Genomic DNA, 71,537 nt, shown 5'->3' with positions numbered 1-71,537 from the left:
ACACAGGAGCGGAGTGAAACGGATGCAGAGTATGCACCCACAGACAGGGACCAGAGAGAGCCTGGGCGCCGTGGGGATGCTCCCCTTGAAGGCAGTGATAGACAAACACAAGCTGTGCTTCTTTGGCAGATTGGCTAACCTCCCAAGCAGCACATTAGCCAAGAGAGTCTTTCTTCTGAGACTGTATTCATACATCATCAGAAGAGCACGCCATGTCAACAGAGGGTTCATCAGTGACGTGTACAGAGTTGCACAGGAGTACGGCCTGACAGAGTATTTTGAAAAATACTGGCTTACAACAGAGTTCCCATCCAACACTGTGTGGAAAAGAGTGGTGAAAATGGCGGTGAGGGACAAAGAGGAGAGGAACTGGATTGCGTCAGACAATGGCAAGACCAGATTCACCAGAATACATGGAACAAATACTGAACCTCACAAACTGTGGTCATTGGCAAGGAAACTACCCAACCACCAGAAAACCCTACAGGCGTTGGTGCACCTGAGTACAGTTCCCGCGTGCCACAGTGCCAAACCTTGCCCAGCTTGTGACACACTGACACAAGACATAGTGGGGCATATGATATCCCACTGCGTCAAGTTCAACACACTCAGGGCAACTCTAGCAGACGTGCTAACAGATAAACTGGGCACTGGAGTGATGGCAGCTGTACATCAACAGTCGGACGAAAGATTTACAGAAGTCCTTCTTGGAGCTAGAGTTGTGGAGGAGGATGTTGAACCCGGGGTATGGGAAGAGTATATTGTAACAATTGCCAGACTTATGTACCCTTTGGCCATCCTGGCTCTGAAACATGTAGAATGGCACTGAAGATGGAGTGGACAGTGTGTTTACAAGAGATGCAGAGACAAAAGGAGACAGAAGTGATGCAGAGTGAAACACCTGTGGAGGAGTATACAGTGTGTTTACAAGAGATGCAGAGACAGAAGGAGACAGAAGACAGAAGTGATGCAGAGTGAAACACCTGTGGAGGAGTGTACAGTGTGTTTACAAGAGATGCAGAGACAGAAGGAGACAAAAGACAGAAGTGATGCAGAGTGAAACACCGTGGAGGAGTGTACAGTGTGTTTACAAGAGATGCAGAGACAGAAGGAGACAAAGACAGAAGTGATGCAGAGTGAAACACCGTGGAGGAGTGTACAGTGTGTTTACAAGAGATGCAGAGACAGAAAGAGACAGAAGACAGAAGTGATACAGAGTGAAGCACCTGTGAAAGAGTGGACAGGTTGTTTACAAGAGATAAAGAGACAGAAAGAGACAGAGAGAGAAGTGCTACAGAGTGAAACACCTGTGGAGGAGTGGACAGTATGTGTTTACATTTAGGACTTAGAGAAAGAGAGTGGTCGAGTGTTAAACACTCAGGAATAGTAAAGAACTGTAATGCCTACGAAAGACGAAATAGAAATGGACAGATCGCCATAGAATAGACGATATCCATTATTTATATTTAATCATGTGTCTGTGTGAAAAAGCAGACTATTTTTAAACTGTGATATTCTTTAAGTGTGTGTCCCTGTATTTTTAACGACCATGGCTCTCCCATCGTGGAGGAATAAAGAAAGGAAAGGAAAGGAAAAGGAAAAGGAAAGAAAAAAGGAAAAGAAAAGAAAAAAGAAAGAAAGAAAGAAAGAAAGAAAGAAAAAGAAAGAAAGAAAGAAGACATAAAAACATTATATCTATACATATCAATAAATAAATGAATCTTTTTTATCTGTATGATCATTGTTTTTGCATGATTCGAAAGTCTGAATTCTTAAAAAGTAAATCAATGCTATTTTCAGAAAGCACCTGCATGTAAATATATGTAAAGCTTTAATGTGTCTATAACATTACCTGCATTTCTGTATTCTGACATTTCAAATTGATAGTGGAACAAAATGTGTACAAATATAGTCCTTTGTATTTACCAAGGACCTGTTTGCTTGTCAATAAATGAAATGTGTGTTGAAGAGAAAAATATATTATTGTTTATGTTTGGTAAATATGTACCAATATTGTTCTGTGTCTTTGTCATTTTTAACTTTGTGATGACTTATAGAGTTCATAACTTCAAGAAAACTTTTTTCTAACTTTTTTTTTCCATGTCAGGACTCGAACCCGGGGCCTCTTGATTCCGAGTCGAGCACTCTGCTCCTACGCCACACGACCCCACTTTTCTCAACTTTTTTCTCTGCTGAATCCATCAGTGTTTGGGGTGCCCAGAGAATGTTATTCATTTAATCAAATCAGTATGGCCTAACAGAACAATAATTTATTACTGTGACAATATATATAGTAAGTTATGCATCCCCGCTTTTGGACAGACTACACGTCACCCACTGTCGTCATATCCGGTTTAGCCAGTTGTGCCAAGATCTTGGAACACACAGGTACGTGTTATATTAACGATGTGTATTCTTTTTTTTTTTAACAAGATTAAAAAACAGTCAGTTTTGATTTGAATACATGCAGCAAGTATTCTGAAGATTTGCATAGTATTTATGCATCTCATTATACTGTTTTATCAAACGCGGGTGCTGTTACATGTACATGTATATCTGGACACGGTATATATATTCTAATAACAGTCTGTTTATCTGTTCAACATTTACTCAATAGATAACACCATATTATCACATCGCCAGCATACGTATATTAATAAACATGGCCAGGAAAACATATATTTGTGTAATATGCTGTTTTGGAAAAATCTTGTCAAACAATTTATTCGTTCATATCCATTTCCATACTTATTAAGTAAAATACCGTGCAAAGCAAGATGGCGGCCGAAGACTACATGTACTTAGTTAGCCTCCTTCGCAGTCTTGTTGGGTGTGGGCGTAATTTTTTCTCTGAGCGACGCGAGTAATATGCCGCCGCGAGGGACGATTTGCTGCCGAGGGACTTTTGCCACGGAGAGAAGGTTTCCGCGCTCATATTACTCGCGTCGCTCAGAGAAAAATTACGACCCACACCCAACAAGACTGCGAAGGAGGCTAGTACTTAGTCTGGTACTAAGCACAGCCTGTCACCAATTGACAGAGTGGAACTTCTGGTTATGTGAGTGATTCATATCTGCAGTGTTTTATGTGTGGTACATGTTATAATAGATCTAGTTTTGACATAAACAGCAATTTTTCAAAAACTTTTAAAATATTCTTTACAAAATTCAGCCCTTAATTTTTTCAAGGCTGACACCCTTAGCTTTTTAAGTATCAATTTTATGAGGAAGGAGAAAAAAATATTTTGCCAGGTGTTTCTGTGTTAGGCATTTTTAATTATTCTTTATCCTTTACTTCAAAGAGCCATACTTTCAAAGAGCCATACGCAGTAAGAATACCCCTTCTTTACTCTCTCTTTTTCAGCGAATTGTACCTGTGAAAACTGTGACAACACACCTGGAACATAACATTAAAGAAACTATGACGTCATTTCCGGGATCAATCTTTCCACCGGAAATGGACAACGATTCATATTCCGTCGGGACTGTTCCGTTCCCTGTGACTTCTTCGCTGGAGAAAACTGTTTGGTTTCCAACGGTGCATCTCATTCTGGCTGCCGTTGCTTCTGTGTTAAACGCATTTGTCATCTACGTCATAGTCAAGAAACCGAAGATGAGGACCTATCCAAACATATTTGTGTTAAACATTGCGATGGCTGACTTCTTCTTTTGCACGGTGGCAACTCCGCTGGTTTGGGCCGTAGTTCTACTAGAAGAAACGGGCAGATGGCTTCAACATGTAACGTTTGTAAGCTATGACACGTGCGCTTTCGTCAGCGTGTTATGTCTCACGACACTGAGTATAGAACGTTACCAGGCTGTTTCAGACCCCATAGGCCACATAGAAAAGAGCTCAAAGAAGCGCGCTTGGCTTATAAATGCCGGTTTATGGGTGTTAGCATTTGTGCTAAGTATTTTAGGATATATCTTTATATTCTTACCAGCAACATCACGAGATATTCAATCGCAAGGCATCATTAAGAAGAATCTGGCAATGACACTTTTTAATTTCCTTCTATCGTTTGTATTGCCTTTAGTTATAATTATGTTCTTTTACGCGCTTTTGTTTAAGACCTTAAGACAAAATAGGGGTGTAGCTGCTGATTCTAGGAATGACATTAAGTCGCGTAATCGCGTAACGAGAATGGTGATAGCCGTTGTTGTTGCCTTCGTTGTAGCCTGGTTGCCGGGACACGTTATAAACTTAGTGTACGTTTCAGGTAAAATTTCGGACAACAGGGCATTGTCCTATGGAACTTGGGCGTGCTTCTTGCTGCAGATTGTCAACTCAGTCGCCAATCCGTTTCTATACGCCCTGCTGGGCGAGAAGTTTGGGTTCTACATCCGGCAAATCGTGTGTTTGAAGTGTGTATGTAAACAAGTTCTCAGCATTGAGAGTAAACAACAAAGACAAGAACAAACAACAAATAGAGAGACAGTTTCAACAAGCCTGTAAATTTTAATACTAGTAGGTCAAGATTGACCTTTTTTTCTCCGCCATTTTTATATAGGCGTGGTTTACCAAATGTAAATAGGGTATTATAATGATTTTCTTGTAGCTTAAGGTCATGTTAGTAATAATGTCTTCATCAGTAAAAGAGTTGCAAAAATGAATAGTATTATTATTATAATAGAAATGCTCTCTTTTGAAGGATTGTATATCATGTCATCATTTTACATCTCCAATGTAACAATGTATGAAATAATTGATTTACCTTTTTCAGTTCTTCATCAATAAAAGAGTTGCAAAATAAAGGAAAAGTTGCAAACATGGGATGGTCTATTCATTGGTAAGCTTTAGTTTTTTTCTGGTTTTCGGACAGTAAACAGAGGTTTGAAGGTCAGGCATCGACACTAAGTGCCTCGTCCTCATGGTGATGACGACGGAGAGGGTGCTCGTCAGCTGATTCTGTGACGTGACCACAGGTCTTGATGGAGACCACCATGACGTCAGCAGTCCCTACGTCATCACCGCCTGTAGGAACACGACAATGTCATTATACATCTGTCCAATGAGGTTTTTAGCCTCTAACAGGTTTCGGGAGCCGGCTGGATAGAGTAGAAATTGGCCAAATAGAGAGTAACATGGGGAGTTCAGTTGGTCCGCTAGAGAGTACAGTTGTCGGGTGCGGCAAACTGTACCAACTACCCATGCATGGTGTCTCTCTGTTTGGCCAATTTCTACTCTTTCCATCCGCCTCCCGAAGGCTGATGGAGGCTACGAGGTTTTAGATCTGTCAGAATAAGGGGTAGAGGCTTTGCAACAATAGGTATGTTAATTTCAAGATAAGGTATTTTTGTGTTGGCCAGCCGCAGACGTTGCTTGACCTTATCATTGTGCTCTCTGCGTTACAAAATGGTGGCAGCGGTGGGATTCTAACCAAACCCTTCGAGATTCATTCTGCTGTAAACTGAATTTAACTTTCCTATATACGCAGTCAGCTCTTGATACAATTACAGGTAATGTCCTCTGGTACAAGTGATCGCTAGACGCTTTGTAGGTAATACCAAGGACGTTCTGATTGAACGTCATACAAAACTACGTTGGGCCGTTGTTCAAATGGGTGTTTGCCAGGTCAGGACTTCTTAACAAGCTGACCTGTAGTCCAGTTGACGTGAGTCGACTTCCTAGAGAACAGGATTCGTGGTGCAGGCTGGTCAAGTGTCTCCCACGGACACACCGTGCCGCCTTCCAACACCGCCAGCCAACCGCTGTCGGCGGGACAACCGTCATAGTTCCGGTTGATATAGAAACTCCTGAAAGATGATTTTTGGGAATTAGATATATTAAGATCTTGATTGCAAGTTCATGCCAGATCGAGGGCTAATTGCAAACTGACATTGACAAGCAGGGCCATGAGTACAGAATGTATTGAGGAATGGTACAAAACCATATGTTAACATGAAATTCTACGTTCTACTTAATATCTAACTTTCTATCTCTATAATGTATATGTATGCGTGACAGAGAAAGGATATGTAATACATAAACATGTAAGAGGAACTCGGTATTCTAATTCTAGCTATTAGCGCGGTTGATTTCTTCTCTGGAGGCAGTGGAAGATAGTGTCCAACTTTTTTTACATAAATGGTTGGGAGACTTAAAGCAGTTAAATAGTCTTTTGTTGTTTGTTGATATTTGAAAAACCTGGATGAATAATAAGAGAAAGGCAACTTATATCACCATATTCTTGGATTTGAACACAGAACTTTTAGATTCTGAACCAAACGTTAACCATAAGGCCACCAATGCCATGTCCAACATTTTCAAGTGCGTACCTTGGGGCATCAGGATTTACCACTTCACCTGGGATCGAGAAACGGTTGGTGGTCTCCGTTTTCAGGTCAGTCCATGGGGACGAGATGAGTCGCTCCTGGGAGAACCAGCTGAGCTTGTCGCTGTTTCTCCCGTCAAAGATCAAGTTGCGCACTTCGGTTCCCTGTTGGTACGTGTACAGGGACACTTTCACCTGTACAACGACATGTGTTCATGTCATGTCAGCTCTCACTTAGCATTAGCAGCTGGACTGCCTAGACAAAGCGCTGTCAGAGTTTTGCCCTGAGGAAAGAATTAACTTCACGTTTGAATATTTGTCTGTCCCTGATCTTAGCGATCTCCCTTGGAAGACTGTTCCAAAGTTTAACAGTTATTGGTAAAAAGGTTCTCATATGATATGCATTATAGAACGAGAAACTAAGTAGAAACTATATGTGCAAGACATCTATCACTTCAGATACGTGATCTTGCGGACACGTGACTTCAGCAATGGGTCACAGGTGCCTGAGAGTGTGTAGCGGCCTTTCCGTGAATGCAGGGGGACGGTACAGCCTTTCAGTGGCCTTTGACCCATCACTGAAGTCGATAATATGTCAATGAGAGATGTTGAATCCTTAGAATCAAGCTTTAGGGTTATCCGGAATCTTAGATGACCTGCATCCTTGACTGACGTTTGGTCGGGGGACGGTGTAGCCTTTCAGTGACCTTTGACCCATTGGCGAGGTCACGTGTATACAATGGCCAATTAGAGATGTTTGTTTAACCCATTTCCCTAAAACCAGGCATTCGGATTCTTGAAGTTCTTTGCATTTTAATCATCCCACATTCCAAAATGAGTAGGAATGCTATCGTCAAAAATACTAGTCAATCTCTTAATTAAAAAGCTTAGCGCTAAACGCACCAGTTGAACGCCGAGTGTTTCCCACTCTTCCACCAGCGGGCTTTTGTAGTGGGCAGCGGGGAAGAGGAGCGGGTCTGACCCGAAGTCTGTGGCGAAGCCAGCGGTCCAAACGTGTTTCGCCTTCACGCCTCCAACTCCGGGTAGGATTCGGAAAACAGGCTGCCAGTCACAATGTTCGGCTAAAAAGAACAAAACTCCCTTTTTGGTTTCACAGAAACGTCCACTGCATGAAAATTCGGACTTTCCTTTGATGATACATGCAAAGTAAATCTGGTAATGGCTATAATCGCTATAGTACTGGTAAATCCCACGTTTTGTGGAGTGAACCCTGCATGTCTACGTCTGACAATTAAACAACACCAAAATGCATTCCGGTTAAGACTGGTAGTAGTTGCCCAAGGCATCAAGCAATACCCGACTTTCCTTTATCGACCATTGATAAATCCCTATAGTAGAGTTACAATACAAATTCTAAAACCAAGAAAATCAACTTATTCCGTGCACAATACATTCACGGACGTGGACGCGTCCACTCCAAAAACATAAAAACAATACCTCCATACCCAGAGGTAAATATTAGCAAACATGTTACATGTACCTTCAACCCCAACAAATACCGCAAGCAAGGCCAGACAAATAGTGGTGTGCGCCATGTCAGAGTTCTTTTGTCACTACAGTAAACATAATAAAAAGTGTAATTCTAACCGTGTACGAGTAATATGACATGGTCTTACAAAGGAAAGTTGGTACAACATATTTACCCTTCTTTCCTTTAAGTTTTCACCTGCTAGCAACTGTTGTCATTAAGTCATGTAAGTTAAGAGCTTAAAATGCATTAGCATGAAAAGGACTATAAGATGCTAGGTCACAATAAAGCTTTTTATAAGAATAGAAATCGTTGTACTGGTTTTTTATTTTCAAATCCAACAAGCCGTCAATAGGAATCAGTGGCATATCAGTCATATTGAGAATATTAGTAGTACAAAGACCAAACAAACGAGTATTCTTTGCTTTAAGACGGGTGCGATGACTTGTTAGTGGTAGAACAAAGGTCCAGTTTGTTTCGGGTGACCAGAAAAGCGGTCCAAAGACCAGTGGTGTCAAATGGGCTCATTACTTGTTGTGTTAATTGTAAATCGATAAATGTAAGCTGATTTCATACATTTCACTACCAGTAAATTAGACTAAAAATGTCACACGCTGATCTGAGCTAGATGGATACATATTTTGTGGCCGTTGCTTACTTTTGTGAGAAGCATTTTTCAAGGTGCCAAAGGTTATGTACATGTCTTTCATTTAGATATTTTAAAACCGGGCTTTTGAGTACAGAAAGGCATCTACTTTGTAAACTAAATGTTACACGTGGAACACAGACAGTGCTTACCGTATTAAAGCTTCAAGAGCACAGGGAGGTGTTGAATGGTGAGCGGTCGGCTTCCCAAATGAGCTTTGTTCGTTTGGCTGGACCTTATACTAAAGATGTTTGCTGGGGAAGCGGACCTATAGCCTTGGCCTTTGTTATATCCAATCAGAGACTGTTGTAGGAAGATTTGACCAATTACAGAGCAGGACGCATACGCATAACCATGACATGTTGTCCAATCAGAAAGAAGCGTGGCTTATCCAATCAGGAACAATAAGGGAAAGACAAAAATAACCTTTACACTTCTACATCGTGAAAAACTCGTGTTCTACGAGTATAATCGTGCATTACACTACAGAGCACTTAGCATCACGAAGTTGACGCAATTGAAAAAAATATAATTATGAAAAATTTGATAATCATACGGTTTTGAAAACTCTTTATTGTGAAGTATCAAAGGTATAAAAACCAAGGAATGGGAGATGCACGTACTTAATGCATTTTTAACCTTAACCAGCAATCAGTTTTTACACAAGAAAACCATAGACAAAGAACCCATAACATACACAGAAACATACTACAAGTTGCTCCCTCTAGCAGATCACACAGAAACAACACACAGACAGGCCAAAAACATTACTTCACTCCTATCCTGGTGGAATAAGAACAAAAATATTAAGAGCGACCTCTGTCTCAAATATCAGGGATCAAATATCAAGTCTGCATGAAAAGAATCTCTATATTGTGTACAAAAGTCTCAAGTATGACACAGATTTCAAACAATGTGTCCATTCCACAGTTATGATACCCCACTCCCTTTCTTATGAATAGTTGCCATGTGTTTTGTTAAGCAAGAGTTATCCCCAGTCCTGAAATCACAGTCCATGCACATGTAGGGTTTCTCGCCCGTGTGCGTTCTCTCATGTCTCCTGAAGTCACTCGAGCGAGCCGTCTGGTATCCACAGATGTGACAGCGGAAGGGTTTGACCGCGGTGTGTCCGATCATGTGCTTTTGTAGGTTATATTTGAGCGGCGTCCGGTAGCCACATTCTTGGCACACAAACGGACAGTTCACCTTGTGCGACTTTATATGATTCTTCATGTGCCCAATGAAACTTGTCCTGTACTTGCATTCCCCGCACTTGTACTGAAAATGATTTGTCTCGTCGTTACGTTGGGCAGAGCTGTCTTCTGGTTCCTTTTCGAGACTCGTGTGGATCTTCTTGTGTCGACTCATCTCAGCAGTCTTGGTGGTAGTGAAGCCGCAGACTTCGCACATGCAGAATTGGTGCTGCGTCTTTTTGTGCCCCTGGAGGTTGGACTTGTCCCCACTTCGGAACCCACACTCGTCGCACAGATAGGGCTTCTCGCCCGAATGACTGATCTTGTGTCTGACGATGTCAAATTGTCGGTGAGAAGTGTAGCTACACTCGTCGCAGGAGAATGTCTTAACGTGGCTCATCTTGTGGACAACGAACTCAGACCTCACAGTCGTTTCATAGTCGCAGTCCTTACACCTGTACTTCATCTTGACGTTCTTCAAGTGTTTCCGGAGGTGTTTGATGAGGTTGGACTTGTCGGCAGCCTTGTACTTACACTGCTTGCATTTGAAGGGTTTCATTCCAGAATGGGTGATCATGTGTCGTACCAGGCTGTCCTTACGATGTGTGGAATAATCACAATTTTCGCAGAGGAAAAGATGCCAACTTCTGCCGGGCTTCCTTCTGGGCTTTGCAGCTTCTTGTGCCGTGCTGGACGTCGAGTCTTTATTCTTGGGCCCACCGTCTTCTGCAGATTCCATTGCTGTCAGTCCTTGCGAATTGTCGTCTTCTGTCTCTGACAAATCGCAACTGGCGGTGTCAGTGATTGCTGTGGTACCATCACCATCGTCCTTGATACCACAAGAGATGTTGTCTTCATTTTGAGATTCATCACTGGCAGGTCTTTCTTGTTCGTCACTTCCAATTTTACTTTTAGGGCTAACATCTTCAGAACCGTGAGAGACTCTGATGTGCTTGAGGAGGTTAGACTTGAAAGCAGCTTTGAAATTACACTGCAGACAGTGGAAAGGTTTCTCTCCTGTGTGGACTACCTTATGCCTAGTCAGGGCTATCCTTCGCATTGAACTGTAGCTACATTGATCACACTTATAAGGCAAGTCACCGGCGTGTGCTGTTATCATATGCTTGACCAGGTCAGATTTTTTCGTAGCCCCATAGTCACACGCGTCACACTTAAAGCGCATATTGGAAGCGTGCTCGACACGCTGGTGCCTGTCAAACTCTCTTTTCCTTGTGTACTGAAGCTGCACTCCTCACACTTGTAGGGTAAGCTGTAGACTGTGATTTCTTCTTCCAAACTCACACTACTTAAATCTTCATCCATGGATTTGCCATCTTCAGCAGCCTTGCTTGAGTTGGTTTCTTGAGATATTTCTTTCTGTAAGGACTCAAGTAAGGCAAGGTTTGCAAGTCTTGGCTCAGTAGTCTCTGTGTTGCTTTCGCTTGTGTTTGACTCTTGTGTTTCGTGATCATCTTTTTGTGAGTTTACATCTTCTGTATCTTCGGTGCCATCGTTTTTATCTGTCAATCCGTTGTCGGCATCAGCTTTGGAGCTGTTCTTGGTTTCGATTTCTTCCATGAGGGTGTCTTTCTCTGGCCCAGACTCATTGGGTGTACTACTTCCGTGGTTAATAATGTGTGCAACAAGGTCTGTTTTACTTGCTGTGCTGTAGACACACTCTTTACACTTGTAAGGTCTGTCAACATTCTCTTCATTTGGGTTCTGATCAGATGCAGCAGTAGTGAGATCCTTGACCACGCGGCCGTCTTTGTGAACTTTCCGTTGATGTGTGTTAACATTACACTTCATAGCCGCTCTGAAGTCGCAGAACGCACATTTGAAGGGTTTTTCCCCTGTATGGGTTCTCAAATGCTTCTGTAAGTCTGACTTCCGAGGCGTTCCATAGTCGCATTCATTACAGTTGTAGGGCATGTTCCCAGTGTGTTTTATTTTGTGGAAGTTGAGGTCCGATTTTCTCAGTGTAGCATAGTCACACTGGTCACACTTGAAGGGCTCGTTGCCTGTGTGTTTAGTGAAATGCAACTCCAGTTCTCTTTTCCTACGTGTGCTATAGCTGCATTCTGTACACGTGAAGAATTCCTCGGTTGTACTGTCTTTGGTAGCGTGGGTTAATTGTTCATGTCTTTCCAGGTCCTGTTTTCTAAGAGATCCATAGCTACATTTATCACAATTGTAAGGCTTCTTGCCTGTGTGTTGGAATTCATGCCTGGCCATTTCTAGTCTCCTTTTTGTGGTATAGCTGCATTCTGTACACTTAAAAGATTTGTCGGGTTTAGGGACTTTCTTCTCTTTAACTGGCTTCAATTTCTCAGCTGACCTTTTACTAATTTTAGTTGTAGCATGGGTTCTCTTATGCCTAGGTAGATCGTGTTTTCTGGCAGTTCTATAGCTACATTGATCACACTTGTAGGGCATGTCACCGGCATGTCTTTTCTTATGCAAGGCAAGGTCTACTTTCCTCAGCGAACTGTAGTCACACTGGTCGCACGTGTAGGGCATTTTGCCTGTGTGATTTTGTTTATGCCATGCAAATTCTCTCTCTTTTTCGTGCTGAAGTCACACTCCCCACACTTGTAGACTCTGTTGTCCTTGCGTTTAGCCTCCTCTGAGTTCTCATCGTGAACTTTCATGTGTCTGGAGAGACAAGACTGGTAGGCTGTTTTGAAGTCGCACAGCTCACAGCTGAAGGGCAAGGTTCGCGTGTGAACTATTCTGTGCTTCTTGAGGTCTGTCTTCCGAGCCGTGCTGTAGTTACAATCCTTACACTTGAAGGGCATCTCACCAGTGTGGTGTTTCATCTTATGTAAGGCCAGGTCCCTTTTTCTAGAAATGCTGTAGCTGCATTCTCCACACTTAAAGACTTTGTCTCCTGTGCTGGACCTTTTAGTTTTACTACTAGTTTTAGAGGCTTTTTTCTTGGATGTCTTCTTGGCTCTGTCTTGGCTAACAGACTCCTTTTTAGACTTGCTGTTGTTTTGCACAGAAGTTTCGTCATCCTGTGAAGCATTTCTTTCATTGTTCCTTTTAGCAGTTTCGTCATCTTTAGACAAGATGCTCCAGCTGAAATTCTCATCGACAGTAACCGTGACGGGTACATCAGTGGCGGCCATGCCATCATCATCATCACTACTGCAGCTCTCCATGGTATACTGAGTGTGATCCACTTCTTCGATGGCAAACTCTACAGTCACATCTGCATCTTCAAAAGTGCTGCAAGCGGCAGACAGGGTGCTCAGGTTTTGGAGAGTATCGACTGGCACTGAACTTGTTGTAACGTTGTCTTGTACGGTGGATACAGGAATGGACTGTAACTCCAAAAGACTGCAAGCATCAGATGAAGTAAACTGTATGTGACTACTATTACTACTAGTTCCTTCTAGTATCTGTGATGATGTAACAGGTAAACTTAGAGTTGTACTGACTTGTACATTGGCTACCGGCACAGTCTGTAACTCAAAAAGGCTGCAAGGATCAGATGAGGTAGCCTGTGTGCTACTAGTTGGTACCTGTGAAGATGTAATAGGCAAACTAATAGTTCTACTGTTTTGTACATTGGATACAGGTATGGTCTGGAACTCCATAAGGCTGCAAGGGTCAGGCAAGGTAGCCTGTATGTTTCTAGTTACAGGCAAACTAACAGTTGTACTGTTCTGTACGTTGGATACAGGTATGGTCTGCAACTCAAAAAGGTTGCAAGCCTGTATGTTTCTAGGTGGTACCTGTGAAGACTTAGGGGGTACCCTAACAGTTGTACTGTTTTGTGAATTGGATCCAGCTATAGTCTCTCCCTGTGGCAAGTGGAGTACGTCCAAACTGCTGCCCAGATCTGAGCTCGCTCCTGTGACCGCCCCGCGGTACTCTTGTTCGATCACGTCCTGCAGAATCCTCAGCAGATGTTCCCGACAGTTTCCCGCGGTGTTGGTGTCTGGACTGATGTTCCTTCTCCTGAGTTCTGTCACCACCTCTTCCATGTACAGTCTGGGTAACACGGCCAGGGTCACCTCTTGGGACAGGCCACAGGGATTCTCTTTTATTCTCGCCATCTTTCTATGAAAAGAAAAGGGGGGGGGGTATAAGAGAAAAATGCCTTCGCCTTCTAGTCCTACAGACAATTCAACTTTATGCTATTATATTTTGCCACCTAAACTACACTATAGAGTCCTGAGAACTCTAAAATTAGTGAGGCCTAGGAAAACTAATCTTGTGTTTCCGCAGGTTTTTTCTAGTGTCGGTCAGGAAACTGGAAACACAACATTTTTTTTTTCCCTAACGCCCCCCTCCCCACGGTAGTCTACCGTTACGCTATTAAAACTGCAGCTAGTTCTCTCCTCCCCCCCCCCAAACTTAACTTCAGCACCATAAACACTCAGTACCCACCAGATAGACCTTTGTGTCATCCGTCTGTGGTGTTAAAGCTTGCTGTTATCGATATATAGAGGCAGTTTTATCGAGTCAAAGTTGAGATCCGAGGCGGGAACGCTTGGACGCGTCGAAGTCGACCAAAGTGACCTCACAGGGTCAAAGGTGATAGGCAAAATGTAAAGTTCACCTGATTACCCACATAGCGACATAACATTAAACTCTAGTTTGGTCGCCATTCGTGCTAATAACCAGTGTTTCCTATGTCATAAAAATAATAGAAGCACTTTTGAGAGATGGGGGATAAAAAGTTTAACATGATGTCCAGTTCATTCAAGTCGGTAACTATGCAGTTTACCGGTTCCTCCTATCCGCGGTGACTGTTGCAGGGCTTCTCTTGCTTGCAGTCTTTTACATTAGGCCACACCAAGTAAATTTTATGGATGACATCCGCGCGCGCATTGATTTTGGCCTGTTGCTTGAAAAAAAACCCAAGAAATTTCGCTTCCTGTAACTATGACCAAAGAGTCACGACAGTGCCGCAAATAGGTTTGTACGGACCAAAGCTTATGAAGCATCAAGCAAGACTTCCATTAGGAATTCAGTTTGGTACATGCTGACACATTTGCAGAAACTTGCTGACTGCTCCATCAACCTCTCCAAAGCACAGGACGACAGCTGCTGTTCCACCTGATTTATTTATGCTTGTTACGCTGTGTCACCTCATTCAATTTGTGTCCTAACATTTGTCGTCTCTTAGTATATTTCTAATCAAGGCATCTTGGTTTTTAGGGCCCTTCTTGTTTTTTTTTTTTCGCCCTCTCGCATTAGATCTAGGGTCTCGAAAGGACGTCATCCATAAAATGTACTTGGTGTGGCCTTAGCCCTAATGTTATAGACTGCAAGCAAGAGAAAACCTGCCAAACCTGAACCATATTTGGATAATCAGGTTAAATTAATGCTCGACCTCTCAGAAAATTGTGAACGAAGACCTTATGTGGTTAATCGGGTACTGTAACTATTTGACCTCTCAACTTTCACCTGTTAAGATGCGTATTTATTGCCTTGTTTTCATTCTGCAAAAAGAGACATTGAAGCTTTCTCTTGTGTCCGTTGAAGGAGCGGTTTAGGCAGCTATATCACCGTGGATTGCTGCTACAGGCTCTGTCTGGTGCGTTTCACCTCTGTGTTAACGTTTTATTGAAGAGAATGTGAAATTTTTAACATTTACGTAGTGGATGGGAGGGGGGGCTTTATCATCAGTGTCAAGTAACGTTACATGAAGATAAACATAAGTCATCATAGTATAATTTTGTGATGATACGATAGATAATTCTGAAGGTAAGATAAAGTTAGTCTCATAGCCTTTTGGCTCCACTCCACTGGTCACAGTATTGTTAAATTTGGAAGGTGGACCCTAGCCGTGGACGACTCTGGTAATCCTTTTTGCATCCGGCATTATCATGCAAAAAGGATTACCAGAGTCGTCCACGGCTAGGTGGACCCCAATGCAAATTCTCAGTCTCATTCCACTGCCTTTTACCTCCCCAACCGAAGTCAGGTACCCATTTTACACCTGGAAAGTAGTGTTACATTGTAAGTGAGTTTCCCAAGCTTATTGCCTTGCCTGAGATGCCAGGCATTGCCAGGAACACATGTTGTCTTTGTCTCATGTTCGCTAGCAGGACCACTCCATTCGACAATACAAACCAAAAATGGTGAGCCATACTAGTATTTTAATCATATGTTGCGACATTGTATGTTGCAATAATAAATAATGAACATAATGTTATAATTTTTGGCGACACCCCAGGGGCAAAGCTATTTTCTCTTATACCCTTCCCTATTATTTCAATAGAAAACATGGCAAGAATAAAAGAGAATCCCTGTGGCCTGTCCCAAGAGGTGACCCTGGCCGTGTTACCCAGACTGTACATGGAAGAGGTGGTGACAGAGCTCAGGAGAAGGAACATCAGTCCAGACACCGACACCGCGGGAAACTGTCGGGAACATCTGCTGAGGATTCTGCAGGACGTGATGGAACAAGAGTACCGCGGGGCGGTCACAGGAGCGAGCTCAGATCTGGGCAGCAGTTTGGACGTACTCCACTTGCCACAGGGAGAGGCCACAGCTGAATGTAATCCTCAAAACAGTACAACAAGAAACATACAGGCTACTTCGTCTGACCCTTGCAGCCTACTAGACTTGGAAGATTCGGACTTAAGCAATGATGGGGTGGAACAAAGTCAGCGTGCTGTTCAAAAACAAAACAGCAGACAGAATGACAGCGTGACAGCTGATGCTGTACCTGTCAGCGTCACTGTCAATGAGAATTTTGGCTGGAGTATCTCATCGAAAGATAGCTCAACAGCTAGACGGAGCACTGAAAGAGATGAGTTTGATAACACAGTGCAACATAGACAGTCCTGTGGGTTGAAACGGGAACCGGTTGATCAAAACAGAGACGGTACGTCTGAAAATGTGATTGACAGGTGTCGCAATTGTAGCTGCAGTTTTCACCGCGATCCCAACATTCCCACTGTCATGGCGGAGGACTTGTTCGCGTCATTTGGGAATGTCGTGGAACAGGGACAAAATGAGAACTTTGGTCTCGTGCTTCATGAACTGGTGAAACAGGTCGCGGAAAATCGGAGGGCGATTCAAGAGATTCGCGATCAACAACAGCAGCGACTGCACGAGCCTGATGTACATGTATACGGAGGCCAGGAGGAGGATCAAAATGGAAGAAGTAGAAAAAGACGCAAAACCACACACAAGTTCAAGGTGCCTGATAACAAGTGTAGAGTAAGTATAATTTACATGTATGTATTTTTGTCTTTTTGTTTTTGAGCATATATAATTCTATGACATGTAGTCAAGTTATGCATGTACATGTAGCCAAGTGTCTTTTTTAGAAGTAAATTGTTGCACTTGAAAAGTGCCAAATTGTCATAATTGCCATCTTTGATATGCAATTTACCTTTATCATAAAAATATCTTTGGTGTACACAAGTGTTTTATTTTGCTCAGTACTGATACCGGTAGTACAGGACATAATTTTGCCAGCAGAGGTACAAGTACTGTACAATATACATGGCCCAAGAAGTCTTTGACTTAAATTTGTGACTATTTCAGGATGATGTGAGGAAGATATACAAGTCTCTCCTGGAAGGGGACAATGATTTCAACGGCTTCAACTTGAATGAAACGTATGTTTCAAATGATCCAATTCATAACAAATAGATAAGATAATACTCATTAATCATGCATGTTTTATTGAAAGATATGCTGTACTAACTAAGTGAAAAAGTACAGTTTAATCGAGTCATAATATTTTTTTATCACATGATGATACTACATTGTAATAAGGATACCGATAAAGATGTATACATGTGCCATTTTCAACTGGGCATAAGATACATTGATGAAACATTTGCGTCATAATCATATTGGGAAGTTTTCATGCAGTAACTAGATATTGCCTTTTTACTCATATGTACATGTATACTACAGACTGACTTCCAGGTACAACCAGCAGGTACTCCAGACCCTGCACTGGGAGATCGCCAAAGAGTACGGTGGGGAGGAGAAATGTCCCTTTTCACCAATGGAAGTTAAAGGTGGTTGTCTTTAACTAAGTGTTACTATTTATGTTAATGTACCTTTTTTAGATGCGCATTGAAGTGTGCATTAGAGAAACAAATACTTTTCACAATTGTTGAACATGTCTATGATTTATGTGATTGAACCTTGAAGCTATTCCTGTTTTGTTCATTCACTTCAGATGCAGCAAGACGTTACTACCGATCCCAGAGGGACGACAGAGTACGGCGAGAGAAAGGGAAGCTCATGGCACACAGGAACGCTATGAGGAAGGAACAACGACTCATGCAGGTACATTGAGACCATTACCATTTTATCATCAATTCAAAAAAGTGATTGTAACATTATATTTTGTTATTATCAAGTTATGCAATTGTATAGAGGGAGATGGCAGTAAAAATTTGTGTACTTTGCATGCATTTAATTTTGTCAGCTGAACATGTTACAAGTCATTTTCAAGAGCCCCAATAAAAAAGACTAAGAAAAGGCCCAAAATTTCTTATTCTGAATTTCTTTCTATGCAATAAAATTCATATTTATTTGTGATGTGTAGATAGTGCTGCACCAAAATGTAGAATTCTGTACCTTTACTCATAAAAAAAACAACTTAGCAATCTTACTGGTATCTACATTGTAATAACCTATTAAGTATTATGTGTTGAGAAAAGATAGTAAGAGTTTGTCAAAAGGGAACCTAACTTCTGTTTCAGAAAGTGCACCGTAGGAGGAAGGCTTTGGAGAAATGCAAGGACTCATGGTCAGACCGTACTAAGCAGATGGCGGCTGAGATCCTGGCCAAGCCGTACCAGTCCTCTGAGTCGAGCGGTGAAGAGACCCAGGACCCCCCGCGGTTCACCGTGAGACGTCTCCCGTGGGAGTCCACCGCCCTGCGGAAACTGAAGGACTCGCTGGACGAGATTTGCCCTCAGCGGGGGGCTGCTCGGGTACTGTCTAGTGATTTCTCTGACAGAACAGTACCTGAAGGGACCCCCCCATGGGCTGTGAAGGGGGTTTACCAGGGAGACTTGGAAGAAAGTATGTCCGACAGTCTAGAAGACTAAAAAAATGTCTTTAAGTCCAAAACAGCATTTTTGTAGCAATAATTCAGCAATAATATTTGTTTCAATGTAAATCTATCTAACTGTCTATAATCAGTGAATTACTGGCCAATTATTTGTTTTAGTATTTTCTTGAACTTCCTTTTTTTCTCTTTTTTTGGTTACTGAGCCTGTAATTCCTTTTTCTAATTCTCTTTTTTATGAATCATAATCGAAAAATGTTGATTGATTTTTTTGCCTTTTTGCCTCAGACTTTCTTTTTCTGCAATCAGCTTATTCTTTCTTTGAATGTTGCATAGAAAGCTAAACAAGAGATAATTAGCAAAACCCCCCAAAGTTCCATGATCACGAGATCTGAAAAGCACCACTGGTACTTGTAGTAGTGCCCCCCTCCCCCATTAGCATTGGTACTGCCTCATTCCAAAACTTTATCCAGTGTGTGTCAAATTTCTGCACTCTGCCAAATTTTTGCTTTGTGCAGTTCCTAGTGAATTCTTTCATCAGTTACAACTTTGGAAGGATAAGGATACTAACCTCCAAATTTTCGATGGCTATCAGTCCATCTTGTTCACGGAGTGGCCTAATCTCGCGAGAGCGCGAGACTAGGCCCGAGACTTGCATCGGTCTGTCGGGTCCCACCCCCCGCTGCCTCCCTCCGGAGTAAGGGTGCAGTGCTTTATGCAGTAGTGCGCATGCCTGGAGTTTAGGGCTAGGGTTAGAGTTACAGTTATGGTAGTGGTAGGGTTAGAGTTAGGGTTTAGATTTAGTCTCCACTGCACGAGAAAACCCCATCCCCCTCCTTGTCTCATCAGGTACATGTATATTGGAAACCCCCATGTAGTGTACAGGCAAATATTTGGCAGGGGCAAAAATCTGGCTTGACCGTGGTTCCCTCTAACTTCAACATTGTAGGTTAGCAGACACTGTCAGATGTAGCTTGAAGTAGGCTCGAAAAGAAGATACATTCCATGTCCACAGTCCGACTCCACACTGCACAAGCAGGCTGCCCTGGAAACTTCATTTGTATACCTAGGCCTGTGGCTGTAATGACAGAAACATGAGCATCAAAACCAGTACAGATATATGTAGAAGCAACGTGGTAAAATTTGTTTGGGGGCCAGTTAGCCCCAGGGCCAAAGAGTAGTGGCCTATGTAGACCCTAGAAACAGTGTTGCATTCAGACTAGAATTCTGGCAAACAACGTAAAAACTTGTGCAAAATAAGCCTAAACTCACATCTGCTTGCAGATTATTATATCATGTCACCATGACCATATTCAGTAAGTAGGCAATATGCTATTTGAAAGCTAACAATAAATGTCTTCTACAAATGGCAAACTGTTCTGATTGGGTGAGTTTGTGTTTATGTTTAACTGTAAGTGGATGGTGTTCAGCACCAAGGACATGCATGTTTGTTTACCTGTGTGTGTATGGTGTTCAGCACCAAGGACAGGCATGTTCACCCGTGTGTGGATGGTGTTCAGCACCACGGACAGGCATGTTTACCCGTGTGTGGATGGTGTTCAGCACCAAGGACAGGCATGTTCACCCGTGTGTGGATGGTGTTCAGTACCAAGGACAGGCATGTTTACCTGTGTGTGGATGGTGTTCAGCACCAAGGACAGGCATGTTTACCTGTGTGTGGATGGTGTTCAGCACCAAGGACAGGCATGTTTGCCTGTGTGTGGATGGTGTTCAGCACCAAGGACAGGCATGTTTACCTGTGTGTGGATGGTGTTCAGCACCAACAACAGGCACTTTTGCATAGCTTTCATCATGCTTTATGATAATGTGTTATTTTCGAGGTCAACGGATTAACTAAAAGAAAAATATTTTCCATGCTAGGCCATTTTTCTATGTCGCTGCTTCGACCAAGCTTTGACATAATGAGAGTATCAGCTCAAAGATATCACTTTTATTTCCAAAGAGCTGCAACTTTGAACTGCTTTACATCCCCTGTGTACATCTCTTTAAATCACGTGGACTTAAAAGGAGCCGAGCTTTATTTGAACTACAAAACGTCAATCAATCGTGATATCAAGAAACGAGCAAACCAGAGATAAAAGAGTCAAAACGATGCAAAAAAGGCACTCGTCAATTCCGCCTGACGTATTTTGTTACGTCAGAGCCTGCGGCGGGTAGCTGTTAAGGAAGTCGTTCTCATAACGATATCTCTGGGTGACGTCTTAATATTTGACATGAAAGGATACGGTCAGTCATCTATCTTTCAGATCATCCCAATGGGATATTCTTTTTACGAATTGCCCAGCGTGATATACGATAAAACTGTACAAGTAGGAGCAATAGAAAGTTATCTAATAAATTTTTTACTAGCCTGGGTGCTATCCTCCGTAGTTGCTGCCGGCTTGTCTTTTGCTACAGAGCATGGCACCCAGGCTAATCTTATAGAAGGGCAAGGACATACCCTCTAAAGAAATTTACTGAGTTCTGCCGTATTCCCCTGTCTACCGAATGATGAAAGGCGCTTTTGATCATTCGTTTGTTTGTTTTTTAGGTTTTGGAACTGGCCATTAATCTGATCATTCAACGACAGCAAATTTGAAATAAAATCAAATGCTCGTTTTAAGTGTTGCATTGCTTGGTTTCTGCGAGGGCAATACAAATAGCAAAATAGTGATTCGTATGACCTGTACTACTACATGTACTACATGTTTTGTGTATTAATTGTGTCATCAAGTGCCATCATCGATGATAGCCGAGAGGCTACAATGCCAAACACGGTATACGTATCGAGAGGTCGTTGCTAGATGTTGTGCCTTTGGGAGAATACTTTCCTCACTTCACCCAGGTGTAAATGGGTACCTGACTTCGGTTGGGGAGAAAACTTGGTGCACGTAGAGGAAGAAAGAAGTAGGCTTTCCAAAGACAAGATAACTTCCCGTTGCTCATATGGCCTCAAAATGTCATGGGACATTTACCTTTTTTTTAATGTAGTGGGCTTTATACGTCACTCTGTATCGTTTGGGACAGTTGTAAAACAGATCTAGATTTGAAGTCGGATGAAAGTCATTTGCAACTTTGATCGTTTTATATCTAATTGGCTTTTCATGCGTCTTTTGATAATCAAAGTGTTTGACTACCCCGCTGCCTACTGTGCAGAGCAAAACAAATGGAACGATAAATCGAATGATCATACTTTTAACAAAGACAACTGTTAAGACTTTGATCATCATCTGATCATCTCCGTTTAAAAGGCCGTGCACGTATAAGTATTAAAGGTTCTTGTCATTGGTCAGTGAACAGTTACATGATTGCCTGAAGAGCTTTGCTCCGCCAGATAGCAGTTTTTATTTTCTTTGGCTTGATGAGTTGTAGCTCGTCATCGCCAAGAGCAATGCATGTATAGCCTGGTAACTAGACCACCGTAGGCTCACCGCTATCTCTACGGTGCTCAGAGAACTGCCGGCCCGCCCAGGTCCATTAGCGCACGTCGAGTCGGTTTTATTTTGCTCTACGGGACGGTTGTAGTCAGAAAGGTTGGCTGGAAAGATCGATTGCCAAAGGAAAGGCCTGTGCCAACAGCCTGGGACTGATACACCCCGAATTCGGCCAGTGCAGAATAGTCACCGGGCTACAAGCATCATGGCCATCTCTCCAGCTCTACTGTACGCCGTTGTTGTCATCATGATCAGTAAGTCACCATTCCATCTATAGTACGTTTTATTTTCCATTCCCTTGGATTCTCGTCGATTCTATATGCATCTATATCTAACTACAGTACTCTACCTACAATACATAGTCTTTGGTCCTTTGGCCTCATTAGCCATCTCCGGACCCATCAGAAGTGAACCAAGGCTACTGATCATCCTCGACCACGAGGAACACACAAGAAAACTTATTTTTGTTTGTAGGATGGTCACATTCGTTGTAGGCCATCGTACGGTTGAATAGTTGGATGTCTTATAATGTTCAAGCAAGCTGTGACAGAACAACCACTTCACTGCCCCATATACTCCCATCATCGTGCACGCCTCCTTGACAGACTTTTACAACTAAACATTCCATTCTTAGATAATAATAACTTATCCGATAGTGTTTTTGTATACCTGTTACTTAATGGATCACCTTTACTTTCATCTAAACTCAACTCTCAAATACTAATTATTTCACAGTTATATCTCTCCGAAACCAAGCGATTTAACAATTGATTTATACTATTATTTTCATATATAATATCTTAAAAGCTTAACTTTGTTCACTAGTTACCTGGACGATTCCCATGTTTTGTGTTTTGTGATGTAATTTTTATTTTATGTCCAGTGGTGACGTGAATATAACCATGTAGCTTGAGTGCGTCACCACTATGTATTGTATATTTGCATGTTGGAATAAATAAAAAAAACAACCACTGACAAGCTTATTAGGGTCTAAGACAGCCTGTTTGATGACAAGATAGTCGAATTTTTTACGACTAACCCAAGAAGACCCTGAGTCTGCTATCGTACGACGATTGCACGACATTTATTTATTCATGTATAACAATTACGGCTATGTCCTACATTTATCATATTATAATCAAGCCTTGATGTGTATAACTTAGAGGGTAATTCATAATTTCTTTCTGTTTGTATCTTATTGTCACCTGTTTTCTATTTATTATACAGCGTCATAGATACTTTCATGGCTTGGCCATTTGCTTGGATAGGCTTAAGTTGGAACAAGCTTTCTACATCTACGTATATTCCTGTTTTGCTGATACCAGTACTCTCAAATTTTATTAAAACAAATATCTGCATGTACATGTAGTCATAGCCTGCGTGCCATTCTATTTGCGCAGGAGCGAAATGTGTAAGCTTGGTATACAAATAGGATAGCACGCAGGCTAGCCGTATGTGCTATATTTTCAAATATTGACTTTGGTTATGTCTTGCAGTTTTTATTGCCCTGAGCATCATCGGGAATCTTCTGGTCACTCTGTCGGTCACGCTGTGTCCGAGTCTCCGGAAACGCGAGAACGCCCCCGTGGTCAGCCTCAGTATTTCGGACATTCTCTTCACCGCCTTACACCCTCCGATGTGGATAAACGCGCTGTTGAATCCAGAGTTCCGCCTCCCGTGGGGCCTGTGCGTCCTCCAGTCGTACACCACGCCGGTACTGTGGAGCGTGTCGCTGTGCCACATCGGCTGTATCGCCGTGTACAGGTACTTCAGGGTGGTCCAATACCACCGCTTTCCCGCCATGACGTCCACTAAGGCCGTCTGTGCTGAAATCGCCACGGCCTGGGTGGTACCCATGCTTGCTTTCATCGCACCCCATGTACATCCTACGGACAGTGTTTCCTACAACCAGAAGCTGCAGCGATGCGCGGCAGTTCCGATAACCAGAGCCGGCACCCCACTGAAAATCACCCTAGGTGTGGCGGTGCTGATTCTACCGTGCGTTGTGGCGATGGTGTTCTATGTTGCCTTGTATCTTGCCATGAGGAGGAGCACGAATACGATTCTGGTAAACTCGAGACAAAACTCTGCCACACCTTCGTGTAAATCCCAGGCAGAACATACGGACAACGCGGTTGATGATGAGCGGGAAAGGGTTGAGAATATCAGAGAACCATGTACGCCTACAAATACGGACATTGTCGCAGCTAGAGACTTTCAAGATGTCTGCCTGCCGGGGGCTGTACCTATTACCGAGATAGACACCGCCCCAAATAAGGACAATCGTCTTCTAAACAAGCAGAAACAACTAGGAAGGCAAGTACCCAAGATACTCTGTCCTGAATCACCTCTGAAACCTTCAACCAGTCATGGCAGCTCAAACAACGTACCACATCCTTCTGCAGATGACACAGCAAAATTCAAACCGAAGAGAAATAACATACTTCTCTCTAATTGGACAACAGAATCTGGGCAGTTACCGCTTGAATCGACCGACATGGCAGCTGTTGGTAATGAGAAGATTTTCACATCCAAGGAGTCTGTGAATCAGAAGAAAACCAACCCTCGTCTTAAAATCTCACTGAGTCTTGAAAGCAAAACAGACGATCGCGATTTCGGCATCACAGAAGAGAATGTTTCGTCGGTACATGATCGTGACATGGCGACGCTACAAGCTCCAACAGACCGTTGTAAAAGCCCAAAAACACTACTGAGCGTCAACCGCAGAAATACAGCAAGTCTGACTTCCCTACGCGATCTTGGGAGACAGTTGAAACCGAAGAGGAATAACTTACTTCTTTCTGATTGGACAACAAAATCTGGACAGTTACCGCTTGAATCCAACGACATGTCAGCCTTTGGCAGTGAGATGTTCGGATCGCAAGAGTCTGTGAGTCAAAAGAAAACCAACCCTCGTCTTAAGATCTCTCTTAGTGTTGACAGCAAATCAGACGATCACAATGTCACAGAAGACAACGTTTCGTCGGTACATGATAGTGACATGGCGACGCTGCAAGCTCCAACAGACCGTTGCAGAAGCCCAAGATCACTACTGAGTATCAACCGAAGCAACACAGTAAGCCTGGCCTCCATACGCGATGTTGGAAGACAGTTAGACTTGAGGAAGTCCCGTGCAGAGATGGAAATGTTGAAGATGCTGGTGACAATGTTCATCTGCTGTGTCGTCTGTAACGTACCGATGATTGTGATGGTCTTCGTTGAGGACGGAAACCGTGTTCCAGAGGAAGCATTTCTGATAGGGCTGCTTCTGTGGACAGGCAATGCGGCCATGAACCCTGTCATCTACGGTGTCATGAATACAAAAATCAGAAAAGGGTACCGTGAAATCTGGGGCATACTCACGAGACAGTGTTCAACATTAACAGGGAACCATTAACACCAAGGGAACTAAGCTTTCATACTTTCGTGAAGTATATAGATTTGTTATGTCTACGAATTTCTTGTTTCATTCGCTGTATAGTTGTGATTTTGTCACTGACTGTACATGAATGTTCCTACTGGTTTTCATACAGACATTATTGATTGGATTTATAATACATGTACATAAAACATTACCGAACACCTAACAAGACATACATTGTGTAGGTCTAAACCCCACAAATCGGCAAAGAAGTATCATGATTAAAATTAATACATGCTGGTGTCACGATAGTCAGTTATTTAGAACTCGTCAATTTAGAATTATAAATCCACTGAATTGGATAATAGCCACACAGTCATCTGTTACAGGCTTTCAATTCATATTAGATGGTCTCACGGCCAAGCCTGTACAAGGCTATCAACCCCATTTGAGTGTCCCTTGGCCAGGCCTGTTCCAGGCTATCAATTCGTTTATCAAACCTGTACAAGGCTGTTATGGTTTGTAGCATGACGCAATCACGCAACCACATGTCTTAGTGACTCGTTCCCAGGTTTCGACATCAGGGGCTAAAATAGAGATTTACCGAATCCCGGTATAGTGGAATATTTCGCTAACAATCACCCCTTGCACACCCCTCTTCTTGCTCGTAAGTTTGTATTGTTCCGATTCTTATAAATTTAATTTTCTTTTGGACAATATACGAGATCTTGATCGTCCTACGACAGAAGTACAAAGAAGTGCAGTACGCAATCATCCTCTATGTGAGACTCCTTTGTTTTTATGCAAAAAGACAGACCTAGAGTAACATGTAAACAAACATGGCGGCCCGGTTGTAATTAATGTCAGTACGGCAGAATATCGGTCGTGTTCTGGAGTATTTAGCGGGATTTGAAGACCACCAACCTTCCGTGCACCGAGTTAAGAGAGCAGAAAAGCATAAGGGACAACCATAAACCGGGATGAAAACGTATACAAATGTATAATCGCGCAGACGACGGGAGATTGGTGTCTGGTTCGGTCAACAAAATCTTATATTGTGAATGCAGTAAATTGAAAGAAACGAATGAATTGTTGAACGAACGAAAAAGTGAAGCGTGTCCCTTGTCTATGCCTACGTTTTCAATCAAGATAGTATCTGCACATGACTCGCACACAGTAGACTGTTGTTGCACATCACAAATCGCCAGAGGTCGCTGCTACACGGTCCATCTGCCGGATATTGTCAATACGTTTCACCGACGTCAGGGCGCCTTGCAGTGAATGGGACGCATATTTCCAACTCTAACTCTAATCATAACTTCAATTCTAACCATAGCGATAACCAAAACAACGGCTAAAAACATGGGACGGCGAAACATAACAGGAAATGTTGCTGTGAGTGACTTAATTTAGTATTTTGTTGAAAGGTTCAGCACAAAGGCCAGTGTACAACTGCACTACTACAGTTACGTCATAGTTACGTCAGCCACAGGTAAATGTGATCCTGCAGTTTGGAGACAAATCGCCAGAGGCCACTGCTACACAGTCCATCGGCCAGGTTTCGTCCTGACGTTTCGCCGACGTCAGGACGTTTTGCAGTCAAGGGAACGACTATTTCATACTCTAACACTAATTAATTCTAACAATAGCGATAATCATAACAACAAAATTTCAGCTAAAACATGGGACGGCAAACCATAACAGGAAACCGCAATTTCGGCGGCGTTTTCGGGAATGTTGCTACGAAAGAGACGCTACTTTTACTATTCAACATCACCGAACATGTCAACAAACATGGCGGCCCGGTTGTGTTTGGTGCGCGACACGGTCGCGTTGTGGAGTATTTGGCGGGATTTGAAGACCACCGACCCTCCGTACACCGAGTTAACAGGGCAGACAAGCATATAATTATTAAGGGACAACCATAAATTTGGGTGAAAACAGATATAATCACGCAGACGAAGTCTATTGCACAGTGAATTACAACAGTACAGTGGTAGAAAATACGATTTGCATATGAATCACTGCACTGGAGGTCAACAATGTTAGACCATGCAGCAACGACCTCTAGCGATTTATCACACTCCTCTGTAGGGTTTCTCTGCTCCAGGCCTCTTGATCAGCACCAAGGTCAGCACCAGGAACAGGTCTGACCTTGCGGCTTTTTAGAAGGATCTCGTAGCCTGGAACAGCCTGACTTTGCGGCGATTCAGAAGGATCGAATGTTAACTGACCGTTCGGCACTCAAAGGGGGCTGATAGCCTTGTACAGGTTTGGCCGTGAGATCATCTAAAATGAAGTGATAGCCTGTATCAGCTAACTCAGCCTTACACTTCGTAGCAACATTCCCGAAAACGCCGCCGAAATTGCTGTTTCCTGTTATGGTTTGCCTTCCCATGTTTTTAGCTGAAATTTTGTTGTTATGATTATCGCTATTGTTAGAATTAATTAGTGTTAAAGTATGAAATAGTCGTTCCCTTGACTGCAAAACGTCTTGACGTCGGCGAAACGTCAGGACGAAACCTGGCCGATGGACGGTGTAGCAGTGGCCTCTGGCGATTTGTCTCCAAACTGCAGGGTCACAATTACCTGTGGCTGACGTATTAAACTATGACGTAACGTAGTAGTGCAGTTGTACACTGGCCTTTGTGATGAACCTTTGTACAAAATACAAAATTAAGTCATTCACAGCAACATTTCCTGTTATGTTTCGCCGTCCCATGTTTTTATCCGTTGTTTTGGTTATCGCTATGGTTAGAATTGAAGTTATGATTAGGGCTAGAGTTGGAAATGACTGCGAGCCCTGACGTCGGTGAAACGTATTGACACTATCCGGCAGATGAACCGTGTAGCAGTGACCTCTGGCGATTTGTCTCCAAACTGCAGGGTCACAATTACCTGTGGCTGGTGGCTGACGTATTTGTATTACGTCAGTACAGCTATTACAGTAGTACGGTAATGTTACTAGATGGTATTCGCCAACAGTTATGTACTATACTTGTGTTATACTCAAGCAATCGATCTGCAGCTCTGGTAAATATTATCATGGACACATTTTCTGGGCTAAGATACTTTTGCGCTTCTTTTAATAGTTTTTACGTGTAAAACTCACAAAAACGGTAAAATAAAATAAAGGTCTTGCCACACAAGTTTTTGACAGTCCAACTTTCCCGTTCAAAGTTCAGAAGTAGGCTAGGATTTGTAATTTCGTCATTTCCGCTTTCTGTAACTGTTCTGGGAACGACGGTGAATATTGAGTGACGCACTTCCGGTTTGTACTACCCTGGGAACGTGACGGCGGCGGTGATCGCAGTGGTCTTGATACGGTGCGTAAAAATCACAAAATCCAGGTACGTAGCAGGCTTTCCGTTACATCCAGCATTTCATAGACACTAATAAACCGCAAGGTATCTAGTCAATGCAATTTGCTGTCTTTAAAAGCCAGAAAAATGTTGATATTTGACGATTTACATGCATGCCTCGATCAAGCCGGTTCCGCACCTCATTTGCATATGAAGAAGCCATTTTCGGGTTTGTAGATTTTAGCCCACTCTTGTAGGCTTCCCAGTTCGTCTCTGCGATATTTTCACGTCTTTGTCTTCCTCAGAAATTGTTGGGTTTATGTAAATGTTGCCATGCCCTTGGATTACAGGGTAATCGGTGATTTGAAGGCGGATTTATCCGAAAGGTCACACAAAGTCGTCTGAAACGCCCTCCCACAAAATGGCGGCGTGCATGTTCCAAAGAGGGCGTGAACTCATCTTCCTGGTTTATCTTCGCCGTTTTATCTTATAAAAACACCCCCGAATCATCAAATTTCTCCACAATCACCCTCTACATTTATTCATATACCCAAAAGGAAAGCAAAAGCGACCGTTGGCTTCCTCTTTTGGTGTATTTTTGCAGCTGTTGTCGAAAGAAATTTCCATTTTCGTTCAACCATGCCCTAATTTGCATGTGATGACCTTGCGCGGAAAGGAGATTTTAATAAGGTCAATTCGGATTATTTCGACAAGACAACGTTGATGCAGTGTGATGTTGGCACTTGTGTGTTGTATTTATGATGCCAGGCATGATTTATATTCAATATCAATGAAAAGCTGCAGGAAATAAATTTTTTTAAATAGTAAAAATAAATTATATGGCCATGTACTAAAGGGAGGGGCAAGGCGATTGCCTGGTAAACTACTAGTAAATCAATCAAATGACAATTTCTTTAGATTTTTAATGACCAGTCGATTTTAAACCATTCTTGCTACTTTCATTCTGTTGTAAGTGAGCATAGGCACTGTACTAACCTTTTCTTATAACAACATTTTGTATCATACGTGATTCAAATACATCGAACATTGTCTTTCTAAATTTGTACATGAACATGTAATTGTAATGTTTGTTTCAATACTGAAGTAATTAATAAGAGGGACATGAACATCTCTCAGCAACTCGAGACAAACAGTACTGGAAACTAAACTTTGTTTGCTACGCCTCCGAGGAAGAGTGATGATAATTTTATTTTAATGTTGTTCTGACCACAGCCAAGATGAGCTACAGTAAAGGCATTGCCAAGGGCCTGGGAGCGGCCATGGTCGGTTTCGGCCTGATCAGCGTGATCCTGGGGATCATCTCTGTCGTCATCAACGCCCACTCCGCTTTCAACTGTAACTGGTTCGCCATCGTGTCCGGCAGCATTGTAAGTATGAGAGCACAATTTAGAAAGACTTATCTCTCTTCAGGTCAATGCAGGGCTTGAAATGCTACCTGTATATACAGGTTAGTGCAGGTGAAATTGGAGCTGTGCAGGTATTTCTGATGTCTACCAAACCTGCACCGGTCCATGTACTCTGTGAGGGTTTACACGTACATGTAAGTGTATGTGGATTTTCATTTTTGCATGGCTGTTTACAACATGTATGAGGTATACTGGCAAAAGATTTGATGGCAATGGTTTCTGTACAGTTTTAAGTGTGATCCATACTTCATAAATTCAGAGTGGTGCAGGTAAAACTTGTCTATTGCAGACAAAATGTAATTATCACTGTTACTTGCATGAAGGTGTCCCAAAATAGAGAACTGATGGAGATCACAATAAAACAAACAAATTGGCATATGTTTGGCAAGTTCTACATGTACATTTATTGCACTGTTCAGGTGATTGTTGCCGGAATCCTTGGATTTGTGAGTGGTAAGATGGCTGACAGCAAGGGCAGCATGGTAAGTAGTTGTAAGGCTGAACTCTCAAATGTAAAATATCTTTTGTTTTGATACAAGTTCATGTTAATCTATGCAAGAGAAAGTAGCATTTATGAAGGATATTACAATGTTGCATGATGCCCTTCTATGTTTTTTTTAATATGTAATATACAGGCCAAGTACAATGGAATACACATTCACACTCTGATATACTGTGGATATACAAAGTACAAAAGAACACAGACTATTGACATTCCACATGAAAATCTGCACTACGATTCTGTGCATATCATCATCATCATCATCATTCATCCTCCGTAGAGGTGGAGCATACAAAGTTAGTTCGCCACAACTTTCTGTCATACATCACTGAGAAAAGTTCATGTCCCTCCAAGCCAGTTTCAGTTTCAATAAGTTTCTTAACTGCATATCACTTGTACACATCTTCTACTTTTCAGAGCTCTCAAGTTGCAAAGTAGAACACAAAGTGCATGCAAGGAGAAGGGCAACCATTGTTTCTGTGAATATGATACTTAAATGTCTGAAACACTGTTTGATCCGAAGGTTGTTGGATTCCTGGCTGCTTCCATCATCAGTATTCTGATCAACCTTGCCTGCCTGATCCTGATTGTGCCCGGCACACAAGTCGGCATGTCCCGCCCCGAGGTATTAAAAAAACATGGTGGCCCTCAAAACAAAAGGATGGTTGAAGTTTTCAAGCCCCCCACCCCCTCCAATGTATTTATACATTGAAGTGTCACAAAAGCCTTCTGTGTGACGTTTAGTGTTCCAGGGCTAGCTGAGTGTTGGAGAGAAGAATCAGGAAGGAGACAAGAATTTTGACTTGTGTAGCAAGTGTTCCAGGCATACATGTCACCAGAGAATACCTAGAGAAGACTGGATAGAGAGGAGCTTCTTCAAACTATCAAGGAGACAAGCAGAATAGAAAATGGTGTTTAGGTTGTTTCTTGGTTAGTGTGTTTTAGACAAAGAAAACTATTAGAAATCTCAACTCAGGATACAATAGGGAAGATGAACCCAGTTTCATTTTGTTTTGCATGGCTTAACTTGTGATTTTGCAAAGAAATTCTCCTATCTTCCGTTATACAAAAAAATTCTGTTCATATTTTCAAAAGCAGAAACTGAGAGTGTAGTGTAGGGTGGTATGGAATGACAAGTGCGTAGGAGAACAGACAAGATCGAGAGATCAAGGAAAATGCCTAATAAAGGAAGGCATTTTACACAACACATTTTACACAATTTTCCTCACTCCACCCAGGTGTGAAATTGTAGCCAACTTTTGGAGAGGTATAAGGCAGTGGCAGGAGAGGGATGGACTCCCCCTTCTAATACTGTTCCCTAGACACACTGGATCAACAACCACTGCCTCTATGGCCTCAGAAAGGCTATAGGACCTTTACCTCTTCTAGTGTAGGACTAGGACAGAAAGATGATGTTGATATCTATTTGAATCCTGTAGATCCCCATGACCCTGTATGCTAACGTCTTCAGTATCCTCCTGAACCTGACTACCGTACTGATCATCACTCCAGGATACATTCCAGACGCCTCCTTCCCTCGTGTAGGTACCGCTGTGGTAAAGTCATGTTATTTGTGGACAACAAACAAACAACATGGTTGAATAATTACTAAGAAGGATATTTAACCTTCTCACTGCTAACATTGTAACCACTAGGGAATTTGGTGGACAAACATCTAGGTCAGTTTCCAAATCAAAGAATTTGACTTGATAAAATTTTTGTACTGGATTGATTTTTTTTTACAAGGTCTGAAACTGTACGGTAAAAAATTGAGTAAGTATAACTCTGTGTTGGCATCTACAATTTAAAAACCCTTCCTCATGATGAAGTCTACCAACACAGATGAATTTTCAAGCTAACATCGTAGAAAGTACCAAATAATTTTGATTCTTGATTTTTGTAAGTTTATACTCTCTATATCTACACCTCCAAACTTTAAGCCAAATTTCTGCATAATTGCTTGAAAAATACAGTGCAAGATTGGAATATATTTTAGTTAAATATACTTATGTTATGCTTTCCTCATGTGCATTGTAGTATCATAGTTTGTCCACAAATAACAACTCTATCACATTAATACCTGGCAGAGTTTTGCCACTTGTTACATGCGTTCCAATAGTTTCACCAGCCGTTTGCTGGTACAGTTCAGTTCAGTTCTAACAAAAGTTCCCAGTTTGTTGAACCATAGAACCCTGTTTGGGAAGAAGTGTCACAAAGTTCTGTTACTTCAACCACCCTTTGTTTTGAGGGTCACAATGTTCAATTTCTTCATGTTTATAACAATTATAAGGTTACGTTGTGTTAACTCTGTACTTCTTTGTTTTTCCTAAGTATGTATGTGTATTACAAGTATTATTGTATACTGTTGGAAAGAAGGTAAGTTCTCTTAATATTCACTGTAATTTATTGATGTTTAAAGTTCATAAGGTAATAAATTAACATTTTACAGTGTCGTAAAACAATACGACTGCCGACATTTTCAATAGCATTATATGTAGTTGCTTGGAGTTTGCTTGGAGTACATGTATTATCAAGATGCAAAGTACTTTGCTTTTTGCAGTATCATGTGATTATGATACTAGTACATACTCGTGTCTTGTGAGCTTGCCAAATTGCCAGTTGTTAATATCTGTTACTATCAAAAATTACTTGCTGTTCGCATTTTGCAGACATTTTCAATATGGCAGAAGAAAAAATAAGCAACTTGCAATTTTGCAAAAATCTGGCTAGGGGCTCAATGTTGTCAGCATAATGTTTTAAAACTTTTCTATTTACTACTGACTTCCAGTTTGTAATTAAGAATTTGCATGCATATTTTTCAAAAGGTATGTAAAATGTTTGAGAACTTGCAATTTTGTGTATGCCATGGGTGTCACCAGGCTTTAACCTCCTTTGTTGTGGTTTTACTTGTAGGGTAAGACCTGGGCTGTCTGGATCCCCTCCAGCATTTTCGCCTTCTTCGAGATGGTGATTGCCATGTGCTGTTGCATCCTGTGCCTGGAGTCCATGGTTGGATACTTCACAAAGGTATGACCATTTACTCACATTTTACAGATGTTCATTGTGCAATCATAGTACCCTACTGAGGAACATTCTGGCGATAGTATTTCGACTTGCATATGTCATACAAAATTCAACTGTCTTGTACTCTTGTAATGGATCTTTTCTAAGATCCTTGTCAGCAGTTAGTTTTGTCATAGCCTTCCAGAAACTTCTACGACATCTAAATCGTATGATGGCCATTGACAAATGCAACTGCACCCTAAACTAAGTAGAAACAGTAGCATTGATGGCCAAGGAGTTATTAGTCCCAGTAGACACAGCATTGAGAAGTCATGGATTACTTTATAAAATGCCTGCCAGCCAGCCAACAAGAAATCTTGCAACATGATTATTATAATGACCATAATGTAGTGGTACTATCTGCATGGGAACATACAAGACCAATGCCTGGACCTTTTTGAGTTGCCCCCCCCCCCCCATGTGATGTTTCTGTTGAAGCAGGAATTACTTATACTTCAGTATTGCGTACAATGCTTGTATTAGATTTATGTGATGACATTTTTTTTCAAGGCATTTGTTTATTTTTGCTGTACTTGCACGGGCAGCCATATTTTAGCTGTGATATTTTGTGCCATACCGTGTTGTGGAATACTGCATGGGCTGGAATATTGTTTTGAAGTACATCGCCAATGTTGCATGGACAAGAAGAAAGTAAGTCGTTTAAGTCTTTTGTTTCTATCTTTTGTTCTTTCTTTCCATATTTCTTTCTCTACATAAACCTATATATTACTTGAAAGCATGGATGCTGTCTTGTTGCTGTCTTATTTCTTGTGTGGTTATTTATATAATTCTATTCAAAGTTCACTTTTATATTTCTACTCTCTTCTTACAATAGCTCAATTTCTCTTTATTAAACAGCAGTTGTTGCTATGTTTAGTCGAGCTTGACTCTCAATTTACATTGAAAACAAAAAAAATATATTGGAGCGCAAATACATGCCAACATATCTTTTGTTTAGGTGACAGAAAATGATGTTTTTTGTTTTTAACAGTTTGTCAGTTTGGGGTGAATTCTTCATTGCAACAAATTCCAAATACTTGTACTTGACTACAAAATAAAACAACTTGCTACTGTAAATCTTCAAAATTTTGCAACAATTTTATCATAGCACTAAAGCAGTTTTCGAAATGATTGTTCCACAAAAATTTTCTACAAATATGTCTCCATTGTATGGCCAGTGTACTACAGTGTACATGATCTGAAAATTTAGAACACTGCAAAAACCTCTTTTTTCCTCTTACCACAGAATTAAACCACTGCAAAATTAAGTGATTTTACAGTTAAAGTACCTGTATCTTCAATGCACATTGTCTTTACTAATAATAAGTCCTTTTTCATTTCTTGTTCCAGGGGCCCAAGTAAGGCCATGCCAGAGCTGCATTGAGCAGTCCAGGAAGTTTTCAGTTTAGCAATGAGCCACACAACACTCGTACCTTAAATTTAGTTATCTTGTCAGTACAACATACTATTTCTGGGTAAGAGTGTGTAAGGAAACATTGCATAACTGAAATCAGTACTGAAGAGCTACAACTACAAGAAGAAAAGACAAGACAGAAGATGACCAAGCCATTATACTGTGACTAGGTCTAGCATCTCTATATCAATAGTTATTGGCCATGATTCCTGTTATAGTTTTTACTTGAGTATGACCGAGTGTATGTGGTCTTAGTATAACTTCAACAAGTTCTTGCTTTAGCCATTCAAACATGTGATGCCCAGAAATATACATGTATATGAAAAAATACATTGTATAGTACATGTACCAAGTATCTTAGTTACCTTAGTTGCAAAATTAGAGAGAAAACTCAGGACAGGTCTGTCAACTTGTGTGCAAGCTAGACAGTATATATTCAAAATATGTTCTGTCTGTATAGTTGTTATGCCTAGTCATTCACAGATACAGTAACTAGTTTAGCTTGGTTGAAAATGAAAAGGAAGAATGTATGAATATAATACTAGATGAAACAGCACTTTGTATTGTAGAGAAGTAGATATACACAATCATATAAGTCATGGACACTGCAACAACTTTTAGTTGAATGAATTGTTAGGAAAATATTAAAAGTGGAGACTTGTGACCAGAAATTACAGTGTAAAAGAGGCTTTGATATAGATGTGTTTTCGTATACTTAGTTGCATGTGTTAGTCAATCAATTATAAGATTAACATACTAAATGGATACAAAGATGTACAAAATTTTACGGAATTCTGTCACCATATCATCACTTCTAATCCAAATCTTACACTGTTTGAAAGTTGTTTTTTTTACAAAATAACTCAAATTTCCCTTCTCTTTTTTAGTCATACGTTTTCGACATTTTGTTTTCCCAATGTTCAAAAATGCTGTTATAATTATTAGCTTTTCAGCTTACTAACTAATAGAGAATTGATAGCCTCAGTGTGCTAAACGTTAACTCATCCTAAGTGACAGACAGTTATTGGTTAAGAAATACTGTATGATCTGTTAAAAGCTCTTAGTGTTGTTCCCTATACATACCCTGCATCTGTAAGCTTGAAACATTGTTGTACTCCTACAATATGTAGATACACCTGCACTTATACTCAATATGTACACAAGAGAAATAAAGATCACTGTGTTCTTTGTGTCTGATGCTTGGAATACTGCTTGGAATGGCTATGCTTGGAATAATACCTAAATGTATTATGGCTACTATGATCGATGGAATCAGAAGATCTCAACCAGTACAAATAGTAACATCAATTGAACCCATCTTGTTATAGACTTTGAATTTCCCCCAAAAAAGAAGCACCCAAAGTACACTACACACATTTAAGACAACTGCTACAAGTAGGTTTTTTTTTAAGTGCAGCATTTCTTGCTCTTATCCGTTTATATATTCAGCATGTGTAATTTTCAGGCCTGTCCTCTACTCCCAGACTCAGTTGCTCTAGTGTGTTGTAGCCTAACCCAAAAGCCTGCTCAGGAGGCTACAAGAAAAACATGTTCTTAGAGCAGCATGTATTGCTCTTATTCTTTCATATTTAGCATGTAGTCTTCAGATCCTTCCTATGTGTCTTCCATTCCCACCGTGTTGTTTTATGTGTCTGTTTGTCTCTCCTGCTCTCTCTCGGACCACAGTCTGGACATGTCAGGGCCTCTCTGGTAAGGACCCAGACTTGAACCTGTTGGGAGATTTTCCATTCCTCATGTCAGCTTACTAGATTATAACTTTTCCAGATGCTGTGTACATTCTAATCATCATCTGTACTGCTGATCTTTGTATCATTAAAGTGTCTCTCCCCTTAAAAATCATAAAGGCCCCTCTTAAACTGAAACGTAGCAGGATAGTCATTTCAATTGTGAACCAATCATTGTAAAAGCTAACGATTCAAAACTTCACACCAGCACCCAACCATCTAGACATCAAATCTGTGTGTACATAACATGTAGCTCCAACTTGGAACATAAGATATGTATTCTGGGCAGTCGTGATGATAAACCAAAGCTTACTATATACAGACTGTACTTGGCACTGCTTTGAAACGTTTGGTACCAGTGCTCAGTTACAGTATACTGAAGACTTATGCACCCCTGGTATGCAGAAAACCTGTCAACATGGGCTGTTTAATTCCCATATACTTGTACTGTAGAGTAAAATATATCCGCCATAAAATAACCCATTGCATGGCAACCTGGGTGTAGATGCTAGAGGTATAAATCTTTGGTGTTTGTTGGAGGGGGAGAAGTCTGCCGTATCTGATTGTTTGTATTTGTTGTTCCAGCGTGAGCCTGGTCCAGTGCTGTACAAGGATGAGCAGGCCACCATGCTGCCAGCAGGTATGAAATCATGCAAATATTTCTCTCCAGTCAAAAAATAAATCTTGATTTTTTTAAACATGTCTCAAAAATGTTTCTATCTGGGCTTTGACAGAATTTGAAGTTCGAGCCTTTCCTATAGTCCCGCCTACATCAGTAAAAATAATGCAAATATTTGACCAACATGCAGCTACTCTCTGATTGGCCAAACTGCTAATTGTCCTGTTGTCATTGGTTGAACTGATAATTATGATTGACAGTCCGGAATTTGAAAGGTCCATTGGTTCAGCTTTCTTTTTCTTCAAGACTCTCTTAAGTCTGCACAGGTCTGATATTTTTTTAGGTGTTTTATTTAAAGTTTTAAAAAAGGTACGTTGAAATCCAAAGGAAAAATGGTTTGTCGTGGTTAGGGTAGCACTGAATATATGTCATAAATTTGTAACTGTCATGCTTTTGCTTTCTACATTTGTCCTAATGCTAAGTTGCATGGTTAGAGTAAATGCATGCCAGTAATACAAGTCTTTTCCTCTGTACTTCTGTCTTGTGCTCAACATTGCTAGGCAAGACTCGCGTGTGAGTCAGTGGTAAGTAAATATCTACTGGCTGAGAAGGTGAATCGTTGACTAACGTTGTTCTCACTAAATGGTTCCCTTTTTTTTTAACCATTTCATATTTTTAAGGGAGCAAACACTGTTTACAGACTGTTCCATTTCAAAAAAGTTCAACAAAAAGAACAAACTTTACCACTGTTTCAGATTTTACAATTAGAAATATAACCAAGTTACTTTTCCTTTTGATACACGTACAAAGATGCACTGTAGGGCTCAAATTTTGCAAGTAGGACCTATATGGCTGTTATGCTGTTAACAAATGTATGTGCAATAGTTGTTTTGCACAAATTAGTTTATTTTTCCTAGCAGTAACTGAGTTAATGTTGAATGCTTCAGTTTAGCAAGCAAATAACCCATACTTTGTGTCAAAAATATGGAGGCCAGAATTGTACTACCTGTCTCAAGAACGTACCTTTCTAAAGAACTGAATTTTCACATTGACTTGTTTCTTGTTTGTTTGTTTGTTTTTCACTTGAATTCGTTTTCCCCGATGAGACAAATTCCTTTGTCATGTTTCAAAATACATTCAAATCATCTTTATGATCCACACAAAAGTAATCTTGAGATTATATTTTTTTCTTAGATGGTCAAGAAGCTGTCCAGGTTGAGGAAGAAGCAGAGAAGACTAAGTAAGAAGACCAAGAAGACAAAATTACAGCCTCAAGACCCACCACTTCTGCCTCTTCACCTTAAAGACATCTTTCTTAAGCATTGATCACTTTGTGGTACAAGTAATCGGTATATATTTGACTGTTACAAGACTATAGATAACACAAATGTTGAGTAAGGCCACACCAATTTAATTTCTTGGTTAACGGATTCGCCGCTTCATTTTTTTCTGATTTGCAAATAAAAATAAAAATTCAGAATCAACTGCAAAATGCTTATATTTTGCCCTGAACAGTTGAAAGCAGTCCTTTAAATCCTAGTTGTTAAAGTTTTTCCATCTTTCAATGCAGTGGTATCATTAAAAGTTCAAAATTAATGGCTTAAATTTTGAACCAGCTTGGTATGTTGACTTCATGGCTCCTATCGTACCATTTTGGGCCATAATAGGATGCCTAGGCCTGTTTTTATTTTTATTATTTTTTCGCCCGCCCGCTCCATTATTTTTCTTGAAAAATCCGTTAACCAAGAAATTAAATTGGTGTGGCCTAAAGTATCAAAGTTGACTAGTGATGTAAAAAGTTGATATTTCACCTCGTCCACTTTTCTGTGCATTTTCTGAGGCTTGTAAATAGATACACAAAGATTTGAGATAACCAACTGTAGTAGCCTGTTTATGAAACCTATTTTAGCTGCCTAGTCTCTCGTCCTCTCCACATAATTTGAACAGAGAGAACAAAAGAGACTCAGTTAAAATAGACATAGATCTTCAATCTAGAACTGTTCATAATTAATTTGGAAATATAACTGACCCCATTGTTTAGATGTACGCAGGTTCCTACTGATCCTTTTTATATGTTTGAAACGTCTAATTTTTTTATAGTTTTCTTGACTGGGTAGAATGGGATTTTGGTGTTCTTTCACTAGTGGATTAGACTGCAAACGCAGTGTACGTTGTAGAAAAAAATGAGTATTTATCGGTGAAAAGATTTCGGTGTGCAACATGTAGACAGATATGCACTAGCACTAGGGATTTTCTGTGTACTTTAGCGGGTAAAGAGTTTAGTTTGAAAATAGCTCTCATACACTTACACTTAATTGAAGCACCCAACTTTATCCTATACAAGAATATCATTTCGTACTATTATATGTTTGGATATTTTGTAAATGTCCCAATCAATTGTTTTGTTTGGTACGTAATGTCTTTATGATATTTTAAGCCCAGTTATGTTTTTAACAGTGAGTTGCCTATATACAGTTTCACCACCCAAGATAGAACATAGCATGACCATTTGAATGTTAAAAATGCAGTAATTTTGGAAGTATACATTTTATTGTTTCAACCATAGTCAATCTAACTAGTTATATTTGTAACAACTTGTATAAGCTTAAAATTAAGCAGAAGTTGGTATGAAAAAGGCACAAGTGTTCAGCACACAATGAAGATTTAAATGTGTATGAATAGTTATATCTGTGGTTGTTCGATAGTTGAAGCAATAAAGGTTTAAGACCTATAACTTGTGTGAAGACTTGCCTACAATACATTTGTTAAGAAGAAAGCAAAGCCCATTGCCACATCTATTTAATTTCTTGGAATCACATACATGTATTTATATTTTCTGGTTTGAAAAAAGGGAAGCAGGATATGGATCGACATATTTTGGCACCTACAATCAAGGAACATTCTTGACTTGCCAGTAACCTCAAGGCATGGGTGTGTTGTTTTGGGTGTTTGTGTTTGTAAGTATTTGAATGCAGTAGAGTGAAAGGGTGGGGGGGGGGAGGATTAGATTTGGTTACCAAAGATTGACCCTATGGTCAGGTTGGTCAAGTACGTGATGACTATATTATTGCACAAAAAATAAAAATTCATGCCCATTCAAAAATAGAGAACCTAGAAAAACTGAATAGTTGTGCCCTTAGGGGACAATGCCATGAATGTGCAAGTCATTGTTTATTGTTCAGCAGACCTACCCTTCAGTATCAATCATTTTGTCAAGTATCTGTATCGGGCAGGATATACGAAAGAGTATTGCATCAGAAAACTCCAACCAAGATGATGTAAAACATTTTCAACTTAAAACAGTTGCATATATTTGGCTTGGAAACTTTTACCCATTTTGAAACATTCTGAACTTTTGAATGACACTACATTAATACATGTCACCACACTTCGTTGAACAACCAGGTGACCCAAATCAAAGACAAGTGTATAAAATCTAATCACTCCAACCATAGCTGCTACTAAGCTCAACAAATTGGTACAAAAGTCATTTGCAAAATCAATGCCAAAACCACATCAACTTGATACAGTAATGCCGTCCAAACGTCACTTAACATTTAAAAGCCTCTCTCTCATTGGCCACTTGGGGGAAACGCCCCCTTTTGACCCCCATGTTAACCCATGTTTTATTACACATAATATGTCAATATTCACAAAATATTAATATTACAAATCGCTTTCTGTAAGGATTTGTAGGATTAAAACTGTTTATAGGGTATTAAAAGACATCGTTGTCACATGGTTTATGTAATTTGAGACAGCCCCAAAGTCACATGACAAGTAAGCAAGGACAACATTTGCCAACAATCCAAGATGGACGCCGGACACTGGCCTGAAAAACGGGCAAAACTCGACAACGGAGACGAAGTAAGTCATTCCATAGCCTTCTTTTCCTTTATAATCTGTCACTCTACTTCTTATGTAGCTGTTGTAAAATTTTGGTGCCCTAAAAAGGCATTTTTTGTACATTATTTACTGATTATGTAAGAGTCTCCCAAAGTGAGGTACGTAAACAAGACGACTTGTACGAATATTTGCGGTGTGGTCGATTACTTGAGACTTGTAGAAAGTACTTTGAGACATGTTTGTGTGTCTTAAGGTTTACATGGATCAGTTACAAGGGTTCTTAAGGTTGTATTCGTGTTGACTGGAGCTTAACGATTTGTTTTTGTGTCAGTGACGTCGCCTGTAACTTAAATTTACTAGATACAGATGTATTTGATAATCGATATAACAATTACAGTATGTGAATTTTTGTCATGTTTTTCGGTTAGAAACTTTCTGTCGAAGTAAGTAAAGAATATTAGAATCTTACCCCAGGTAGGAATATTGCAGAAATCCAGTTTATTAATTGCACAATATCTTCTTTTTTCTTGTATCAGCAGTGATCTTGCTACATTTTCGTATATACTCACTGTATGTTATATAGTTTGGGGGCGGGGCAGCATTTAAATTTAAGAAGGCAGGGACACACAAATGTAATTTTTTCATATGGCTTAAGGATTTTCTTACATATTCTGGAAGAATATTTCAGATTGCTTTTTGCATTATTTGATAGTACATACTGTTGAGGAATTTTTCTTTATCTTGTTGGAGGATCTTTTTATTTTCATGTGACCCATCCAGTGACCCCAATAGAAAATCATCACATTTGTAATTTTTCACTATTTCGGAGTTACAGCAGGTTTTTGATGTTTTCTACATTTTTGGATGATGCATTGAGACTCTATTCCACACAAACATCAAAAGCATCAGGGAAGAATATTTCTAGTAAGGACACCCCCCCATATGGAACCAATAACTTAAAGAATCTCCCATATGGAACAAATAAGATACAGAATTGAGTCAAGATGCATCTTTTTGATCATCTGTGAAAATGGCTTTGATTTCTTTGAGAGTTGTATGTTATGATATTTATTCTGTACTGCTTGAGTTTATCTTTCACGATTTCGTCAATATCTGTTGTTTTCCATTCCTAACTCTTATCTCAATCAAAGATCTCTAGGGTCCATTTCCTATCATTCCAAGCACATAATCACTTGAGTAAAAACTTAGGTTGATCTCTTCTTCCTGTGTTTCTTTGTATCTTATTGGATTAGAACTCAATATGGGGTTAATAGGCTTAACACATGATTTTTGCTGCCATGTGGTTAAAATTGGCTGAGATAACCTCTGTTGGCCAGAAAGAAAACTTCATAAATCATTACATGTCTTTTTGTCTTCAGAAAACATAATTTGTTTGAAGTTTGTTTATACTCTTCAAACTAATATAATAATGGAATGGTCCTACCATGCAATTGTTTTCTTCCACTATTTAAAAAAAAAATTTTTAAATCATTTCCTCAGCTTCAACTCATGACAGATGAATTTAAGGTAAAAAGTTTGAATAAACTGGGGTGCTGCACAAAAGAGTTGTCAGACTAGTTTTGTCAGTTTTATTTGGGTGCGGAACTTTCAGACTACTTTTTCCACATTAGCAGTAGGTGAAAGTGTTGGATTGGACCGATCCTGACTGTCAATCACAATTAACAGTTCAACCAATGAGAGCACGGCAATTAGATGTTGGACCAATGAGAAAGTGACTGCTTGCCCCTCACATTTATTTGCGTATTTGCATTTTTAAGTTTTTATAAAGTATTAAATTTCAGTCTGTATGGCACAAATTCAGTAGTCTGATCCAGTATTCCAACCCTGTAACGTTACTGATTTAGTGTCGCCGGGTAGTATTTGTGTTTCAGATCACGTCTTGGCATTTTCTGAGCAAAGAGGCTGCAGTTAACATTTTGACCTCTGCATATCTCGCAAAGAACCAACCGCTTTGTGAGGCTTCAGACCCTTCAGTGAATCTATCCATTGAGTTATTGAATTATAATATAAATTGTTTTACCTGGATGTCATAAACTTCATCAACAAGTTGGCTCTAGAAGAAAAGGAATTCCAGTAATTGCTGAATTAAACTGCTGCATTACTTTGTTTTACATTTATGTAGAACTTGCCTAATTCCCACAATTTACATATCTTCTTTTAATATTATTCTACCAATGTTTTAACGATGAAAGGGTATCACAGTGTGATAGTGATACTGCACCAGTGTATTGTATGTTCGAGAAAACCCCATGTGCCCCTTACACACACAGAAATAGCTCTGTGGTAATAGATAGCTTCTACTTTCCATATAAGTTGCCCTGTGCCAAGGTCTTTGTGTAGTGATATAACGTACAGTGTACATTTAGTATTACTGTACGTACATCATTGTGTCAGTATGGATAACTTAAAGGGTATACAGGACTGCGTTGCAGAAATTGGACTCAATTCACAGGTTAGTTTTCTTTGGGTAATTTTAAGAGACAAATCTGTTTTTACGCAATATTACTAGAAGTTTGCGATTGAGGTGTCCTATTTTCAATGTAGAACCTTCAATGACATTATCCAATATCTTTTCCCAAAATGTCCCCGTATACTGACAAGGCCAGTTTTGTCTTTCAAATGTTAATCATAAAATGTGTTTATTGTCATGTGATGACAACATGACAGACAACAACTATACATATTGAAATAGTGAAGGCGTGAAAATTTTAGCAATTAGTTCATTTTAAAGCACCAAGAGTTTATACCAACTAAGAATCAAAGACAAATCTCTTTTAAACAGTTTAACATATATAGGAGGAAACTAAAAAATCTCAAAGACTTTTTAATCAAGTCCTACAATATTAAAATGTTTTACAATTAGTCCTAATTATAAGTATACAAATGGTACTGGTGTTAACGGACATTTAATACAGTTAACGAGGAGGATTTTGTTAATTGATTGATGCCCCTTGTCGTTCATGCATTCATTTTGAAGAGTCATACGGATGTCACAAGACTGGGGTAGTCCACTTTGATTCAAGGGGAGTCTCTATAACTAGACTGTCCAAAACAAAACACTTTGCGTCAGACCAGGACATTATTTCTGGAGGTGACACTCTTGTAGTGTTTCCTTGTTTCAGCAAGAAGGTAAAGTTTTTTTAGTAATTAAGGTTTAAAGCTAAGGGCTACCGTTTCATGTTTTGAATTAATTTTTATATCAGCTTGTGTACTGTGTAAGTAACTGTACATCTAACAATTGAACAAGTCAAGAAATGTAATATTGTCACTAACAGTTTTTCATCAATTGCAGATTTAGTTTCTGAACATTATGAATTACTTGTCTTTGCTTTAACCTATGTAGTGACTAGTAGCCAGAAAGTGTAGTGTGTCTCGTATGCTGTTATCTGTTTCAAACTCAAAGTTGTACTTACAACTACATGTATGATGTCACTCACCCAGATTCTTTCATCATCAAAAAGTGATCAGGCAGTTCCATTTCACTCGAAAGGGGTGTTCATAATTTTTTATGAACATGATTTCTTGTCATCATTGTGTGTAATTCATTCTCAGAGCAGTACTAATACATTTTTTTTTTGTAAATAATAAGTTCTGCTTTAAAATTCTTTTATATCATGATTCATGAATGATTACCAAGTAAGCTTGTACATTATGTAATATAAGTTCTATACATTACAAGTTGTTCGTATCTTTTTGTGCAATCATATAAAGTTTGCAGGAAATGATGGGTATTTTTGTGTGGGGTCGTGTGGCGCAACGGCAGCGTGTGCGACTCGGAATCGAGAGGTCCCGGGTTTGAGTCCTGACATGCCACCGATCTTGTGCCCTTGGGAAAGGCACTTTACACGACTTTCTCCACTAGACTCAAGTGAAAATGAGTATTGTCTGTCCAGTTTACGTTTCTATGTGCAGGACACAATACCAGCTGCCTCTGTTCCGTGTATATTGCATTGTTGCAATTTCAATAAAATAAATAAAATGGGTATTTTGAATTTGAGCCCTGCCAACCAGTACTAGTGAGAGTGTTATGCAAATGTTGTGACGGTATACTCAATGGGAATCAAACCAATTGTCTAATCCTTCTGTTGTGATATTTAGGGGCAGACTTCTGGTTCATACCTGAAGGAAGGAGACATGGGAGGCACCATGGAGGTGATTTTCTCAGTAAAGGAGGAGGTGGGAGCCTTGGCCAAGGCACTCAGGCTGTTCGAGGTTTGTTTACTGTTGGTTTGTTTGTTTGTTTACCATTCATTTATGAACTACAATGACGAGAGATACAAAACGTATTCTTCTTAACACTGTAGCAGTGACACCTAGCGGTAATAGCAAAGTAGAACTAGTCAGTATTTCCCTGAGGAATGTGACAGACAATAGCCAAAGGTTGCGTACAAAGTACTTTGTTAGTCTCGATTTAATAGTTTTTGTTTATAGAAATTGCAAAACAATTTGTTTTGCCAATTGTTTTTGCTTTATGTCACTACAGTTGGTAAAAAATGTTATTATTGTACAAGTAAGGATTTAAGAATATAGTTGGTCTAAGTTTAAACTACACTGTAATGCAAAATTCTCTTGAATTACAACTAACTTATATTTTCTTAGCTACAAATGTTTCAGTAGTCTGTCTACTGTATGCACCTTCCATGAGTAGCCACTAGATTGCATTTGGCTTTTTGTAATCCCTACCCTCCAGTCGCACAAGATCAACCTGACCCACATCGAGTCGCGGCCCTCCAAGAGGAACCGTGACCAGTACGAGTTCTTCGTGAGGTTTGACCCCGAGGCGGCCGGCGTGAAGTCTGCGCTGGAGGCCCTGAGGTCGACCGCGGCCTCCGTACAGGTCCACAGCAGGGACACCACCACCGAGAACACTGGTGAACAGAAATTTTTTTTTTAATCTTGTATTGCCTTCGTGAAATATTGTTGTTTTTTGGGGGAATTTCTTGTTTTTAGATAATTCGTGAATTGATTCTGTCCGTATGCATCTAACTGCTGTCTTGCATAAGGCAACAAACATGGATACAACAGGAAATTAACTGGAAATGAGATAACCTTTTCTGGGACCTTTGATCTAACTTCCTGACAGTGACAGTGTCCCCATGCCTGGCATGTGGAAATAATGAATGAAAAACCTCTATTGTCCATTCATGCTCTTACAAGCTATAAGTACAGGTTATGAATAAAGCACAGTCTGAGGTATCTCACTATACAAAATATGTGTACAGTACATACTAAATGTGGTCAACTACCTACCAGTTAATAGCAGACAATGATATTGACTAAAAAATGGAAAGTTAAAATCTCAAGCTGAAACTCATGTCAGTATATGCTGAAGACTTTAAGACTTCAAGTTTGTAACAATCACAAACATGTTTCTGACTGTGTTTGTTTTGTTTTGTATCTGGTTTGTTGCTGTTGGGATAACTCCATGTTACAGATCCCACTGAGGCGGGTACGTAAGCCCAAGTGTCACCTTCACTTTGGTGATTGGTGTAAGCTAGAGGTCAAACGAGAGGGAATTAACTGTAAAAAAAAAACTAGCATAAGTTCCAATGCCCCAGTGAGTGTTCTGACACCCCTACATTATAACATAGGGTTAGGGTTTGAGGTTGTAGAATTTGCCTAACAGTAACATACTTGGAGGTAACGGTTTTAACACTGAGGCATTCTAATATAGTCACTTCATGTTCATGTAGAAAAAGTACCATGATTATAATGAGTTTACTAAATTTGTTTCTTGGTCACTTTCGATGTCAATATTGCAGGTTGGCATACAGGATTGAGTATCTTTCTAGCTTAGGGCGCAGTCACATACATTGAGAAGTTATCATGTGAACATGTTGGCATAATCATGCATGTGTCCTGCAAAGTTCAGCTGTCTACTTGCAGAAAAAAACTGTCTTGTAACATTGCATTTGGGAGATTGTTCTGATCATGAAACCACCTACTTCAAAATTCTACCAAAATCACACGGCTGTGCTGTAAGTCCTTTCACTGTTTTTTTTTTGTATATGTATATAACTATTGGGTTCCATGTACTTTTTTGTTCCAGTTCCGTGGTTCCCACGAAAGATTTCCGACCTGGACAGATTCGCCAACCAGATTCTGAGCTATGGATCAGAGTTGGACTCTGACCACCCAGTAAGTTTGACGTAGTTGTGCCATGATATCTTTATTTCCCAGATAAAAAGTTAACATGCAAATAGACTTCATACAACTTTACTTATTAATAGGTTAAGATGCAAATAGACTTTATACAACTCTACTGACTAACATATATATGTAACAGAAAAGAGTCAAGCTCTTCAATACTGCAAACTTGAACAGGGATTCGTGAATTTCATCAGGTTGGTAAGACACTGAGTAAAGAGGCTCTTTTTACACAACCAAGATTAGTATTTTATTCAGCTGATGTTTCGGTGACCATCTGTCACCTTCCTCAGGGCAATTCTGACTAGTTCACATTGCACTGCACAATATTTACATATCTACGCCATATACCTGATTACAGGGAATTGTATCTATTGTGATGAATAGGAATTACCTGTTATATAGCCAGATGATGTTGACCAATCAGAAGTCCTCATTCCATATTTAATTAATGCCTATGACACTGTAACATGATGGAAAGTGTGACAAGTGACAAATAACCATCTTAAGTGGTCATTTGTTGATCTTCTAACAGAATAATTGCATCAAATCAACAATGAAAAACAGGTAGAAATTGATCCTTTTTATCTAATTAGACAACTTCTTCTTAATATAAGAAGATGCATGCAGATATACTATGTAAGACATAATGTGAGTACTCAGGAAAATATTTTAATATCTCCTGATGGCAGAAAAATAACAGCTTTAAGTTTCAACAGAAGCTGAACATTGTGACAATTGCAACCCTACTTTTGACATGTATTGAGAGTTTGATTCGAAAGAACATGGTTTATTATATATTTCAGATACATTTTTTTGACATGAGGCATGATATAACAGGCCCACTATCAAATGTTGGGGTACACCATACATGGAAGGAGTTCCAAACTGATTTCATTGACAGGTCTAAAAGGTTGCCTTTGCAATAGTTAAATGGTTTTTATTGTCCAAACAGTACCCGTGCAGTCGCAGCCTTTATACGGCTGAATTGGTGCAGGGTATCACATAATAATCAATACAAATCACAACAATTACAACAATCAAATAATACAAATAATACACATATTTGTTTTACAATCATTTTTGTGGAACTGTCGCAAGGGTCTGTGCGGCTGCCATTCGGCGCCACAAGGTGACCTCAATACGACTTTCCCCAACCGAAGTTAGGTACCCATTCACACCTGGGTGGAGTGAGGAAATTCGTGTAAAGTGCCTTTCCCAAGGGCACAACATCGGGGCGCATGTTCAGACGTGTCCCGGGTACGACTCGGAATTGTTAGGGCATTAGAGAGACTGTCACCTGAAAATATCTTCTGATTCAGAAGATAAATGGAGACTCAGTCATCCAGCCAACCACATATTGATCAATCCATGTGAATTCTTAGACTTTCTTATTTTAAGCCCCAAGCCATTTCTATATAAAGGAGTTCATTGCTGACTATGTAGGGTGCCTGGATCTAGACCTGGATTAGACTTCAGAAGTAATTTTTGTTTTTTAGTTGCATGCTCAAGGTTAATTTCAATGTGTTCTACCAAATGGTAGTTTTTGTCCTGAGGGAAAACCTTCCTTGTGATCTCTAAGGCTTCCTGCCAGAGACGGATTGCTGAATCAATATCACCAAGATGATACCATTCTGTGGCCAAGTTTTGGAGTGCTGATGCAATGTGAGGATGTGCTGTGCCCGGGCCATAGATAACCCTGAACATCTGCAGTGCCTGTTTCTGGTAGCTAAATGCTTTCCTGTGGTCACCCTTTCGACTCCAAGCTTGTCCAATGCTTTCAAGTGATGCAGCAATATCAGAATGTGCTGCACCCTGGCCATAGAGCTTTTCCTTCATTTGCAGTGACAGCTCGTAGTAGCTGATTGCCAAGTTTGAATTCCTTTGATCCCTTAGTTTACTGTCCCAGGCATGTCCCAGGTTGTGGAGTATGGTGGCAATGTGAGGATGTGCTGTATCCTGACCACAGATACTTCTGTACATTTGTAATGCCTCTTCAAAGTAAGAGATACTTCTTCCGTAGTCATTAAATCGTAAACTGACAGTCCCCATGTTGTTGAGTGACATGGCAATTTGAGGATGTGCTTTACCCTGACCATAGATACTCCTTTGAATGTGTAGAGCTTGTTCATAACTGTTCTTTGCTTTCTCATAATTACCCAAATTGGACCAGCCGGTCCCTATGTTGCTGAGTGCTGTAGCAATACCAGGATGTTCATTACTACTATGGATACTTCTGTAAATCTGTATTGCCTGTTCATGGTAGATAATTGCCTTTCTGTAATCACCCAAATAGTGCCAGGCTGATGCCAAATTGATGAGCAAGCCGGCAATCAGAGAATGTGATGTATTTTGACCATAGATTCTTTTGTACATTTGTAAGGCCTGTTGAATAAAGCCAATTCCTTTTTGGTAATCACCAAGATTGATCCAGGTTGTTCCCACATTGTTGAGTAACATGGCAATTTGAGGATGTGCTTTATTCTGACCCAAGATAGCCTGGAACATCTGCAGTGACTGTTCAACAAAACTAATAGCTTTCCTTTCATCACCCATGTGACCCCACATTTGCCCTAGGTTGTTGAGGGACCCGGCAATGTCACATTGTTGTGCATTTTGGCCGTAAATACTCCGGAACATCTTCTGTGCTTGTGTATGGTAGTTAATTGCACTTCTGTAATCACCCAGGTGGTACCAGACTTGCCCAATCTTGTTTAGTAACAATGCAATGTCACTACGTACTGCATCCTGACCATAGATATCCCAGGACATCTGCAGTGCTATTTCAAAGTACTTGAGTGCTCTCTGAAAATCACCTGCCATGTCACAAGAAGTTCCAATATGAGTGAGCACCAGGCATTTCTCCTGAGTGTCATACCCGTCAGGTTTCTTCAGGGCCTCACTGAAGCACTTGATGGCTAGGCTATATTTGCAGAGTTCATGGTACATCATTCCTTGTACTCTTGGAGAATTTTCATAGAAATCGGGCAGTGAATTCAGAACTGGTATCTTTTCTGACCATTCTGACAAAACACTTTTAAGTGGAACAACTGTATAGTAGTATCTAAAAAGCTGTCTTTCATTTGATACATGAAAAACAGGATTGAGCGCATTTGTTTCTTCTTCACTGATCTGTGGGGGTGCTTGTCCATGCAGTGTTGTCTCTATTGAAGCCAATGCTGACAGGTTTTCCTTCTGCCCATTATTTGCAATGTAGGTTCTGAGCCTGAGTTCTGCAGAGATACTGGTAAGCACCTTTAGGTGATGTGCATTATTTGGACTGATCACATGTTGGTTTTCCATTTCTTCTATTGTCTTCCAAACTGTGGAAGGTATGATGTTTGAAGGCAATGCCAAGCAATCTACTGCTAGAGGTGGGAAGCGATAGATTTTTTTCTTAACATCAATCAGGCTTGCTGTAATCCTTTCTGTGATATCAATGTTCTTTTTCATGATTTCCTCTACTGTGTCCTTTGCCAGTTGTTGAGCCATTTTGCTCCCATCAGCTTGGAGTATCTTCACTGTGATGCCCATGTATGTGTCAATCAAGTCCTGGTCCCCTGCTATCAGGCATGGGTTTCTCAAGATAGTGGCAAGGTGATATCCTTCCTTCAAGTACAATGTGGCATCATTTTGGAGTATGGAAACCATGTTCATTGGGGTGCAAATGAGTTCACTGAGAGATTCTGTCCCTTTTCCTTGCCTGCCCAGTGGAGTCTTGCTTGCCTTTGGCATGGAGCCATCAAATGCAAACCCACGTGGTGTAACAGAGTCATAGAACCAGTCATCTTCTGGATTCTTGGAGTAGAAGTCATTGAGAGATTTTATTCCCAGTGCTGGGAGGATGGTTTCTCCAAGATTGACTACCTTAAGGTGTAGATAGTGTGTAAGGTTTCGGAAGTACACAAGAAATTTTTCACTTTCTTCCTCTACCAAGATGGCAAACTCCAGGTCTGAGTATGGAGTTACCAGTCCTGAGGCCTGTGAACCCAAACCTATCAGGGCATACTTACAGGGAGGGGGACCCATTAACCCAATACACTCTTCTACAAGCAGGTTGATTAAATCCCTCCTTTGTTGAGCAATGATCTCAAACAATTCCCTTACAGTCTGAGCTCGTTTTGCCTCCATATCTTTGATACATGGGTCATCCTCATCAAGTGCATAGGGATCCATCTGTTGGTCAATGGTTTCCATCTCCAGCTTGATCTGCTCCCGTGTCTTCTCCAACAACATTTTGTGTTTTTCTTTATCATCTAGACTCACATTACAATGAATGCCTAAGATACATTTCAGAAATGACCTCTCTACTTCTATGACAGCCATGTCCATCTTACCATTGAGGACTTCATCCTCTGACCTGGCTATTGCTGCATTGTAGAGTGCTGCAGCTTTGACAAAGTCTCCCCCGTCTCCTGTCTGCTGACCTTGCTTACTGTAGACATCCCCCAACTTGCACAGGGGCTCCACCTCTCTCTGGTACTGTTCGGGTGTGGAATCTGGGTACAGACATATAATTAGATTTTTGGCAATATCATCACCAATTGTTACTATTAACTGAAAGGCTATGAATGCACCTTTAAATTACATACTTAGGATGTTTGATATAATACCATTGAAATTTAAACCACCTTCACAGCAATCACATCATCAATTGTCATCATTGATTTGACATCATGATGATCATGATCACGACATTAATAGCCATGATATCTTTTTGTATTTACTAATAATAGATTTTTACCACTTTGATTTAGGGAAAGCCAAAAGCACATGTACCTCAACCTTATTAACCGTTTAAACTCACAGTACGTATTGGATTTAAGAATGACTGATATGGTTTATGTCCAGTGCTTTAAGTTCATTTTCTTTGGTCCCAACTAAAGATATCATCTAGTAAAACTTCAAGAATGATAAACTTTTTCCTTACCTCTTACATGTACCATCTTGAGGGCATCTGCAAAGTGCTGCTCTGCTGAGTCCAGGTCTGCTCTTTCTAGAGATAATTTTCCTTTCTTCAGATGGTCTTCATACTCACTTCAGATAAAGTAAAGACAAAACTTTAGGTATTGTTAAAAGACTTGAACACAGATTTACAAATTATGAATCCTAAATCTTACAGTCATATCATTGATATGAATATGGTAGATGTTGTCCAAAATTGCACATAATTAGAACAAGTTTGTCACAGTAAATGAACAGTTAAACGAAGTACAGTCAAACCTGCCCAAGAAGGCCACCCAGGGGACTGATGTAAGGTGGTCTTCTTGGACAGGTGACCAAGCTCTTGGGCAGACCAATTGATGCTTGTGCCTATGGAAAAAATTGTGGGGGCCAGGAATAGGTGGTTGTTATGGCCAGGTTTCACTTAACTTTCCCAGATCTAGATGTTTAGGATATGTTTGATAAGTTTTCCCCACCTTGTCTTGTCTTCAAAAAGATCATCATCATCAGTATCATCATTCTCCATCGGATGCTCCACACCTGGTTGTCTTGCTGGTGATCTTAATCGTTTTGTTGACAGTTTCTGCACGATTTAAAACACAATTACCAACATGTTGATTCTAGGCACTTTCATCATAATGATTTTGCATTGTACATCAATATGTTGATCTAATTTGCACATTTGCACATCACATTTGCACACCTACACAAGTTACCAATTAAAGTGTAATGTTACTAATATACATAAATATCAATGGCAAAATTTGGAAGTCATGACTAGATGAAACACCCATGCAAACATGACTATCCTCATCATCTGAACAAAGCAAACTTCTTGTTTTTGTTTGGGAAAGAAATCTGCATAATATATATATAAGATTATATACTCACCCTTCTCACAGCTTCCCTAACCTTCTCCATGTACAAGACACGATGTTGCAGAGTCTGTTTTATCTCAGGCACCTCGCATATTTTCAAGGCCTTGTTGTACAAGTTAGCTGCCTTAGAAAACTGGGATACATCAGAGGTTTTCTTTCCTATCTCAAGGTACAAATCTCCCAGAGATTTTAGAAGCTCAAGCTCCAAGAACATGTCACCGCTATTAACTGCCATCACTAAGGATTCTGTGTAAGACTGCTCTATAGAAGGCTGGGATATTCTGTCATTGTCCAATTTGTTGCAGATCTCTGCAACCCTTAAGACATTACTGTCCCTAGTACCCCAGTAGTCTAGTGATAACCATTGGTACCGTGGCGTGTACCCTTGCAGCAGTTGTCTGGAGAGTTTCTCCATGTAGTCAATACGGTGGCTAAGTGTTTGTCCCATGTCTGGGTCTGTACAGCGCAGGTAGGCAGCAGCATACAGGGCAGCAGCCTTGTCAAACTCTGCTGAATCTTTAGTGAGTTTGCCTCTCTGAAGATGCAAGTCTCCAAGACTTTTCAGGGCTTCTAACTCTATTAAGTGATCGCTTGCAACGATGGCTTCTCTTAGTGCATGCCCGTAACCTATGTCTTTGCTGTCTTGCCTTTTAAGGCACGACTCCAAGGCCTGCAACTTGTCTGCGAGGCTACTCGTATGGACATCAGGCATTGTCCAGCTTTTGTTGCCATGATGGCTTGGCCTTCTGGGAAAGAAAAGAACGAACATTTTGTCTGTTTGAATATATCAGGAAAGATAGTACTTAGCTTCAGACACAGTTTATCTTTATATAAAGTGTTACCATTCTTCAAGGGAGACTTCATTGTTTTCACACTTTTCTCCAATACCAGGTAACAAATGTACTGTTACACTTACTCTAGATTCTGTTACTGCAGAAATTTGTTGATGCAGGATGCCATTTGAAATGTCCGAGTTTCCCCTGTACTTCCCAATAGCATCACTCCCACTGACAATTTTCCTTGAATTACTTTCCTCAGTCAAAGTTTTGAAAGTTTCAGTTAAGTTCCCTACCTTGGTTTGTGAACAATACCAGCTGGGTCGATACCTGATCTTCCATTCAGTCTTGATGTTTTCTGTAGGATTAGATACACATTTGTACTTGTATTTGTGTGTTTGTAGCTTTAGCGCACATTTGTTTATGGCAGTCATATACAAAATTATACAATGATTTTTATTGATTTGTATGAGACAACAAGTAATTAGTAATATGTACACTGGTATTTTCAGTTGCATGCATAATTTCTGTTGCCATATAAAAAAAAGTGACTTGTGATAATGTAAGAAACAGAACATTGCCTACAAATGTTCCAGTTTATGAGGCTATGTGTACATTAATTCACTACCAAAAATGTTTTTTCTTATTTTTCTTATTTTCTTATGTTGAGAAATATTTTCTTGCCAGGGGGATTTTCAAGAAATTTCAAGAAATATTCTTCAAAGATTTTGTATGTGGATTCTTACACAAAGAATTTTATCCTTCTTTGTTCTTACTAAAAGAAAAAATTTCTACTATCATGCTCACCAACGAGAATCTTAAGAATTTTAAGAAAGTTTGCAGTATTTTTTTTCTGTATACAAGAAATATTTTCTTGTGTACAGAATGGTTTCTTGCTCCAATAACAGTTAGCTCTTAGTCCAAGAAATATTTTCTTGTGGACAGAATCGTTTTCTTGCTACAACAAGAAAATATGTGTTTCTTGAATTTTCTTGCTACGGGGATTCTTAAATTTCTTGTTCAAAGAATAATTTCAAGATACCATTTCTTTGTACAAGGAAAACAAGAAAAACAAGAAAAAGGCATTTTTGGTAGTGTTGAAATACATATTATTTCCCTACTGTAAGCATTAAAAGAAGCAAAAGTTTTGTACCAGTTGGGAAATGTGATACAAGAAACAAACCGAATACTTTAACTCACCCTTCTCACAGCTTCCCCAACTTTCTCCATGTATAAGACTCGATGCTGCAGAGTCTGTTTTATTGTATTGAGCTCAGGCACCTCGCATCTGTTCAAGGCCTTGTTGTACAAGTTAGCTGCCTTAAAAAACTGGGATACATCAGAGGTTTTCTCCCCTTTCTCAAGGTACAAATCTCCCAGAGATTTTAGAAGCTCAAGCTCCAAGAACATGTCACCATTCTTAACTGCCTTTACTAAGGATTCTCTGTAAGTACTTGCAGTAGAAGAATAGGATTTACTGTTACAGTCATTTTCCAATTGGTTGCAAATTTCTGCCACCCTTAAGACATTACTGTCGGCAGTACCCCCATGCCCATAATTTGGTGAATGAAACTGTGGAGTGTACCCCTGCAGCAGTTGTCTGGAGAGTTCCTCCATGTGACTGATACAATCCTCCAGTGTTGATCGCATGTCTGGATCAGTGCAGCGCGATAAGGCTGAAGCATACAGGGCAGCAGCCTTGTCAAACTCTGCTGGATCTTTACTGAGCTTGCCTTTCTGAACACGCACATCTCCAAGACTTTTCAGAGCTTCTACCTCCACTGGTACGAAGCGATTCATTGAAATAGTGCTCTCTGTTGGTGCCTGTCCATGACGAACTTGGCGCCTGTGTTGCCTTTCTAGGCTTGACTTCAAGGCCTGCAACTTGTTTGCCAGGACTGATAAATCAATGCCAGACATTTTCCTGCTCCAGTGTTTTAGTTATTCACCTTCAAGGAAAGGAAAAAAGAGAACACTAAGTCTTGCTGGGTTGAATGTTTTCAGACTTCAAATGTGACAGTTTTTTTAAGTCAAAATTAATATAGGTATAGATTTTAATTTACAAGGGTGCCACACTAGGATTACTTTAAATTTTAGTTTTGATCTTAGTTGTGGTGAATATTTCTTGAAATGTACTGATCGATTTCAAAGGTTTCCAGTGTGCCAACCTAAATGTTAAGCAATGTCCTAAATAACTTAGACAGGACATATTGCAAACTATGTGTACATAAAGACTACAGTAACTGTAACTCTATATCCCACCTGGATGTCTGAGCTGTACATTTGTACATGTGTGCCTCTGGCTAGAGAGTTGCGTATTTCTTCCTGTACTGGGGAAATTTCTGGGTTCTTTATACAGAATATTGGACAGTACTTCAGGGACTTTCCTTCAGTCTTGTGATCACGCATGAATCATATGACTGAGTAATAAGTAACTTGGCATAAAACATAACTTATTGATGAAACATAACTTATTACCTAGCATTAGCTTTTACCTTTGGTCACTACTGGACTATCTATCATAGGCAGTACCCAGTGATATTCACCACAATGGAAGCCTTGAAGTTAGTGAAAAGAATGAAGCTAAAAGGTAACAGTTGTGGAAATATGTACTGTCAGTACATATTTCCACAACTGTTACCTTTTAGCTTCATAATGATTTTTACCTTTCTATATAGGCACCACCTCCTATATATAGAACAGTCCTGTGTCTATCCTAATGTTGATGGACATTTTTGTTTTCTTAGGGTTTCACAGATGCCGTGTACAGAGCTCGCCGCAAAGAGTTTGCCGACATTGCTTTCAACTACAAACAGTAAGTTGCAACTGGATAAGCAAGTCTTCCTGTTCCTACCTGTCCAAGCCTATTAGTAAGGAATATTTTTGCCAATGGTTACTGATAGCTTGATTTCTAAGTATATTAGTAATATCTACAACCAATTTTTCTTCACTATGTGGTTGATTTGGGTGAATCAATTTATTGGTTGCTTTCTTTAAAGACAGACAAGTCTTATGTAGACCTGGTCTTGACATAATGTTCGAATTCTTTACCCTATTATACAGTGGCCAGCCCATTCCAAGAGTGGAGTACACTGAAGTAGAGATCAACACATGGTGAGTGACAGAGTCAAGAATTTCTACATTTCAAATTTAAAATGTATAATGTACTAGTGTTAACATCTCATACATTAGAGTTAAAGGGGAAAAATTTGTTCGATTTTGATTTGTTCCAAATCAAAACAAATTGTCTGCCATTATAATATCTTTCAAAAAATCTTATTAGACAGATTACAAAATTTCATACAAGCAAAACTAATATATGAGCTTTTAAATTGGTTCTTTTTGTTGTTTTTCAGGCGCAAAATCTTTACAGAGTTGAGGAAGCTGTACCCGACTCACGCCTGCCGTGAACACAACTATGTCTTCCCTCTGCTGATGGAGAACTGTGGATTCAGGTATGTCTGGAACTATGAATTAGGTTTAAGCAACCTGATTGGTTGGTAGCCAGCCAATCTCTTTTCACCATTGAATAGAGCTGCCTGATTGGATAGGAATCAGCCAATTACTGTTCACCATAGGTTAGGGTTTCCTGATTGGTTAGAAACTGACCAATCATAATCATCATACACATATCATAGAAACAGCTACAATTACAATAGATTAAGGAATGACCTCAGTTACTGTAGGTTGTCCGGCAAGGTGTTGATAATATACACACTAGATAAGTTACATGAATGTAATTATCAAACAGATACTTAACAACTGTCTCTCCACAATAGGGAGGACAACATCCCACAGTTGGAAGATGTCTCCAACTTTCTCAAAGGTTAGTTTTCAGTCTAAAATCTAAAAATTGTATGAATCATAATGCAAAAAAACTTTTGTTTTAGTCCAATGCTTGTATCCATGTAAATCCCTCCCAGAAAATAAAGACAGAATGACTTTCTGCATTTACCAATATCATTATCAGTGGTGTTTAGCTGGGATTGTCGTTAATTATGTTTACCGAAGGAAAACATATTGTTTTTACTCAGTTTCTTCCTCCTCTTCTGTTCCAAACACTAACCTCTGACCTGACCAATGACATGATTTGTTGACGTCTGTCACCATGGTGACTGCTGTTGGGTTACATTATGTTGCAATTTCATGGTCTGCTCTATTCCTGTCACCATATACTGGTAGTACATGTACATGTATGTGAATGTGTTTGACTAAAAATTCCGAAGGTACTAGGTAAACATGATGCATTTGATGTGCAAATGTTGCTTCTCTAGTTTGGTAGATGCATTACTACATATAACTATACACCTTTTTCATTAAATGTCCAAACTTGTTCCTGACAGATTGCACGGGTTTCACCCTGCGTCCTGTAGCTGGCCTGCTGTCCTCCCGTGACTTCCTGGCAGGCCTGGCCTTCCGTGTGTTCCACTCCACCCAGTACATCCGACACCACTCCAAGCCTCTCTACACGCCTGAACCGGACGTCTGCCACGAGTTACTCGGACACGCACCGCTGTTCGCTGACCCCAGCTTCGCACAGTTCTCACAGGTAAATTATTGCTAGGGTTGACTCTAGAGGTTCTGGGTTCAAATCTCTAAGTCTTAATGTTGTGCACATGGGAAAGGCACATTGTGCAAAGTTTTTCACTCCTCTAAGGGTGCCCGCAAGCCCTTTTCCATAGAGCGTAATTGGCCGTTTTAATTCAACGTAGAGCATAGACGGGCCGCTCTAGTTCAACGTAGAGCGTATTTGGTGCATTTTGCTTAGAGCGTATTCGCCGTTTTAATTCTACATGTGGCCACTTGGAATTTATCATAAAGCGTAATCGAGAAGTTTCAGAATTCAGCGTAGAGCGTTGTCTGGACCCCCTCTTGCAGGCCCCCCCTCTAAGTCTAAGGTAAATATTGGGTTGGACTGAGAAACGTCCTATCAGATGTCATCTGGGAGTCAAAATGCCCTTGTGACAAATGGCCCTTCCTTCCCCTTGTGAAATTTTTACCAACATAAAGCCACACGACTACATTACACATTCGTACCTGGACTACATCCACGACAGTTCTCCTTGATACATTTTCTTGGCATTCATTACTCTATCTCTGCTGATACTGTGTGGGACCTCTTTACTCGCACTAATTGTTGTCCGTACACTACCACGTCAACAAAAAAAACCTTCGAGACCTTCAGAATTATTGTAGAACTATATTGTATGATTACCACAACAACTTTGGGGAATAGCATGACGTAGGAAGTAATATGACTCGTACACTAGTGCACTAAATTCACTTTTATATCATCCTCTAAGTGCATTCATCTATAACCAATAACACACAAACACAAAACCATTTCAAAAGGAAACAATATTAAAGTAACAAAATCTGTGACTTGCAGGAGATTGGGTTGGCGTCTCTCGGCGCGCCGGATGACTACGTGATGAAGCTGGCAACGCTGTACTGGTTCACGGTGGAGTTCGGGATGTGTCGGCAGGACGGGGAGATCAAGGCGTACGGAGCGGGGCTGCTCTCGTCCTTCGGAGAGCTACAGGTGAGGACCCTTTTTATGTTGACTGAAGGAAAACATATTGTTTTTACTCAGTTTCTTCCTCCTCTTCTGTTCCAAACACTAACCTCTGACCTGGCCAATGAAATGATTTGTTGACGTCTGTCACCATGGTGACTGGTTAATGTTGCAATTTCATGGTCTACTCTGCTCCTGTCACCATATACTAGTAGTACATGTATGTGAATGTGTTTGAGTAAGAATTAACAGAGCAGACCATGTCCGAAGGTAAACATTATGCATTTGCTTTGTAAATGTTACTTCTCTAGTTTCGTTCCATTTTTCCTCTGCAAAGATAAACTTTGCAGAGGGAAAACATAGAATTGTTCTTGCTCTGTTTCTTCTTCGTCTTCTTCTCCAAAGAAATATGGTCAATGACCTAAACCAGATGTCTGTTACCATGGTAACTGGTGTTGGGTTACACTATGTTGCAGTTTTATAGCAGGGGGGGATTTAGACTCCTGTCACCATATGATATGTTTAAGTAAGAATTAACAGAGCAGACCATATGTGAAGGTAAATATTGTGCATTTTGCTTTACAATTGTTACCTTTCTAGTTTTTTTTTTTTTTTTACTGGATTGTAGCAGTCGCACTTGTAGCAGCCTTTCTGCTGGTCAGTCTTCTAGAAGCTTGATAGCCCAAACCTCTTAATATCTCTCAAGGGGGTCCTTATGAACAGGGGGTCACTACGTATACTACACCATTTTTGACTGTAATTCTATTATCTTAACAAATACAAACACCTTCTGCTCTTACAGTACTGTCTGACTGATAAACCAGACATTCGACCCTTTGAGCCGGAGAAGATCTCGGTGACCAAGTACCCGATCACTGAGTACCAGCCCATCTACTTCCTGGCCGACAGCTTTCAGGACGCAAAGGAGAAACTCCGGTAGGAACTTGTTTTGTTTTCCCTTGCTGATAGGGCTGTCTTACAGCTGGTTTGTTTGAGACAAACAGTCAAATGTAACATCTACTTCTGCGGCAAGGAGTACAGGTAGTTTAGTATGTCCTGAGAAACTGGTAGCTGAAAGGTTACCAAAACACCATCAGATAAAATCTTTGGTTTTGTAGCTAAAAGTATTACAGAACCCAGTATGTTCTATATTCTGTTCTGCAGTGATTGCAGTTCCATACCAAGTTGCCAAATGGCAGTTCTGACCTGTCTCTGTCCTCCCCACATTGCGTGGTCCCACACCATCTCCTGGCCCTTCTCAGCACACTACAATCCCTTGTGTAGCTAAGTGTAAGAAACAGGAACATTGTATACACTGCAAGCCACTGACTGCTGTTCCAAACAAAGTTGCCAGGTGGCACTTTTGACCTGTCTGCCCTTACCATAATTTGGCCCTGCTCAATGCACATTCACATTACAATCTCTTGAGTACCTAAGAGTAAGAACCCAATATATATGTATAGGGTAAGCTGGAATCTGAAGTTCCAAACTAAGTTGCCAGGTGGCACTTCTGACCTGTCTGTCCTCCCCACAGTACGTGGTCCCACACCATCCCCAGGCCCTTCTAAGCACACTACAATCCCTTGTGTAGCAAAGTGTAAGAAACAGGAACATTGTATACACTGCAAGCCACTGACTGCAGTTCCAAACTAAGTTGCCAGGTGGCACTTCTGACCTGTCTGCCCTCCCCACAGTACGTGGTCCCACACCATCCCCCGACCCTTCTCGGTGCACTACAACCCCTACACGCAGTCTGTGGAGATCCTGGACAACAAGGACCACATCGTCAACCTGGCAGCCAACATCAAAGGTGGGAAACATGCCTCATTAATTAACATTCTTCAAGGTTACTATTAGTGTGTGCACGGTGTAGGGGTCTGTGCAGTCTGCATTAGCTGGAAAGACAATTGAAATTCAAACAATCCTGCAGGTCCACTGTAACAACTTTGTGCCACCTTAACATCACATCCACAGACTGTTCAGCACCAAAGACACTTTTAAAAATTCCTACTGCAGTACCAAGGTCAATCACCAGGTACCCAAAGTCAATCTACACAATCAACTCCATGAAAACATCATCCAGACAGAAAACAGTACCCACCATATTCATAAAAGGAAACAAAATTTATTTTAGAAGGGCAGACCGCACCAGATTAGTCCATCAGTATCTGTTTTATTTGCCATGTATATTCTGTACCTTCTACCACAAAAAAAATGATTAAGACAGTAAAAGTGTACATTTGATACAGTCTGACTTTATATCTTAGCTGTTAGTAAATATTATAGATCAGAATATGTAATGCTTGATATGTTTCTGTTATTTTCTTCCCTATAGGTGACTTTGACATCTTGGTGGATGCACTGCAAAAAGTCAAGATGTAAAAAATAATCTTCAAGAAACAAACACTGGTCTCCCCTACTATTTAGTACAGTGGTTCCTCTCAATGATAAATATATGCAACACTGGGACAGAGCCATGAGTGGATTATTATGAGATGTTTTATGTGATGTTTACACTCCCCCTAAATAAATGGTGTAACCCATATTTAGATAGGGGATGTTGTCAAGGTGGACCACTACATTTGTTCTTTAGGGGAGGAGAGGGTGTAATGAAGCCTGTTGTGGTATTGATAATAAGTTTTTGCTCTTATATGCAACACTAACAATCTCTTCTTGTGAAAGTTTTACTGAAGACCATTCAAGCAAATTTATCCAGTGCCTTGAGTTCAAATTTCAAGAAGATACTTTTATTTTTGAGCATGACAAACATTCATGTAGATATTATATAATATCTAATCTATGTGGCTAGAATACAAACAGTATTTTGTGGTGAAATAGAGAATCTAATAATAGTATTTTGGTGAAATCAGAACTTCTCTTATTTTTTCTGTCAGAAGTTTGAATGGTATTGAAAATTGGAGTTGAGTATAAAAGGGGCAGCAAGATTGAGGTTGAAAGAGTTGTGTTGATCGCTTTTAAGTCAAGGTGAAGATTTAAATAATGCTCAGAAGCCATATTCTGCAATTTTGCTGTAAAAACAAAGCAAATGTAGCATATCTTACATAAGTATATTATGGTAAGAGTATCTTTACCAAGCTGTAAATTGAAAAAAAAAAGGTTTTATTGTAAACTCAACATTTTGGCAGTTGTTGAAGGTAGAGTTTGTTATTGGCTTGAGGATTGGCTGTCAAAAAAGAATGGGTGCCAATCAGAAGAAGTTTAACATAACTATCTTACCCATGTTATTGGCTTGACGATTGGCTGTCATAAATGGATGGACGCCAATCAGAAGAAGTTTAACATAACAATCTTACCCATGTTATTGGCTTGACGATTGGCTGTCAAAAAAGGATGGGTGCCAATCAGAAGAAGTTTAACATTACCCATGTTATTGGCTTGACGATTGGCTGTCAAAAAAGGATGGCTGCCAATCAGAAGAAGTTTAACATAACAATCTTAACCATCAACCTCTGTTTGGAGAGCAATCTCTTGGCATTAGATGGTCAACTTTTGAGTGACCCAATGTACAAGACTATTGGAAATTGTAGGCTGTGTATTATACATCTACCTACTCTATGTTCATGTTCTGTAATGTACTAGTAACTCACTGCCAGAATTAAACCACAACACATATTGAACCAATCCAACAATGCATTTCTGGTTCTACATGTATGTGTGCGTAGAAAGTTCAGATAATCATTTTTCCTTACACATTTTATTCCAATCTATACATATTTTCTTGTAGTGTTAAGTGATATAATCAATGTCATGTCTTAATTGGTACCTTCACAAAAACTTGGGACAGCATAATTTTGTATCACTTCATATCACATACTCTGAAAAGAGATTTAAACTAGAAAGTTTTTTTTTTTTATTCTCTGCATTTGGGATGGTTGCAATATGTCACTGATGTTTCTGGTGGTTAGTTGATGTTGTTTTTTGTTTGTTTGTTTGTTGTTGTTGTTTTTTTTACTTTTAAGAGGCCATCTACAACTCGTTCAGCCTCCTAAAATGCAGGATTTTGCCCGGGAGCCATTGATATTTAGCTACCGGGTCCCTATGAACGTCTACTGCAATGTGGTGCACTTTTCACAAAATCCGCTAGAGTCTGGGTGGACAACCCGAGCCAATGCTAGCCCGGTACCCAGGCCATAGTTGCCTAACAGAGTCGTAAAGAAATGCACGTTCCGCTATGACAAACATGACATGGTGAGGAGAAGTTTTTTCATGAAAATGATCTCTGCAAAGAGTAAAAAGGATTGTGCTCAATAGACTCCTTCCATTGGGCAAATTTCTGAATCTTCTCAAGTGCTGTTGTCACTGTCCTTGGTGCTGAACTAACACAGCAGACACAAACACACATTCCTACAACTCTAACCGTCATGTAGGACGGATAGACGAACGTTTGGTCGGATTCATTTGATGTCCTGAAACATAGAGTAGTTTTGTAACAGTTTCAGTAACTACGTCATTTGCCTTTTGATTGTGTAGTTTCAAACAAAACGTGTGCGTCAATGATGTTTGTGAAAATATGACATGGCACTGCCGCTTGCCTCTGGCGAGTGGATTTTTGCCAAATGGCGGTTCGTCAAACAAGTTGATTGATCTGTATATAGAGGGATAGCAAGGCATCAATGCCACCAACTGTCGCTACACTCTGACAATTATTGTTTTATTTGTTCATGCATCGCATAAAAGGTAAACCGCCTGAAGGCGTAACACGCCAGTTTTGCACAGTAAGTACAAGCTGTGGAAAACCCCTGTCACATATTCAGGACCAAGGTCGATTGAGGTTCGGTAGCAGTTTCACCACGCCTACCTTTCTATGCGAATCGAATTTGAGTTAAATTTCAGTCACATTTGCTGCTGACTTACAGCCGATCACCAGCCCACCATGGCCGACCCTCCCCACCAACCCCCGAATGTTTTTAACATTTTGAAACATTCGGCTGGCGCGTCCAAAAAATAGCCGACCTGGCCATGGCCGAACACCAGCCGACTTTGCTACGACCTACTCACCCCCATCAGACTCCTTTCAAGCCGTACGCGGAAATTCAAGCCGTACCCGCTCAAAAATCCTGGCCGTACCCGAAAATTCGTGCCGTACCCGCGAAAATTTCAAGCGGTACCCGGTAATTCGTGCCGTACCCTGTACTTTTTCGCCGTACCCAATGGCGGATTAGCCATTTGACATCAAAAATGCCCCCCCCCCGTTTCTGGCCGATCTTCGGTGGCTAATGGACACTGGTCTGCTTGGAGATTAGGCCACACCAACCAGCCTGGTATGTTGACTTCATGTCTCCTATCATAGCATTTGGGACTATCATAGGATGCCCAAGTCTGTTTTTATTTTTTTTTCGCCCTGTCACTTCATATTTTTTCTGAAAAAATTCGAGAACCAACAAATCAAATTGGTGTGGCCTTAGACTTTTCTCGCGCATCCCAGTTGTTCTTGACGTACATATGATATTATATGAAGAAAATTGCTAAAAGCTAAGTACGCAGGGTTTTGCCTACTGCCTGTGCCTGGTAGGTGGTATTATCGGTAATGGCATTGGTAACCACAGATGACGCGATCCCCGATCGTTATGGCACATCTGTCTGACCAGACAACGTCACTTTGACGTCCGTCTGTACGCAGACACACGACGATCGAGACCACATACATTCTAGTACGAGACAGTGGAGTTCATTGTAGCACATCTAGCAAGAATTCCGAGATCTCAGACCACCATGGAATATCTAGATCTCAACGAAGGACTACCAAAGTTACAGCCCCTGTCACACATTCAAAACCAAGGTTGGCTGAAGTTCGGGAACAGTCTGACCAGATTTAGGCCACGCCTCCCTTTCTTACTCTCCAAGCAGAGGTTGTGGGGAATGATCGTTACCTTTTTATATATGGCCGGTTTTTTTTGTCCTGATCCCCACCCGTCGGTGGCCGCGGAGCTTCTCTGGCTAATGGATACTGCCTGGCCAATTTGATACTGTCTTTTTGCCAACGAGAGGGATCTGCTTGGAGATTAACATTCTCTAAGACAAGACAGTAGAGTTCTTTGTTGCACATCTAGCAAGAATTCCGAGATCTCAGAACGCCATGAAATATCTAGATCTCAACGAAGGACTACCAAAGTCACAGCCCCTGTTACACATTCACAACTTCCCCCGAACACCAGCCGACCAAAGTTGGCTGAAGTTCGGGAACAGTCTGACCAGATTTAGGCCACGCCTCCCTTTCTATACGGATCGAATTCGAGTTAAATTCGATTGAAATTTCACTGCCAACCTCGCCCCTACCTCTTTCAAACACCAGCCAACCATGGCCGAACCTCCAGTCAACACCCGAAATTGTTCCCGACCTTCTCCCAACCATGGTTGGGGGGAGTTCGGCTAGTGTTCGGGAGACCAAATTCGTGGAATATGTGACAGGGATTTACCTTACAAGCATCGATATCAATTTGTATGTAGCACTTTAGAAAAGAAAGAAAGAATTGTGACAGACAGAAATGTTTAACGGAACAATACGCAACTTACGTTCATGTTGTAGTGACTGCCATAGTTTCTAGGAATAGACTAGTATTAATGTAATGATCACATTGTCATTGTTGCCATACATTATAACCTGTACAACTGTCGAGCAATAAAGATCATTCATGTACAAAAGTAACGCCTTCAGCACTGGATATACCAGTGCTCGGGGAAAAATTTAGCACTGGGACACAAGTGCTCAAAAATCTTCAGTTCTGGAATACGAGTACCAGTGCTGACGTCCCTTCAGCACTGGAACGCTCTTCAAACCTGTGGTGACGTCTTTCCCAGCACTAGAATGTCTCGTCCTGGAGTGCTAAGAAATAAGCCAGATCACTTGTATTAAAGCAAACGAATTTTCGGAGTTGTATACATGAAAAGGCAACCTCTGATGTGATATAAAACACGGAACCTTTGCGTATACTATTCTACTATGCATTTCTTCAAATTCCTGATAGAAACATGATACTGATAGTCGGAATTTATGAAATGTCGACTACTTCATATAACGACATACTGACACTTTTTTGATTGCATTCTGGTATTTGAAATAGCTTCGTTCTGAGATCTTAATTTTCGGGATGACCTGGCCTAGATTGCAACCTCTCAGGCGGTTGAATTGACGTCACGGTGACGTCAGTATTGCGTCATGACGTCAACGTAGCACGGGATCCCCATGTGACGTTGTTTTACCGGGATCAGCCTGTATAGTTCCGCCAATCCGACATTGTAAAGCTCATATTTTTCAGTTGATCTTGGCAAGCAAGGTAGCTAATGTTGTGATTCTAGATCATCTTAGATAAGTCTCTAATTCTCACGGGCCTTTTATAGGTGTAATCTTTCTAGCGAATGGCCGAAAGCTAATCTCATGTGGTTTATCTACTGTAGATTTATGAAGTATGAGAAAAGCATTGAAATCTGGTATGGTAGCTAACTACAAGTTCTACTTCTACTGAATCTAAACTGGGTTTTGACTTCAGCTGCATGGCTGGTTGGTTGGTTGGTTGGCTGGCTGGCTGGCTAGTTGGTAATTGGTTTCTAAGAGCTTTCTAAAACGGCGAGATTAAACAAAGAATATATTCAAATGCATGCATTGCAATTCTCAGAATGTACGCAAGGTGGCGTGACTTAGACTATGGCACACTAGCATATCCTTGAGTATATAAATACCACAGAGTACGTGCCCATGTATTTTCCAAGGTATATTTAAAGCAACAAAAAAAGAAAAATAGATGATGATGATAACGTTATAACGTTGAATAAAATTATTTAACAAGATAGAATTATGAATAATAAGTCTCCCGAGACGGAGAGATGCCAACAACCTAGTTTGAACGTGAGTCCGAATCCCCCTCATAAGAGAAAAGAAATCAGCCTATTTCAGCCGCTGACTTAGTCTAACATTGCTCACCGAGGCAAGATATAGAAAAGGAGATATAAAAAAGAACAGTAATTTCCAGTCCCCTCGCCTTTCGGCCTAGTTTCTATGAAGCCTATTCATAAATAAAGGAGATCACAGAGATTTTCCCACATAAAATTGGAGCTCAGGGTCTCCCACGTTGGCAGTTCAATTTCAGAAAGAAGGATGATTCGATTGAACCAAACAGGAAGACACAATTGATGACACTATCTACTCCGGAATGTTGAGGGCTTCTTCAGAAGATTATGGGTAATGCGAATCGTGCTCTTGATGTGAAAATTGCGGGTTTGAAACTGAGTCAATGGCGGTGGCGCCTGAACAATCTCACCCGCAGACGAGATGATTGAACGAAGGGTCTGTGTGAAAATAAGTCAGCACTTCACTGAGACAGACGAAATTTTGCTTGGGGGGGGGAGATATATTGGCTGTATTTTCACTGACTGTGCGACCAACCTAGATGGGTACTGGTATGTAGGGCATGCTCTAGCTCCATCGGAAATTTTGAAGTTTCAGGGGTTGAAATCTTGACTCTCTGTCTGTCGCACTCTCTCTCTTTCTCTCTCTATCTCTCTCTTTCACACACTCTCTCGCTCTTTATTTTCGAAATTCCCTCTTTCTCTTTGTCTGTCTTTCTTTCTCTTTCTCTCTCTCTCTCTTTCTCTCTTTTTTCTCTTTCTCTTTTTAGGCTCTCTCTTTCTCTCTCTCTTTCTCTCTTTCTCTCTCTCTCTCTCTCTCTCTCTGTGTGTGTGTGTGCGTGTGCGTATGCGTGCGTGCGCGAGTGATTGAGTGAATGAGTGGGAGATCTGTAGCATCCGCAAAAATTGATACATTTTACGGTTATCTTTTTGAGCATTTCATGAACGAATTATTATAACTTTTTACCAGTTATAGTCACGCGCAGCTTACATATACCAAGAATGACTCACGTAACCGCGTGGGTGCCAGAAAAAACATACAGAGACTGTCAACTCATCAAAACCAGTCGGGAGAGTACCTGGAGGAAAACGCATATTTTATTCAAGGCTTTCATTAGTCTTTCCGTTCCTCCCGCTGCGGGCTTGACGTGGGGCGTTAGAATCCGCGTGATTTTCTTCTTTCTTAGACGCGTGAAGAGACGTAAGGAGACGTTTTGACGCATTAATGCGTCTAATATTATCTCATCTTGCGTCAACACTTCTGCATTACACATTAGGCCATGTTGATTTGATTATATGGATGACATCCTCTAGGAATCCCAAAACTGATGCGAGCGTGCGAATAAAAAAAGTTTGCAAAAAAATGTTGCTTTCATTATAAAATCTAGGTGGTCATGAAGGTTGAACAAATGGCACAGAGTATGGTATGGCGAATACTATACTCATCAAATTCATTTCTTTACATTTTCATCTTTTTCGTTTGATTTTGACATTCTACGACATTGGCATCGTTTGCAATTTTTTTTCAACTTGCGGTATATATTTGCTAATTTTTTTTGTACGATTTACAGTATGGTTGAAAACTTTTTTTTGACATGGCCGAAAATTTGACATGCGCGCGCGGATGTCATCCATATAATCAAATCAAGATGGCATTACTTAGGTCACAGCAAGTAATTTTCATGGATGACATCATATCAGCGCACGCATTAATTTTCGCCAAATTTTGGAAATAAAAATAAGAAATTTTGTTGCCTTCTGACAGTGGTCAACCTGCTGAAAATGGGCAAAGATGTCTGTTGCCATGCCGGAAGGTGGGTGGCAGAGAGGAGACAAGAAAAGGCTCTGATTTAATGTTTCGTTTCTTACTGTGATGCAGTGATGTGTGATGCTGGCTGTGTATATGTGATATTCCAACTGAATCAAAACCGTTTGTACAATGATTGGGTCGAAATTTAAAAATGCAGGAACCTTGTTTTTTTCAGCCCGCCTCGTTTTTTTTCGCCCGCTCGCATTAGATTTGGAGTCTGCAGAGGATGCCATCCATAGAATTTACTTGCTGTGGCCTTACTATCATCAGGGCAAAATCAATCTCGCTGTGTCTGTGATGCATACACTGCCGTGAGGGGATCAGATATGAGATGTAGAGAACAAGACTTGGCATAACATTGCCGATGCAGAAGCCGGCGCGTTCACTACTGAGTAATTTGAGTTTTACTATCCTTGACGATGTTCCTCTCTGTGAAAAATTGACATGCCTGGTTTCCTTAGATATGGTTAATATTTCATAACTGTATTAAACCTGAAGAAGTTTCGCTTTTTGGTAGGTAGAGCAATATGCGATATTTCATATTTTCAGGATTGGTAACTTGGTGATGTAACACACGTGATAACACACGTGACTCCGTGAGCAGTGGATCATAGGTTGCAGAAAGTCTGTGGCGCCCCCCGTCTCTGTTGAGGGATGGGATGCAACCTATGATCCACTGCTCACGGAGTCACGTGTGTTATCTGCGTGACGTCACGGAAGCGGTGGGTTGCTCATTCCTCGACAAAGACTGTTGTACAGTCAAAAATTTGGGTGAGTCCAATTTGTCGTGTTAGCACTTCAGTTCAGACTTGTTCATAATGACTTCTACCAACACAGATGAACTTTCAAGATAAGATTACAATACTCCGTCGTAAGCCACTAACCTCCTTCACGGAGTAACAAAAGACTAGAAGTTCAACGAACTGGATTTTGTGCTTTGTAGATGTCACTTTTGGCATCAAATTAAAATCTAAAATGACAGTAGTTTACCGATGGAAGCTTTGGGTGCAAAGGGGTCAAAATGGCCGGTATCTATCTATAAAAAAAGTATCCAGTGGACAAAATGTAGAGTGCGTCCTCTGACAAAGTATCCCCTTATTTTTAGTATTATTCAGCTCGTAGATTATTTTGTTCGAGACTTGGCAAAGATGAATTTCATACCTCCAGGAAAAAAGGGAGCCTTCTCGATTTCCATTTGATTCATGTCGCCTTCATAGTTACCGACAGAGTATTTGTGGCTTCCCGTGTGAAACATGACATCCTGAGATAACCCCACCGTACTTCAAACCACCGGCCCACGTCACGGCCGTCTGCGGGAGGAAAGACAAACACCACCGCCGATGTTTCTTGGCAGCCGCCGGTGATATTTCCATCCGCGTCTACAGCCCACAGGCAGCAGTACTCGTCTATCTTCGCAGAAATGAGTTTCCTATGAGTTCCCCATCGTCTTGCTGGTGTCAAAATGGATGAAAGTTTTCATGTACGTGACCTCTAAATGCGTGACCTTCCGGTTATTGCGCCAGACCGTTTGGCTCCTATTTTGACCTGCACGTTCATAAATAGAGGGCCTTATAAATGCGTCTTTTTTTTTGCAATACCCGAAGAGTTTCTGGCTTTAAATTCACAGCTTCGGAGTGAAGCATTGTGAAAAGAAGTTTTTTAACCAGCTCAAACGAAATTTAGACTCACTGAAATCTGAACCAATCGCCCAGGACACGTGACTTGTGACGTCAGTAATGGGTCAAAGGTTGTGAGAAGTCTATATCACCCCCCGTCCCGGTTTTATATGAGATAAGATTGGTGCATCCTTATACTACTAGTTCTAAGGTGTCTAAAGATATATTTACCTATTTGTACACAGTAAGGGCTATCTCCGTCTAAAATGTACTAGTAATATCTAGTGTATTCTGATAATGAACTTACTGTAAAATCCTTTGATTACATAAATAGTAACACTATAAACTCCATATAACCACACAGTGTGCATTTTGAATTCATAAAAATACCGCTCCTTTTTCGGATTCCCATTATGATTAAGAATAGCCCCGGTCTGTGGTTTCTCAAGAATCGGTTCTCCTAGTCCTTATAAGGACTATTCTAAGATCGCACCACAGGATTCGTGTCAGAAACGTTTTGATACATGTCAGAGATTACGAGGTATATTATTACCTGTGTGCAGACTTCTAGATATAGCGTGCGTGAATCTAACCAGGGGTGCCAGAGTATACAGTGCAATTTTACGGACTACATTGTACAATCGTATT

General features: G+C 40.4%; 7 protein-coding genes and 1 pseudogene across 7 annotated transcripts in view; 4 read left to right on the top strand and 4 right to left on the bottom strand.

Moving 5' to 3' along the window:
• The window catches only part of LOC109476550, a 9,138-nt gene extending 8,209 nt beyond the window's left edge, over positions 1-929 (top strand). The window contains exon 2 of the mRNA XM_019777537.1: positions 7-929. Coding sequence (XP_019633096.1) covers positions 23-829 — 807 coding nt within the window. The 5' untranslated portion in view covers positions 7-22 and the 3' untranslated portion in view covers positions 830-929. The remainder of the gene's footprint in view (positions 1-6) is intronic.
• An 8,132-nt stretch (positions 930-9,061) lies between these two features.
• Positions 9,062-10,681, bottom strand: LOC109476529 (zinc finger protein 429-like). The gene has a single exon (XM_019777513.1). The coding sequence runs from the start codon at positions 10,660-10,662 to the stop codon at positions 9,340-9,342; it is 1,323 nt and encodes a 440-aa protein (XP_019633072.1). The 5' UTR covers positions 10,663-10,681; the 3' UTR covers positions 9,062-9,339.
• Positions 10,682-10,698: 17 nt separating this feature from the next.
• On the bottom strand, positions 10,699-12,145 carry LOC109476527 (zinc finger protein 271-like). The gene has a single exon (XM_019777508.1). The coding sequence runs from the start codon at positions 12,120-12,122 to the stop codon at positions 10,719-10,721; it is 1,404 nt and encodes a 467-aa protein (XP_019633067.1). The 5' UTR covers positions 12,123-12,145; the 3' UTR covers positions 10,699-10,718.
• On the bottom strand, positions 12,053-14,135 carry LOC109476521 (hunchback-like protein). Its single transcript, XM_019777502.1, has 2 exons — positions 14,001-14,135; positions 12,053-13,670 (listed from the first exon to the last, which is right to left on the bottom strand). The coding sequence occupies exon 2, from the start codon at positions 13,664-13,666 to the stop codon at positions 12,083-12,085; it is 1,584 nt and encodes a 527-aa protein (XP_019633061.1). The 5' UTR covers positions 13,667-13,670; positions 14,001-14,135; the 3' UTR covers positions 12,053-12,082.
• An 882-nt stretch (positions 14,136-15,017) lies between these two features.
• On the top strand, positions 15,018-18,769 carry LOC109476520. Its single transcript, XM_019777501.1, has 6 exons — positions 15,018-15,153; positions 15,841-16,787; positions 17,118-17,191; positions 17,496-17,602; positions 17,767-17,876; positions 18,296-18,769. The coding sequence occupies exons 2-6, from the start codon at positions 15,846-15,848 to the stop codon at positions 18,644-18,646; spliced, it is 1,584 nt and encodes a 527-aa protein (XP_019633060.1). The 5' UTR covers positions 15,018-15,153; positions 15,841-15,845; the 3' UTR covers positions 18,647-18,769.
• A 3,476-nt stretch (positions 18,770-22,245) lies between these two features.
• LOC109476510 lies at positions 22,246-40,207 on the top strand (annotated as a pseudogene).
• Positions 40,208-41,261: 1,054 nt separating this feature from the next.
• On the top strand, positions 41,262-61,996 carry LOC109476577 (phenylalanine-4-hydroxylase-like). The gene is made up of 13 exons (XM_019777562.1): positions 41,262-41,340; positions 45,439-45,552; positions 46,031-46,211; positions 47,390-47,478; positions 56,833-56,900; positions 57,149-57,199; positions 57,442-57,540; positions 57,865-57,911; positions 58,429-58,634; positions 59,475-59,627; positions 60,403-60,536; positions 61,295-61,410; positions 61,936-61,996. The coding sequence occupies exons 1-13, from the start codon at positions 41,287-41,289 to the stop codon at positions 61,980-61,982; spliced, it is 1,359 nt and encodes a 452-aa protein (XP_019633121.1). The 5' UTR covers positions 41,262-41,286; the 3' UTR covers positions 61,983-61,996.
• LOC109476553 lies at positions 53,311-54,021 on the bottom strand. Its single transcript, XM_019777539.1, has one exon. It carries the CDS (start codon positions 54,019-54,021, stop codon positions 53,311-53,313), a length of 711 nt encoding a protein of 236 aa, XP_019633098.1.
• Positions 61,997-71,537: the final 9,541 nt, after the last annotated feature.

Source organism: Branchiostoma belcheri, unplaced genomic scaffold (assembly GCF_001625305.1).
Source record: "Branchiostoma belcheri isolate BF01 breed outbred unplaced genomic scaffold, Haploidv18h27 scaffold38, whole genome shotgun sequence".
Taxonomy (NCBI): domain Eukaryota; kingdom Metazoa; phylum Chordata; class Leptocardii; order Amphioxiformes; family Branchiostomatidae; genus Branchiostoma; species Branchiostoma belcheri.
The sequence above is the reverse complement of the archived record's forward strand: the minus strand, read 5'-3'. Positions and strand labels throughout refer to the sequence as shown.

Excerpts from the sequence above, each read along its gene's own strand:
- LOC109476529 (XM_019777513.1), bottom strand. The coding sequence starts at position 10,662 with ATGCGAAGGATAGCCCTGACTAGGCATAAGGTAGTCCACACAGGAGAG.
- LOC109476527 (XM_019777508.1), bottom strand. The coding sequence starts at position 12,122 with ATGCCCTACACGTGCGACCAGTGTGACTACAGTTCGCTGAGGAAAGTA.
- LOC109476521 (XM_019777502.1), bottom strand. The coding sequence starts at position 13,666 with ATGGCGAGAATAAAAGAGAATCCCTGTGGCCTGTCCCAAGAGGTGACC.
- LOC109476520 (XM_019777501.1), top strand. The coding sequence starts at position 15,846 with ATGGCAAGAATAAAAGAGAATCCCTGTGGCCTGTCCCAAGAGGTGACC. Across the intron at positions 16,788-17,117 it reads TGCCTGATAACAAGTGTAGA|GATGATGTGAGGAAGATATA; the intron begins GTAAGTATAATT and ends TGACTATTTCAG. Across the intron at positions 17,603-17,766 it reads TTCACCAATGGAAGTTAAAG|ATGCAGCAAGACGTTACTAC; the intron begins GTGGTTGTCTTT and ends CATTCACTTCAG.
- LOC109476577 (XM_019777562.1), top strand. The coding sequence starts at position 41,287 with ATGGACGCCGGACACTGGCCTGAAAAACGGGCAAAACTCGACAACGGA. Across the intron at positions 46,212-47,389 it reads CACCACCACCGAGAACACTG|TTCCGTGGTTCCCACGAAAG; the intron begins GTGAACAGAAAT and ends TTTTTGTTCCAG. Across the intron at positions 58,635-59,474 it reads GCTTCGCACAGTTCTCACAG|GAGATTGGGTTGGCGTCTCT; the intron begins GTAAATTATTGC and ends TGTGACTTGCAG.
- LOC109476553 (XM_019777539.1), bottom strand. The coding sequence starts at position 54,021 with ATGCCTGATGTCCATACGAGTAGCCTCGCAGACAAGTTGCAGGCCTTG.